This window comes from Chionomys nivalis, chromosome 18, assembly GCF_950005125.1.
Source record: "Chionomys nivalis chromosome 18, mChiNiv1.1, whole genome shotgun sequence".
Lineage (NCBI taxonomy): Eukaryota > Metazoa > Chordata > Mammalia > Rodentia > Cricetidae > Chionomys > Chionomys nivalis.
Window position 1 is genome coordinate 7,189,272 of NC_080103.1, and position 72,089 is coordinate 7,261,360.

General features: G+C 44.3%; 1 protein-coding gene and 1 pseudogene across 2 annotated transcripts; one reads left to right on the plus strand and one right to left on the minus strand.

Annotated features, from left to right (window-relative positions):
- Positions 1 to 20,906: 20,906 nt before the first annotated feature.
- Positions 20,907 to 23,122, plus strand: LOC130889904 (NADH dehydrogenase [ubiquinone] flavoprotein 2, mitochondrial-like; annotated as a pseudogene).
- A 26,048-nt stretch (positions 23,123 to 49,170) lies between these two features.
- Kprp (keratinocyte proline rich protein) lies at positions 49,171 to 51,123 on the minus strand. 2 transcript variants are annotated; one of them, XM_057792886.1, is made up of 3 exons: positions 50,463 to 51,123; positions 49,836 to 50,345; positions 49,171 to 49,760 (listed from the first exon to the last, which is right to left on the minus strand). In XM_057792886.1, exons 1-3 carry the CDS (start codon positions 51,121 to 51,123, stop codon positions 49,171 to 49,173), a joined length of 1,761 nt encoding a protein of 586 aa, XP_057648869.1. The 2 variants fall into 2 exon arrangements, with proteins under 2 accessions (XP_057648869.1, XP_057648867.1); XM_057792884.1 differs by having other exon boundaries at positions 49,171 to 51,123.
- Positions 51,124 to 72,089: the final 20,966 nt, after the last annotated feature.

Sequence of the window (72,089 nt, forward strand, 5' to 3'; positions counted from 1 at the left end):
CTTTATATAACCAAACACTGCTACATGTAGGAAGTAACCAAAGGATACTCAAGGGAATGGAATCTGGCAGATGCTTTGTGGAATTTGGAAAATTAAAATATGTACACCACACCATTGATACCTATTCATGTTCTCAACTGGCAACTTCTTTGAGTTTAGAAAAATCTGATTCAGTAATCACATATTTATCAGAAGTTATGGCCATCATGGGTATACATGCATAAGTAAGGACAGACAATGGTCCAGCATATGTCTCAAAAAATGAAACAGGTTTTTTTCTTATTATAAAGCATATTACAGACAGACCACACAATCCTACAGGTCAGGCAGTTATAGAAAGATCAAATCAAACTGTAAAGGATATGTTAAGCAGAAAGGGATAAAAATACTCCCAGAAATAGATTGCATAATGCTTTAATAACTTTTAATTTTTAATGCTAATGAGAAAGGAACAAAAGAGCATTCTTCATTTACAAAATGGCATCAGTTGGTAGAGCACGAGACTCTTAGTCTTAGGGTCATGCTCACATCTCACTTTGGGCACCATTATGTAAATGGAGACTGCTTGTTCATTTCCAGGCCACCCAGACCTGAATAATCTCATGAAACTATATTGATTGCTACACTGTTTAGCCTGTTAGCTTAGGCTTCTTATTCAGTAACTCTTACATATTAAATTAACCCATTTCTATTCATCTGTATATCATCAAAACAGTTTTATTCATTAACCAATAAGAACATCACATATACACTTCCCATATCACTGTTTTTATTACCATGGCTGTGTAGTACAACTTGAAATCAGGAATGGTGAGCCTTCCAGCAGTTTTTTTTTATTAAGGATTATTTTAGCTATTCTTGTGTGTGTGTGTGTGCACGCGCGCATGTTTCCATATGAAGATTAAAATAGTCCTTCCAATTTTTATGAAGAATTGTGTTGGAACTTTCATGGGGATTGCATTAAATATGTAGATTGATCCTAGATCCATTCTATCTATTGGTAGTATGCCAATACTACCAATTTTTACTATATTAATTGTACAGATCCATGCACATGGGAGATCTTCTTGTCTTCTGATATCATCTTCAATTTCTTTCTTCAATGTCTTAAAGTTTTTAGCATACAAGGGTTTTGCTTGCTTGGTAAGATATACCCCAAGAAGTTTTATATTATTGGAAACTATGGTAAAAAGTGTTGATTCCCTGATTTCTTTCTCGGACCATTTATCATTTTTCTTAGGAAGAATAACAATTTTTGTTAGTTAATTTTATATACAATTACTTTGCTGGAAGTGTTTCTCAGCTTTAGGAATTTCCTCCTAGAACTTTTCAGGTGACTTGTATATGCTATAGTATCATCTACAAATAAAGATACTTTGATTTCTTCCTTTCTAATTTTTACTTTGATCTCTTTCAGTTGTCTTATTGTTCTAGCTAACACTTCAAGTGCTACATTGAATAGGTATAGACAGAGGGGAAGACCTGCCTTATGGTTTCAATGGAATTGTTTTGAGTTTCTCTCCATTTAAGTTGATGTTGTCTATGGGCTTGCTGTCTTTATTATGTTGAGGTATGTTTGCTGTTTTCCTCTTCCCTCTAGGATTTTTATCAAAAAAAAAAAGGTGTTGGATTTTGTCAAAGGCCTTTCCACATCTAATAAGATGATCATGTGGATTTTGTCTTTCAGTTTGTTCATATGGTGGGTTGTGATGAACAATTTATTCATATTGAATCATCCCTAAATCTCTGTGATAAAACCTGTTTAGTCATGGTGGGTGATCTTTTTGATGTATTCTTGGATTCAGTTTACAAGTGTTTTATTTGAATTTTCACATCTATGTTTATAAGGAAATCTGGCCTGCAATTCTCTTACTTTGTTGGGTTTTTATGTGGTTTAGGTATCAGGGTAACTGTGGCTTCATAAAAGAATTTGGACAATGTCCCTTCTGTTTCTCTTTTGTGGAATAATCTGTGGAATATTTTAATTAACTCTTCTTTGAATGTCTGGTAGAATTTCTGCACTGGGGGTTTTAGGTCTGTTTAAATTGCTTGTCTGATTTTTGTTAAATATATTCTTCTGGCCAACAAACCTCTTCACTGTCACAAATAACCCCAATCAAGCCAAATCAGACCAAATTAAAAGATGCCCATGTTTAATGGATGACAATACTCCCAGGTGACCCTGGAAAAAACATGGAGAAGGGAAGACAGAGAAGGGAAGACCATGGGGAACCTGGAGACCCCAGGTTCATTCTTTGGGGGGCAGTTTAAATAGCCTGGGGAAGTGATCTTGACCTTCCCTGGGGAGGGGTTACCATTTGGTGGGCTTTCTCAGAGGTGGAGTTTGGACTGAGGCAACTCCCAGGGGAGGGGGCTTATGCCAGGAGCTGGGGTGAATCCCCAAGCCAAACAACACAGACTTTTTGTATAAAAAGGTATCAGGGAGCTGAGGTGTTGCTTTGACCAAACAATTTTGACTTAGATTTGGAAAATGATATATAGAGAGAAAATTATCCATCTTTCAAATATTTTGCAATTTGGTAGAGGACAGGTTTTTAATGTATGTCCTTATGATTCTCTGGATTTTCTCAGTGTTTGTTGCTATGTCCCTCTTTTTACTTCTAGTTTTGTTCACTTAGATATTTCTCTATGTGTCTTTTAGTTAATTTAGATAAGTATTTGTTAAGCTAATTGATTTTCTCGAAGAAGAAACTACTTATTTAATTGATTCTTTGCACTGTTTTTTGTTTGTTTGTTTGTTTTTACCCCAAGTTTGATTATTTCATGTTGTCTACTCCTTCTGGGAATTATTTCTTTTTGTTCTAGAACTTTCAGGTGTTCTTTTAAGTTACTAGTCTGAGATCTCTACCTTCTTTAAATGTAGGCACTGAGTGCTATGAACTTGACTACTAAGAGGACCTTCATTGTGTCCCATATGTTTAGGCATATTATATATTCATTTCCATTTAATTCTAGAAAGTTGTTACTCTCTTTCTTAATTTATCTTGACCAATTTTTCATTACGTGGTGAGTTGTTCAGTTTCCATGAGTTTGTAAGTTTTTTGTTGTTCATATCCAGTTTTAATTTGTGGCAGTCAGATAGGATACATGGTGTTTCAATTTTTTTATATTTGATGAGACTTGTTTTGTGTCCAACTATGTGGTCAGTTTTGAAGAGAGTCCTTTGAGGTGCTGAGAAGAAGGTATATTATTTTGTATCTGGGTAAGATGTTCTATACATATCTGTTAGGTCCATTGGGTTTATAACTAGTGAGTTAGCTCCAGCATTTCTCTGATTAGTTTTTGTCTGGATAAATTATCTGTTTGTGAGAATGAAGTATTAAAGTTTCTTACTACCAAGCTGTGAAGGTCAATATGTGATTTAAGCTATAGTAATAATTCTATTATGAACTTGGGTGTCCTTATGTTTTGTGCGTAGATGTTAAGACTTAAAATGCCCTTTTGGTGGATTTTTCCTTCGACAAATATGTAGTGTCCCTTTCCTATCTCTTCTGATTAGTTTTAATTTGAAGTCTATTTTGCCAGATATTAAAATAGAGACCCAAACTTGTTTTTAGGTTTATTTGCTTGGAATGTCTTTTTCCAACTTTTTATGCTTGAGGTGATATCTATCCTTGATGTTACAATGTTTCTCTTGGGTGTAGCAAAAGGATGGGTCTTATTTTCACATCCATTCTGTTAGTCTGTTAGTCTGTTTCTTTTTTAGGTAATTGAGACCAGAGATGTTTAATGATATCAATTAACAATTTTTACTGATTACTGTTATTTTGCTGTGATGGTGGTGGTGGTGGTGGTGGTGGTGGTGGTGGTGGTGGTGGTGGTGGTGGTGGGTGTATATGTATATATTTCCCCTCATTTGGTTTGCTGCTCTGAGATTCCTTATTCTCTGCATTTTCTTGGGTGAGTTTAACATTTTTAGGTTGAAGTTTTTCTTCTAGTATCTTTTGTAATGTTGGATTTGTAGACAGATACTGTATAAATTTGGTTTCACCATGGGATACCTTATTTTTTCCACCTATTATGACTGAAAGTTTGGCTTGGTATAGTACTAGCCTGGGCTGACATGTGTGATCTATTAGAGTTTAGAAGATATTTTCCAGGCCCTTCTGGATTTTAAAGTCTCCATTTTAGAATGCAGGTGTTATGTTAGATCTGCATTTGTAGGTTTCTTGGTCTTAATCTCTTTTAACTTTCAATGTTCCTTCTTTGTGCTTAGTGTTTTGATTATTATATGCTGACAGGAGTATCTTTTCTTAATTATTATGTGCTGAGGGGAATTTCTTTTCTGGTCCAGTTTATTTAATGTCCTATAAGCTTCTTATACCTTGATAGGCATCTTTATGGTAAGAAAATTTTCTTCTATGATTTCATTGAAAACATTTTCTGTGTCTCTGACAAGATTTCTTCTTCTCCCATGATTGCTATCATTGCTACATTTGGTCTTCACATGGGGTCCCACATTTTCTCCCTTCTATTGTTTGATGGTAAGACTTGCCCCTAATATTCCTGTTTAAGTTCCTAAATTTTTCATTTCCAGATTTCCCAGTTTGGGTTTCTTTTATTGACCCTATTTCTACTTTCAGGTCATAAACTGTTTTATTCATTTTCTTCCACTGTGTCAGGAACCATGTCCCCCCCAAAAGTATTATAGGGATCACCGCCCTGAGGAGTTGTGCAGAGGGCTTCACTTCCCAATTATATTGAGAATTGTTTTATTGACAAAGTCTATCTCACACCCAAATTAACTGTTAATAGAGAGCTATCTGTTAGCAGAACCCGCCTCACACTCTAACTATCTAGAGAACTAGGTGTGTCAACTTGTGAACTCCTGGCAGAGGAATCATGACCTGACCGATCGTAACCTCCTGGCCAATGACCTCGTGACCGGATTGGACTACGTGGCAAGATCCCGTGCCCCAGCCCCCCAAGCTCCTCATCCAGGGGCTATATAAGCTGCAACCATGACTCTAATAAAGGGAGGCTTCGACAAATCTGCCTAGCCTCCTTCCTCTTATCAGCCCATGTCTTTCAGGTGGTACCTCTCCGTGACCCTGGAATAACTGACCAGCCAGGCGGGTTACAGACCCTAGACAGAGTAACTCGCCAAGGCGGTCGACACCACTGTTAGTTTGTGTTTTCATAGTTTTTTTCTTAGGGATTTATTCATTATCTCTTTAAGAACATCTATCATATTCATAAAGAAAAGGAGCTCTTTTCCTCATTCTTCAGCTATGTTGTAATTTTCAGGGCCTATTGTGGTTTGGTATCTGGGCTCTGGTGGAGACACATTGTCTTGGCTGTTGTTGATCGTGTTTTTATGCTGCCATCGAGGCCTCTGGTCTTGCCTTTGTTAGATGGATGTCTTGCTCCTTTTTTTTGTTTCCCTTCCTGGCTCACTGCAGGGTGTCGTAGCTGTGTGTTTCCTGGTAGAGCTTTTTTCTGGGATCCTGATAGGTTTAGCCACTGGTAGTTCTGGGTAAAACCAGTGTTTGTAGGTATTGAGAGCTGAATGAGAATTGGTTAGGAGGAGGATGCTGAAGGAGTCCACAGGAGGGAGGAAAGCACAGTGTTCCACCAGGATGTTTAGTTCCCAGGATGGTTTCAGAGAGTGGAGAGGCCACAGCAGACAGTCTGCTACAGAGCGGTATAATAATGACTGGGGCAGGAGTGGACATTAAACTCACTCCCCTTCTTAGTGTCTATGTTGACATATGTGTCAGGGAAAGATCATAAAAATTCCTTTGTTCAGACCTAATGCTTGGTGCCCTAACTATAAAAGGTGGATTCTGAAACTAACCTTTTACCACAACCAAACAAAACACCATCTCTGGCTGTGGTCTCAGCTAGCTAATAAGCTTCTGTGCCCCACGGTGTTTTTTTTTTATTTTTTATTTTTAAGTTTGCGTCTGGTTTTCCTGGGATATGGTTTCTGGAGAAAAGTTTGCATCTGGTTTATTAGACTTGGTGATGTTCTCATCTTGCACAACCTCCCCCTGGACCCCAACAAACAGTTTTTCCAGGCTGAGTCCTGTTTTTTGATTACTTTAAAATTCCATTCTTTACTGGAAACTATTTTTAGGTAATGTATTGTTTTTCCTTTTTAAAATTTGAATTCCTTATTGATTCTCTGGGAGTTTCACATCATGCACTCCAATTCTGCTTACATTCTGATCCTGCCATATACTCCCCTATCCCTGTTATGCCCCTCCACAAAAGAAAATAAAACAGTAAGCAAGCAAACAAAAGTTACAACAACAACAGTACAAAAATCTCTTTGTTTCTCCTTCTTTCCTGCCTCCCCAGTACCTCTTTATTCCTCCTGGTGGCATTGAGAGCTGTGTACCATACATGTGCCCTTTGTCCCATCAGCTCTACTGTCAAATGCTCACTGCGATGAGTCATTGGTCTGGTTCCTCTTGGTTTCTGGTACACCATCTGTTATTATTTCTGCGGGGTTGGAAAGGAGACACGAGACATGTGGGGTCCCACGTGGGTAAACTTTAATGGGGGGGCACAGGTAAGGGACGGGAGTGAAGAGACGAAAGGAAAAAAAGGGAGGTGGGTTGAGACACCCCGTTTTTAAGGGGGCTCTAGGTGTCTGGGAGAAAATGTCCTGCGCATGCGTGGCTTTCCATTGTGCTGCTGGGATTTGTGGTCCACTGGGAGGCTGTATTCTCTGTGCATGTGTAGCCTTGTCTCCAAAAGAACAGCATTTCACCCTTTTGGTTTTATTAAAAAAATTGAGAGGGGTTGAGGGTCTTAATGGGTAGGGAATAGGGGCGTAGCCCGGTCTCTCATGACTGCTTCCTGCTGGCTTTGGGCGTCGAGGGATCCGGGGAGTGTCCGATTGTCCTGATGATGTCCTGTTGATTATGTCTTGTCCGCTGGCGTCAAGTAACTGATTAAAGAAATTCCATCTGTCTGGAAATCACATCTGTCTGGCTCTTGAGTAGCTGGGTCATCGTTCAGATGCTGGAAAACAAAAGTCGCATTAGTAGAGAGAAAAAAATTAGAGGGGAAATTTGGGGTGGAGCGGGGGGGGCTTTAATAGGTCAGGGGTTAAGAATAATAAAAAAGTAAATGATACTTATTCCGTTAATTGAATGATACTTATTCCGTTAATGATCCGCTTGTGTCTGCTTTGTTCAGGTGGGTCGGGCTGGTGTCTTGGAGCCTAAAGAAAATGTCTTAAAAGAAATAGATTTTAATCATATATTCCTTAACATTTTAGGGGTCACTGCTGCAGTCAGTGACAAACCTGTTATGTCAGGAACTTTGTTAAGAATTTGCTTATCAGCTGAACCTCTTGGCTCTGTGTTTGATGATGATTTCTGTAGAGACAGCTGGATGGTTATTTAGGAATTTAGAGAAGGGAGGGTGTATTAGCACAGGAGGAAAAAATGAAAAATGAGACCACTGTTTTCCTTAGACTGGAGTAGAGGGGGCTGAACCTGTTGTCCTTTGGAACTTGAGGGAACATGGTCCCGTCTGAGTTACCGTGTAAGGAGGATTGTCTTGAGGCGTGGGGATGAACGGTTTCAGATGTGACAGGTGAATCCAGTGAGGGATTCCCTCAAACTTGGCAGCTGTGGGAGTTAGAAGAATTACTCTGAGGGGACCCTGCCATTTAGGGGAAAGGGGTGAGGGACGTTGACCTGGAGGTGAGAATAATACCTTATCTCCTATTTTAACCAGCGGTGGACATGTGTTAGCACATGGTTGAGGTAGTGAGTGATCTGTGAAGTCCCACAGCAGTGAACATAGGTGGAAAAGGAGGGGAGTGAGCAGGTGATTGGGAAGGGGAGAGGTTCCCGATGGGAGGCCAGGGGTTAAAACCGGCCGCCCATACATGAGTTCAAATGGTGAAATGAAAAGAGGGCCCTTTGGGAGAGCCCAAAGTCTGAGAAGGGCCAGAGGCAGAAGCCTTACCCAGTCGAGGTGAAGTTCTTGTGACATCTTAACGAGGGCATCCTTTAAAGAGCGGTTAGTCCGTTCTACCTTACCTGAAGACTGAGGGTAGTATGGTATATGAAAATTCCAGGGGATTCCAAGTGCCCTAGACAGATTTTGAGAAATCTAGGAAGTAAACCCTGGGTCGTTATCTGACTGAAGAGAAGTTGGAAGTCCAAACCGGGGAGCAATTTCTCAGAGAAGAATATCAGAAACTGTCTGGGCTCCCTTGTTAGAGGTGGGGAAGGCTTCAACCCACCCAGACATTGTATCCACCAATACCAGGAGATATTTAATTTTCTTGACTGTGGGCATATGAGTAAAATCCAGCTGCCAGTCAGTTCCCGGAAGGGAGCCCCTGGCTTGGTGAGTAGGGAAAGGAAAGCTACGATATCTGGTCCTGGGATCTGACTTTTGGCAGATCTGACAGGAGGCAGTAGTAGCTTTTAGGAACCTGATATCCTCAGGCATGGGTTTGATATACATCCTGACAAAATGAAGTAGAGCTTTTTCATTGGGATGAAAGAGCTGGTGTAGGTAGGACAGGATCTGTTGGGTATCAGGAGGTGTCTGCGAGGCTGTGGGCTGTGCTGTAAGGACTCCCTGAGGTAGCTGAGGCAGACCTGGGCTCTGGAGTGCTGCTGTCTTAGCCGCTCTGTCAACTCGATTATTTCCCTTGGAGACAATAGAACTGTCAGACTGATGAGCTTTAGGGAGATGGGAAGCTTTTAGTAAGTCCATGATATGTTCTGAGTTAGTAATAGAGCCTCCCTTCGTCGTGAGAAGCCTGTGCTCCTTCCAGATGGCCGCATGAGACAGCAGGATATGAAATACATATTTAGAATCTGTGTAAACATTTAAAGATTGTCCCTCAGCTAACTGAAAGGCACGGGTGAGAGCTATCAGCTCAACCTGCTGGTTAGTAGTATGAGCAGGGAGTGCCTTTGTCTCAACTATCTCCGTGTCTGATACTATGGCATAAACTGCTCTGCGAGTCCCATCACATAGAAAGGAGCTGCCATCCGTGTACCAGGTATGAGTAGCCTGGGACAGGCTGCCCTCCTGTATATGTGAGGGGTGAGGCAGTAGGTCCTCTAGGACCTCAACGCAGGAATGGGATGGGGAATCATTAACATTAGGTTGAGGTAGAAGATTTGAAATATTAAGGGGTGGGCAGCACTGAAATGTGAGACTGGCATCTTCCACCAGTGCCACCTGAAGGGAAAGAACTCGAGAAGGGGGTAGGGTCTGTAGGCCCTTGTAAGTTAAGAGGTTGGACAGGTTATGATGAGAGAAGACTGTAGTGGGTGCTCTGAAGGTTAGTTTCTTTGACTCACGAATAAGAAGTTCAGCGCCCGCCAAAGCGTGTATGCAAGGTGCCCAACCCTGAGTGGTGAGGTCCATCTTCTTTGACAGGTAAGCTACAGGTGCAAAGGAGGGTCCCAGTTGATGACCTAGGACTCCCAGAGTGTAGCCCTCCTTTTCTGCTACGTAGAGAGAAAAGGGGCGGGTTAAATCCGGAAGATGGAGGGCTAGGGCTTGGGTAAGGGCCTGCTGGAGTCTCCGGAAGGGTTTGGTGATGGGGTGAAGAAGGGGCTCATGCAGAGAGCCGAGAGCTGCTTCGTATAGAGGGCGGGCAAGGAGGGAGAAGGAGGGGATCCAGGAACGCAGGAAACCAGCCACTCCCAGGAATGATAAAACCTCTTCTTTGGTGGAAGGAACTGTAAGAGACTGAATTAGTTTTTTTCTGTCCAGAGTGATGGCCTTTTGGGTTGGGGTTATGGCTAATCCCAAATACGTTACCTGAGTGGTGGACAATTGAGCCTTAGAGGGTGAGACTCTGTAGCCCTTTTTGGATAAGAAATTTAATAAGGCGGCGGTATCAGTCCTGCTAGTCTCCAAAGATGGGCTACATAGCAGAATGTCATCGACATAGAGTACCAGTTTTGATTTAAGGAGGGACAGTGAGAGCAGATCAGAGGCCAGAGCCTGGCCAAAGAGGTGTGGGCTGTCCTGGAATCCCTGAGGGAGGACGGTCCAGGTTAGTTGTGTGGAGAAATTAGTATCAGGATCTGTCCAGGTGAAGGCAAAAATGTTTTGAGATTGAGGGCTGAGGGGACTAGAGAAAAAGGCATGCTTGAGGTCTAAAACTGAGAAGTGGGAGGTTTCTGAAGGAATGTTAGACAGAAGGGTGAGGGGATTAGGGACGACTGGGTGCAAAGGAACAACAGCAGAATTAATGAGTCGGAGGTCCTGAACCAAACGATAAGTTCCGTTAGATTTTTTAACAGCCAGTATAGTGGTGTTAAAGGGAGAAGAGGTGGGGCAGAAGAGCTCCTTCCTTAGAAGGTCAGAAATTATAGGTTTTAGTCCTCTGAGGCTTTGGGAAGAGAGGGGGTATTGAGCTTGAGTAATATACTTGGTGGGATTTTTTAACTGAATAACGATGGGGGAGTGGTGTTTAGCAACGGCGGGATTCTGGGTGTCCCACACGAGAGGGTCCACTTGGGAGGCTGGAAGAGGAAAAGGCGTGTTAGTGTCAGAAGATTGTGGGGCCAGGAGAAGAAGCAGCTGCATCACTGACAAATCTGGATTAAGGCGTAAGGCTACAGAGCTTCCAACAGCTGTCCCAGCAGGGAAGACGGGGGAACTGTTTTTGAAGGCTTAGCGCCCATGGCTAGAACCGTGAAAATATCCACAGAAGGCACCCGAAGATGCCACGAACACAGCTGCTCTGGACACAGGCGTCCGACTGACCAGAGGGCCGTGTTATGGGCTCACTGACCCGATCCTAGTCTCCGACGGGAGACAGGGGTCCCCAACAGGAGGGGACAGTTAAGCCTGAAGGCTGCACATTGCAGCCAAGGTGCTTGCACCGTAGCATGCCCGTACATAAAGAGGATAGAGAAAGAGCAGAAAGGAGAGGAGGAGAGAGAACCAGAAGCACCAAACTTCCGGGCGCGGATAAAAAACAGGTCTAGCCGAGGGTGGAAGGCCGGGGGAAGGGGGGGTTAGCAACCGTACCCAGGACACGCCAGAGGAAGCTGTGAGCTCGGCCAGCCTCCTCTGGGTGAGAGGGGATGGTTAGCCAACCCAGATAAACTCACGAATCAGCCGCTGATGGTCGGAGAGGGCCTCGTTGAGATGAGTGGAGCACGTGGAGTGGTCGCAGGTCGTCGGTTCTGACCTTGTCCTGGGGAGGCCCCGAGCTCCGGGAGGCACCAAAACCCAGAGCCAAGGCCTTAGGTGAGGGCACAGGGTGAACAGGTCCCCGAGCAGATGGCACCAAAATGTTATTATTTCTGCGGGGTTGGAAAGGAGACATGACACACGCGGAGTCCCATGTGGGTAAACTTTAATGGGGGGGGGCACAGGTAAGGGACAGGAGTGAAGAGACGAAAGGAAAGAAAGGGAGGCGGGTTGAGACACCCCGTTTTTAAGGGGGCTCTAGGTGTCTGGGAGAAAATGTCCTGCGCATGCGTGGCTTTCCATTGTGCTGCTGGGATTTGTGGTCCACTGGGAGGCTGTATTCTCTGCACATGTGTGGCCTTATCTCCAAAAGAACAGCACCATCCTCACTGGATCCTCACCAGAACTGGGATATTCTGTGGCCTTCTCTGGGATATCTTATGGTGCCCCCCAGTCTTGGAGATCTTGCAGATATTGTTCCACAGGCCCAATCCCTTCAGGAGCTCCAGCAAGTCCTACATCAGGTAGATGCTAGGGTGAGTCAACCCAAGGCCCAGCTGTGAGCCTGGTCATTCTGGGCCACAGCTGCCACTGCCTCAGGCAGGTAGGCAGAGTCTGTTCCCCTATATGCATGCCCTCAGGGTTGGTTCTGCCTCTTCTGTTGTATGGTGTGGGGTGGAGGCTATCGTCCCTTGAAGGTCAGGGCCAAATCTCTTTCTGTAGTGGGCGAGGTAAAGCCAGCTTTCCCAGGGCATTGAAGGGTGGAACTGATTCAGCATGTCCCTCTGATTTCATTTCTCATCATTCCTAAGGCTTCTTGAGGTGACAGAGGTCACAGACATCAACACAGATCCCTGCTGCAGCTGGACCATGGACCCAGAAAGTGTCACCATAATATATTGTATGAATTTTTAAATTTTTATTTATGAAGCAACTCTACTGACACAATGCCCTAGTTAATGTATTTGATATTATTTCACATGATGGGTCTCTTTCTGGGTAATCTATCTACTCACTTTGCCTCTGTTGTATTTTTTCAGGAATAAGATCTAGTTTTGGCACCTGAAGGATTTGCACTTTGCAGGAGAGGTCATAAGGACTTTAAAACAACCCTCTTTATCTGGCTGGATCTGAATAAACAAAGTACTATCCTCGGGTTTCCAGGAAGCAAAGAGCAGGAAAGGAATCTAAAAGACTGATTAAGATCCTTAATTATGCTTACTCAAGTGCCAACAGCAGGCATATGGTTCCTCTGCCTCCACATGGAAGGGCTGGCATAGGTGAGCCATGGCATATATCATGACAGCATAGGTCAGCCATGGCAGATTCCTTGATAACTCTAAGCCTCTCTGACCTCTGTTTTGATCTTGAAGAATAGACTGGACGTGGTCTCGTCTTCACAGACATGAATGGTGCGCAATGAGGGACCTTTGGCTCATGAACCTGCTTGTTTGGGATTAGCCAGTCAGTGGCAGAGCTTGTAACAATTTACGATAAAAATGTGGAGAACAGGACAAGGTTTGGTCTTCAGAGAATGAGGAGTTGAGTGTCCCATCCCATCCTTCTGAACCATTCTCTGGAAACACTGTACCCTGGGGATCCTCGGTAAACTGAGTTTGAAACAGGGAGTAGTATTCATAAAAGTGTCAGGAGCTTCTTGTATTGTTCAGATAACATCAAGATCCTGGCCTCCAAAACAGATGGGAGTTGTGGGGAATTCTCTGTTGGAGAAGGGGGTATTTTCATGAAAAAGAGAAAAATAACTCACACCCAGTCTTTGTAGGGGCCACAGAAGTGGGTCCGTTCCACACTGACTAAAAGAGAGTTCAGGCCTATTCTTTTCCTTCAAGGCTAATGACTAGAGGTTTGACTTAAGGTTTGACTACTGACAAGGATATCTTGACCTAGGGTGTGGTTACTTGGTGTTTGGGGTATTAAGATGGTAATCACTTTGCTTGTTCTTTGCACCAAGATTTAAAAAAAAAAAAGTCTTTTGTTTTATTCCCCTCTTGTCAATTGGGATATTAAAAGATAATAAGAAATAAATGTGGGCACATTCAATATTCACTGAATTGCTCCCCCCCCGGTGTTATTATTTTTTATGCGGGGGTGTTGTTCGGGAGGGGGAGACACGAGACGCGCGGGGTTGGGGAAGGAGAGACGAGACACGCGGGGTCCCACGTGGGTAAACTTTAATGGGGGAGGGTAACATACAAGGAACGGGAGTGAAGAGACGAAAGGGAAAGAGGAGGGGAGAGCGAGAGAGGAGAGAGAGAGAGAACGGGTTGGAACGCCCATTTTTAAAGGGCTCTGGGCATTTTGGGGTTTGTAGTCCACTTGGAGACTGTATTTTTTGCGCATGCGTGGCCTTGTCTCCAAAGGAACAACATTCCACCCTTTTGGTTTTATTAAAAAAAAATTGAGGGGGGGGGTTGAGGGTCTTAACGGGTAGGGAATAGGGGCGTAGCCCGGTATCTCATGACTGCTTCCTGCTGACTTTGGGCGTCGAGGGGTCCGGGGAGCGTCCTATTGTCCTGATGATGTCATATCGATGTTTTGTCCGCTGGCATCAAGTGGCTGATTGAAGAAATCGCATCTGTCTGGAGATTGTATCTGTCTGGCTCTTGAGTAGCTGGGTCACCGTTAGGATGCTGGAAAACAAAAGTTGCATTAGTAGAAAGAAAAAAGTTAGAGGGGAGATTTGGGGTGGAGGGGGTTGGGGTGGAGGGGGGGGCTTTTAGGAGATTTGGGGTGGAGGGGGTTGGGGTGGAGGGGGGGGGCTTTTAGGAGGCCAGGGGTTAAGAATAAGAATAAAAAAGGTAAATGATACTTATTCCGTTAATTGAATGATACTTATTCCGTTCTGCTTGTGTCTGCTTTGTCCAGGTGGGTCAGGCTGGTGTCTTGGAGCTTAAAGAAAATGTCTTAAAAGAAATAGATTTTAATCATATATTCCTTAACATTTTAGGGGTCACTGCTGCAGTCAGTGACAAACCTGTTATGTCAGGAACTTGGTTAAGCATTTGCTTATCACCTGAACCTCTTGGCTCTGTGTTTGATGATGATTCCTGTAGAGACAACTGGATGGTTATTTAGGAATTTAGAGAAGGGAGGGTGTATTAGCACAGGAGGAAAAAATGAAAAATGAGACCATTGTTTTCCTTAGGCTGGAGTAGAGGGGGTTGGACCTGTTGTCCTTTGGAACTTGAGGGAACATGGTCCCGTCTGAGTTACCGTGTAAGGAGGATTGTTCTGAGCTGTAGGGATGAACGGTTTCAGATGTGACAGATGAATCCAGTGAGGAATTCCCTCGAGCTTGGCAGCTGTGGGAGTTAGAAGAATTACCCTGAGGGGACCCTGCCATTTAGGGGAAAGGGGTGAGGGACGTTGACCTGGAGGTGAGAATAAAACCTTATCTCCTATTTTAACTGGCGGTGGACATGTGTTAGCACATGGTTGAGGTAGTGAGTGATCTGTGAAGTCCCACAGCAGTGAACATAGGTGGAAAAGGAGGGGAGTGAGCAGGTGATCAGGAAGGGGAGAGGTTCCCGATGGGAGGCCAGGGGTTAAAACCGGCCGCCCATACATAAGTTCAAATGGTGAAATGAAAAGGGGGCCCTTTGGGAGAGCCCGAAGCCTGAGAAGAACCAGAGGCAGAAGCCTTACCCAGTCGAGGTGAAGTTCTTGTGACATCTTAACGAGGGCATCCTTTAAAGAGCAGTTAGTCCGTTCTACCTTACCTGAAGACTGGGGGTGGTATGGTATATGAAAATTCCAGGGGATTCCAAGTGCCCTAGACAGATTCTGAGAAATCTGGGAAGTAAACTCTGGGCCGTTATCTGACTGAAGAGAAGTTGGGAGCCCGAACCGCGGAACAATTTCTCGGAGGAGGATATCAGAAACTGTCTGGGCTCTCTTGTTAGAGGTGGGGAAAGCTTCAACCCACCCAGACATTGTATCCACCAACACCAGGAGATATTTAATTTTTTTAACTGTGGGCATATGAGTAAAATCCAGCTGCCAGTCAGTTCCCGGAAGGGAGCCCCTGGCTTGGTGAGTAGGGAAAGGAAAGCTACGATATTTGGTCCTGGGATCTGACTTTTGGCAGATCTCACAGGAGGCAGTGGTAGCCTTTAGGAACCTGATGTCCTCAGGTGTTGGTTTAATATATATTTTTACAAAATTAAGTAAAGCTCTTTCATTGGGATGAAATAGCTGGTGCAGGTAGGACAGGATCTGTTGGGTGTCAGGAGGTGTCTGCGACGCCATGGGCTGTGCTGTTAGTACTCCCTGAGGTAGCTGAGGCAGACCTGGGCTCTGGAGTGCTGCTGTCTTAGCGGCTCTGTCAGCTCGATTGTTTCCCTTGGAGACAATAGAGCTGTCAGACTGATGAGACCGGCAGTGAATAATTCCTATAGCTTTAGGGAGATGGGAAGCTTTTAGTAAGTCCATGATATACTCTGAGTTGGTAATAGAGCCTCCCTTCGTTGTGAGAAGCCCGCGCTCCTTCCAGATGGCCGCATGAGACAGCAGGATATGAAACACATATTTAGAATCTGTGTAAACATTTAAAGATTGCCCCTCGGCCAACTGAAAGGCACGGGTGAGAGCTATCAGCTCAGCCTGCTGGTTAGTAGTATGAGCAGGGAGTGCCTTTGCCTCAACTATCTCCGTGTCTGATACTATGGCATAACCTGCTCTGCGAGTCCCATCACATAGAAAGGAGCTGCCATCCGTGTACCAGGTATGAGTAGCCTGGGACAGACTGCCCTCCTGAATATGTGAGGGGTGAGGCAGTAGGTCTTCCAGGACCTCGACGCAGGAGTGAGATGGGGAATCATTTACATTAGGTTGAGGTAGAAGATTTGAAATATTAAGGGGTGGGCAGCATTGAAATGTGAGACTGGCGTCTTCCACCAGTGCCACCTGAAGGGAAAGAACTCGAGAAGGGGGTAGGGTCTGTAGACCTTTGTAAGTTAAGAGGTTGGACAGGTTATGATGAGAGAAGACTGTAGTGGGTGCTCCGAAGGTTAGTTTCTTTGACTCACGAATAAGAAGTTCAGCGGCCGCCAAGGCACGTATGCAGGATGCCCAGCCCTGAGTGGTGAGGTCCATTTTCTTTGACAGGTAAGCTACAGGTGCGAAGGAGGGTCCCAGTTGATGACCTAGGACTCCCAGAGCGTAACCTTCCTTTTCTGCTACGTAGAGAGAAAAGGGGCGGGTTAAATCTGGAAGATGGAGTGCTGGGGCCTGGATAAGGGCCTGCTGGAGTCTCCGGAAGGGCTTGGTGATGGGGTGGAGAAGGGGCTCATGCAGAGAGCCGAGAGCTGCTTCGTATAGAGGGCGGGCAAGGAGGGAGAAGGAGGGAATCCAGGAACGCAGGAAACCAGCCACTCCTAGGAATGATAAAACCTCTTCTTTGGTGGAAGGAACTGTAAGAGATTGAATTAGTTTTTTTCTGTCCAGAGTGATGGCCTTTTGGGTTGGGGTTATGGTTAATCCCAAATACGTTACCTGAGTGGTGGACAATTGAGCCTTAGAGGGGGAAACTCTGTAGCCCTTTTTGGATAAGAAATTTAATAAGGCGGCGGTATCAGTCCTACTAGTCTCCAGAGATGGGCTACACAGCAGAATGTCATCGACATAAAGTAGCAGTTTTGATTTAAGGAGGGACAGTGAGAGCAGATCAGAGGCCAGGGCCTGGCCAAAGAGGTGTGGGCTGTCCCGGAATCCCTGAGGGAGGACGGTCCAAGTTAGTTGTGTGGAGAAGTTAGTATCAGGATCTGTCCAGGTGAAGGCGAAGATGTTTTGAGATTGAGGGCTGAGAGGGATAGAGAAAAAGGCATCTTTTAGGTCTAAAACTGAGAAGTGGGAGGTTCCTGAAGGAATGTTAGACAGAAGGGTGAGGGGGTTAGGGACAACGGGGTGTAGCGGGACAACAGCAGAATTAATACGTCGGAGGTCCTGAACCAAACGGTAAGTTCCGTTAGATTTCTTAACCGCCAGTATAGGAGTATTAAAGGGAGAAGAGGTGGGGCGGAGCAGCTTTTTCCTTAGAAGGTCAGAAATTATGGGTTTTAGTCCTCTGAGGCTCTGGGAAGAGAGGGGGTATTGAGCTTGAGTAATATACTTGGTGGGATTTTTTAACTGAATAACGATGGGGGAGTGGTGTTTAGCGACGGCAGGATTCTGGGTGTCCCACACGAGGGGGTCCACCTGGGAAGCTGGAAGAGGAAAGGGCGTGTTAGTATCAGGAGATCGTGGGGCCAGGAGAAGAAGCAGCTGCGTCACCGACGAATCTGGAACAAAGCGGGTGGGGGGTGCGAAAGAAATGAAGGCCCCCAACTTGGTTAGGAGATCCCTTCCCAAGAGTGGGACCGGGCAGGTTGGTAAAACTAGGAATGAGTGGGTGAGAAAGATATTTTTAAATATACAATTGAGAGGTGGAGTCTGGTGAGGAAAATAAGGCTGTCCCCCTACCCCAACAATAGGGGAGTTTGAGGGAGAGGTTGGTCCCCAAAATTCTCTTAGAACCGAGTAGGTTGCTCCGGTGTCCAAAAGAAACGAAATGAGGCGTCCCGACACTGTGAGAAGTACCCGTGGCTCCTGGTTGCAGATGGGCGTGGCGGTCGGGTCGTCGGAGCCCGGGAACCTTCAGTCCTCCAGGGCCAGGCCCAATAGATCGACCTGAGAATCCCCTGGGCCTGTTGCCCCCGCATCATCAAATGCACGGGGACAATCTATGGACCAGTGACCCTCCCTGTGACATTTTGGGCAGGGACCCCGCGGGTTACGATGAGGGTTAGGGCAACCTTTTGCCCAGTGATCCGCCTTACCACACTTGAAGCATGGGCCCGGTGGCTCACGCACCCCGGGAGGTGGGGGGGCAGCACGAACAGGACGGGTCGAGTCTGTCACCTCTGCTGGCCGGGCAGGTGCGGTTATCACGTGGCAGTGGTTGCGAGCCTTGTCGTTCCTGGCGTGGTACACTTTGAAGGCCACCTCCAGAGCCTGTGCTTGTGGGGTTAGGGGACCCTTTTCAAAACGTCTGAGCTTGGCTTTGATATCCGGGTAGCACTGGTTAAAGAAATGGGTCATTAGAAGCTGTCTGCCCTCAGTGGATTCTGGATCCATGTTCGTAAACTGTAACATGGCTTTGGTAAGGCGGTCAAGAAATGCGGAAGGATTTTCCTTAGTGTCCTGAAAAATTTCTGCGAGTTTAGAATAGTTTACTGGTTTAAGGGCAGCCTTGCGGAGCCCTATCATGAGGCAAGTTAGGAACCGGTCTCTGGCCAGAATGCCCCCAGGGGAGTTATAATCCCAGTGGGGTTCTTGGTCTGGCACCGCCTCGGCCCCCGGAGGATGGGAGGCTAAGGTTTGGTGGACTTCATCAGCATGGAGTCTCGCTTGCTCCCAAACCCGCCTGCGCTCCTCGGGAAGCAAGTTATTAGACAGGATCATAAAAATGTCATGGTAAGTTAGGTTATAAGATTGGGTTAAATATTGAAACTCCTTTGTGAAATTGGTGGGATTAGCCGTGTATGACCCGAGTAACTTAGAAATATGTGAGAGTTCCGATAAGGCGAACGGAACGTGGACTCTCATTACACCCTCTGCCCCAGCCACCTCCCGCAAGGGCAGAACGGTGGCTGGTCTGACTTGACCAGCGTCAGACTCCGCAGCACGCGAGCGCGTGAGCGGAGGGGTGAAAGAAGGTGCAAGACGGTGGGCGGGAGTGGAGCCGCCCAGAGGGGCTTTGGAAGATCGCGGCCGAGGGACGGGGCGGGAGGGGGATGGGGAAGAATCCGAAGACGTTTCCGACTGTCTGTAGTTCCTGCGGTGGGGGCGGGTGGAAGCCTCCACCCCCCCCTGCGACCTGCGGTGGGGGTGGGGAGATTCTTCCAGCCGCTCCGTGATGGGCGGGGGCGGGTGGAAGCCTCCTCGGAGGAACTGGGCGAAATCCCTGTAGATCCAGAACGGGAGCTTGTTGGGGAACTAGACGGAGAACGGTTAGGTGACCTGGAGGAGGATTTTCTGTGCCTAAAAGAAACTTTGGAGGAAAGGGGAATGGAAGAACCATCGTTAGATCTGGCAGAACGGGAAGGAGTAGCCCCACGAGGCCGGGGAGGTGGAGGTTCGTCCGCGGGGTCCATAGCAGGAGCAGAAGGTTCCGGGTGGGGCGGCATTGCTAAGAACATGTGAGCAGGTGAGCACTGAGAGACAGTAGAAGGATCCGTTTTTAAAGCCATGTAAAAGAATGCCATAATATACATCATTTCTTTCCATTTAGCAGAACGGTGGCAAAAGTTAGCTAGTTCCCGTAGAATATCGGGGTCAAAAGACCCGCAAGATGGCCATTTAAAGTTCCCCTGTAGGCCGTAGGAAGGCCACCTCTTAGAGCAAAGACGGATGAGTGTAGATAATTTAACAGAAGGAATTAAGGCGTGGGGCTGTAGAGCTTCCAACAGCTGTCCCAGAGGAGAGGAAGGGGGAATTGGTTTTGAAGACTTAGCGCCCATGGCTAGAACCGTGAAAATATCCGCAGAAGGCACCCGAAGATGCTCCGAACACAGTTGCTCTGGACACAGGCGTCAGAGTACCCAGGGGACCGTGCTATGGGCTAGCTGACCCAGTCCTAGTTTTCGACGGGAGACGGGGGTCTCGGCTAGGAGGGGACAGTTAAGCCCGAAGGCTGCCCGTTGCAGCCGAAACGAACACCCAGGCCCTGTGAAAAGGCGTCCGATTTCACAGGGGGGGTGGTAGGACCTTGGCTGAGTCGAATTCAGCCAAGGTCAGGCCGCACCGGCGGCGGGCCGCACCGTAGCGGCGGTCACGATGAAAAGAAGAAAGAAAAGGAATGAAACAGAGGACAGAGAACCAAAAGTATCGAACTTTTGGGCGCGGATAAAAACAGGTCTAGCCTAGGGCGGAAGGCCGGGGGAAGGGGGGGGGTTAGCAACCACACCCAGGACACGCCAGAGGAAGCCGGGAGCTCGGCCGGCCTCCTCCAGGTGAGAGGGGATGGTTAGCCAGCCCAGGTAAACTCACGAATTAGCTGCTGACGGTTGGAGAGGGAGGGCCGTGTCGAGATGGCTGGAACACGTGGAGTGTCGCAGGTCGTCCGGTTTTGACCTTGTCCCGGGGGAGGCCCCGAGCTCCAGGAGGCGCCAAAACCCAGAGCCGAGGGGGCCCCGGGGCGCGAAGGTCCCCGAGCAGACGGCACCAATGTTATTATTTTTTATGCGGGGGTGTTGTTCGGGAGGGGGAGACACGAGACGCGCGGGGTTGGGGAAGGAGAGACGAGACACGCGGGGTCCCACGTGGGTAAACTTTAATGGGGGAGGGTAACATACAAGGAACGGGAGTAAAGAGACGAAAGGGAAAGAGGAGGGGAGAGCGAGAGAGGAGAGAGAGAGAGAGCGGGTTGGAACGCCCATTTTTAAAGGGCTCTGGGCATTTTGGGGTTTGTAGTCCACTTGGAGACTGTATTTTTTGCGCATGCGTGGCCTTGTCTCCAAAGGAACAACACCCGGTATTGTCCTGTGTCTCTGTGTTTCTTTTGTATCTCTGTTTCTTCTGCCCAACACTTTTGATCCACACACTCTACCCTGGAATGTAGGGACAGTCAAGGCTGGACCCTGACAAGTCACCTTTGCTTGACACTGGGTCAAGAACTGATCAGAGGCCAGTCCCGTTCCTCTGGAATCAGCCTAGAATGGTCAGGATTGGAAAACTTTGTGTCCGCCATGTTTTTCTTGGCACTGCGGGCCAGGGCAACTGGCCTCACTACTCAGTGGGTAAGACATACAAGGAATTTGCATAAGACAGCTGTACAAAATGGGGCTGGAGGGAGCCTTATTTGTGCATAGAGATAGTCCTGAGAATAACCCAGATACTCCATTTGATTTCACACCAGAAAACTCTAAGAGGATAGGGGCAATAGTGAAAAACTACCCAGAAGGGCATAAAGCAGCAGCTGTGCTTCCAGTCCTGGATCTAGCCCAAGGCAGAATGGATGGTTGCCCATATCTGCTATGAACAAGGTGGCAGAAGTTTTACATGTACCTCCAATGAGAGTATATGAAGTAACAACTTTTTATACAATGTATAATTGAAAGCCAGTTGGAAAGTACCATATTCAGGTCTGCACTACTACACCTTGTATGCTTCAAGATTCTGACAGTATATTGGAGATCCTTCAAAGAAAGCTTGTAATAAAGGTTGGAGAGACTACACCTGACTGTCGGAGCCTGTTTGGGTCCAACATAGATTCCCTAACCCGGCTGGAACGGAGTCGCGAGGAATAAAACTGACACAGCTTACATGGTCATCATGGAAAAAGCCAGACTCACTCTTTATTCTCCAAACATCTTATAAACCCCCCTGAATTGAGTGGGGGAAAACACATTAGGCTGTCTCCTAAGCAACCAGGTGCCTGGTTTAAGTCATGTCCGCATCTAGCAGTCAGGTAGGCCATGAATTAGCATCTCTATAAGACATCCTCCAAATTACAAAGGAAGGGAAGCACGGAACCTCTAAACTATTAAGTCATCAGCTTCGGTCAACATCTCTTCTCAGGTAATCTACATTCTAACAAAAGAAAGCTAGGAGCAGCACATCCTGGCTTTTGTTAAGGCAGAGACAGCTTGTCTGCAGAGCTATGTGACCAGCTCAGACTGGGCTAATGGCTTCTGTGCCAAATCGAAATATGGGCCCACACCTGACAAACTCTTCACTCTTATAGAAGTGGAGTGTTTAGGGGTCTGTGTAAATGCACCAATGGTTCAAATAAATGACAACTACTATGAAGACCTAACACCCAAGGATATTGAAGAGATTATTGAGATATTGATTTCCCCAGTACTGGGAAAGTTCCAAAACCTGGGCCAAGGAGTGGGCATTTCTGTTGTGAGCCAGCTGGAGGCCTCACTTCTTTGACTAAACGAACCAAAGGACCTATCTTTGGTGTGCAAGTAGACCTTCAACTTATACTCAACTGTAAAAACTGTCACTGGAGAAATAAAATATGAGCCTACCTGTAAAAACAAAGAGGAACTGATCAGAGAGCCAAAAGGGAAAGACAAGAGAAATTTACAAGGACCTCATACTTGAGCCCTGGGCCATGAAGGATCTGTCAATCTCCATAAGAGTGTCTTAGGCCCTGGGGACTGGGAAAGAACAACAGAGGCAATTTTTCACTTCCAGGGTATTATGTGGCTTCTTATCCACCCTGGAATAAATTACCCATTTTAAAACATAGATTTCCCTGATATAGGTTTTCCCAAGTAAGGAGAGGGCCCCCGGCCTTGTCATTTTGGCTTACAAAATGCTGTCAGGGCACTCTTCATTCACAGTTGCCAAGATAGACTACTGGGGATGCAAAACAAACACGAGTCTGATGAGGACCATGGGGGAAGACTTTATTTCTCTGAAACCCAGAAGGGAGGAAGCAATATAGGAACAAATTTAGAACCTCCACAGTTAGACTTTAGTACTGTAGTGACCTCGAAATGGAGGACAGGGGGAGAAGGCAGAACGGCAGGTGGGGCTAGGTCTTCTGAACTTGGTTTCCTTCTGCACAGCTTCCAGTGTCCTCACAGCCCAGGTCAGCAGCAGCCCCCAGACTGCTGGCTGCTGCCACCACTGCTGCCGCCACAGCATCCACTGCTGCCACCACTGCTGCCGCCACAGCAGCCACTGCTGCCACCGCTGCTGCCGCCACAGCAGCCACTGCTGCCCCCGCTGCTACCACAGCAGCCACTGCTGCCACCGCTGCTACTGCATCCAGAGCTGTGACGATGGCGACGGAAAGATCTGCGGGGCCTGTGGTGGCTCAGGCAGCAGCCACCACCGCCAGAGCTGCAGCAGCCTCCGGAGCTTGAACCACAGCAGCCCCCAGAACTGGAGCCACAGCAGCCCCCAGAACCCAGACTACAGCAGGAAGACACAGGAGGACACTTAGGGGGACACTTAGGAGGACACTTAGGGGGACACTTTGGTGTCTGGCACTTGGGAGGGCATTTGGGAGCACACTTGGGAGGGGGCTGGCATTGCTGCTGGCTCTGCTGGCAGGACATCTTGACTGGTGAGTGTTGGGGAGCTGTGGGAGAGTTACACATAAGTCAGATCCAAGTTCCAAGACCACCTTGTCTAGTATTGTCTTTTCAGTTTCATTTCTAGTTCCCTCGTGAGTCTTGCGATCAGACACAGGAAGATCACATATGAGGTATTCACCACCTTCACCATTTACTGAGTGCTTTGTTTCAGTGTCTCACACCAAACTCCATTTAGAATAGATTAAGCAACACAGTCTCCAAATATACCCAGAAAGTTAATCATTAGTGTAATGGGTTAAGTGAAAATGCTGGGATCCTAAGGGGCTCAGCCGCAGAAACGCTGTGCTGGGTATCCCCTAGTGGCTGAAGTGGCAGAAATGCTACAGGTCCCCAAGCAGTGGCAGTGAGGAGCAGGTCCCGAAAGCAGCCAGTCCCAGGCAGGGATGGTACAGTTCCCAAGTGGCTGCAGTGGGACACAAGGGGTCATACCAAGAGAGACAGACAGATGGGCATGCCATGAGACCACTCCGCAGGTCTCTGAAGGCAGCTGGTCCTGGGCAGGGAGCCACACGGAGGGCAAGAGACAGACGGATAGGCACGCCATGCAGGGTAAGGTTGGATATGTTTCTAGTGGGTTATGGAAAGGAAGGGTAGAAGGAAGAAGAGAAGTGAAGAAGAGAAGAGGAGAGGAGAAGAGAGGAGAGGAGAGGGGAGGGGAGGGGAGGGGAGGGGAGGGGAGGGGAGAAGAGAAGAGAAGAGAAGAGAAGAGAAGAGAAGAGAAGAGAAGAGAAGAGAAGAGAAGAGAAGAGGGAGAGAGAGATGGGAGAGGGGAGAAATGGGGAGAGACAGAAGCTTCCTCTTAAAGAGCTTCCTCTTAAAGGAAGAAACTCAGGTTGGAAGCTGAAGAGTGGAGGGGGAGGAAGCTTGGTTTGTCTCTTAAAGGGACAGGACAGATCATTACATTTAAAATCTCCTGAGTGTCTCTAGTCGATGAGCTCACTCTGTCACATCACCCAGACTGCTGAAAAAACTCAGGACAGTTTAGAGTTGAAAAGCTCTTTCAGAAAAGAACAAAGGCATTCCCTCTGGAAGGATTTCAAAAATACTTGATTTTGCAGAAATGTAGCAAGCTATAAGTGCAAAAGATGTAATGGTCTGTCCTGTCCCTTTAAGAGACAAGCCACGCCCACTTCCCTCCCCTTCCACCTAGGCAAGCAGATCTTCCTTCTGCAAGAGCTCTCTCTCTCTCTCTCTCTCTCTCTCTCTCTCTCTCTCTCTCTCTCTCTCTCCCAAAGAGGTAGATTCTCCTCTCCTCTCCCTCCTCCCCCCACCCAGCTCCCTTCTCTTTCCTCCTATAACCTACTGAATAAACTATACCCAAACCCTCTCTCTGCATGGAGTGCCTATCTGTCTCTGTCTCTCACCCGCCAGGGCTCCTTGTGGGACCAGCTGACCTGCCGTGGTCTCCCACCCAGCCAGGCTCCCTGCCTGAACCTGCTGCCCCTGTGGCCCACTGTGCCCCTCAGGGAACTGCACCACAGCAGTTTACCATTACAAAAGGTCCTTGAGATTGATTTGTAACCTTCAGTTTATACATGGAGAAACTGAAGAGAAGTGCAGCTGCTGTCCCTGGCTGGTCCCCAGGCAGCCCGTGGAGCCCTTTCCAGACCTGCTGGCTCCCTGTACAAGGCTCCCACGGTGTCTTCGTGTGAGTAATCAAGTGGCCCTTTTTTCTTCCCCTAATACCAGGGTCCTCAGTGCATCTTTTCCAAAAATGAACATGACTGACTGACTTTCAAAACTGATTCCAGTGCCCCCTGCACAATCAAGTGGCCCACGTTCCTCAAAACCAGAGGGACACAGCAAACAACAGAAAATAATTTAGTCTCTTTGAAAATGTAGCACACCTCTCCAAATACTCTCAGATTCTACCTCATTCTCTACTTTGAAATAGCACCCTGCCCCTACTTTTCTCTCATCATAATTCATGCTTCTTGCAGCCTGTATAGCCTCGCTCCTGCTCTGACCTGGCCATCCTGGAGAATTACCTGCTCCCGTGCTTGGGACACTTACCGGGGTGACACGCAGTAGACTCTGTAGACACCTCCAGATGTGAGTGGATGGAAGCATTCTAGTCACCAGCCTTTTTATCCTGCTCATAAGCCTGTGAGACAGGGCTTGGGCATGGAGGACAGCCTTCCAACGCCCACGTGACTTTGGGACAGGTCATGACTGGATGTTCCTCATCCGCCGCTCTCCACTGGGCTCAGACTGCCTGCTCCATCTAGGATTGTGTTTGCATGGTATGGGAGTGTTTGGACAGAAGAGATGGATGAGCCATCCCAGGAGGCCTCTTCACCCTTCATTCCTAGGTTTCCCTCCACCCTGGCAATGAGCTAATACTTAAGGATTCTGGTCCTCCCAATTCCTTCTTCCCATCCATGCTAGATAAAACTAATTTTTCATCTAGACCTCTGATTGTAGTGGCTTTATGTGTGAAATGCGCTTTTGAGGTGTGTGTTTGTGAAGTAGTTGTACTAATTGGTGATAATGATTCTTCCCCAAAGCCCATGGACTCCCTAAATAAAAACACCCCAGTACCACATATGAGAAATGTTTCCTTGAGTTGTTGGTTAGTGAAGACCAAGAGACCATCCCTCCAAAACTATATAGGCTATTACCATTGCCTTTAGTTGCCTCCCAGAATTTAAAGGTAAGACCCTGTTTCTGAAGGCACAATGAGCTTTGTACACAGGACTTGGAACAGTCAAGCTGGGGCTCACCTGGAAGCCACTTCCCAGAGGAGTGGTTTTAATAGTCTCAGACTATTAAAAGTTTCTATGTAAGCTGCCAAGGTAGAGAAACAATCAGTTGTTCCACCAGTGACTAGACTGGCAAGATACCCAGAACTGTAAAATGACAGTGCTTTTATCTTGTGGGTAAGCAATAACTGTCTAACTGGGCACAAGGCCCAGTCTGTGGGAGGGAATTTATGCTCGGGGACATAAATTGCCTGTGTTCTGGAGAAGTCGTAGACCCAAGAGGAGACCCTACTACTGCCAAGCTGCTAAAGCCATATAATTTATGACTGTTTTCTGAATCCTTACCTTATCCACAGGTAAGTGTCAAAGAAGCTCCATCGTACAACAGATGGAGACCATTAAAGATTCACAACTGGCAGAAATGCAGAAAACGGGTAACTACGGGATGCCTATCTCAGCTGATACTTTTGCAGCACAATTGCTAAACCCGAGGCTCAGGGAAACTAGTGGAAGAGAGAGTTGAAAGAGTCTAAGAGCCAGAAGCCCTGTGAGTCTATGAATAGATTGAATCCCCTAGAAATGAGATATGATTGCCTGAATGAGAAGGCAACCATGATGGCAGCACCAGTTGACATGCCAGGGGGATGAGGGGAGTTTCACTTGGTCACACCCTGAGGTAAAGAGCTTCAGGTGGTCAATGGCCAATTGAAAGAAAGAGCATCAGTTGCCTTCAGGGATGACCTCCCTCTTAGGTCTAATCCCATGTGGTCAGTCCTGGACACATGCAACACATATATGCAAAACTAAATGAATTTAGCAGTGTGTGTGTGTGTGTGCTCACACAAAAGTGATTTAAAAAGAAGCCATCAATTTGAAAGTGAGGAGGCACATAGGAGATGATGATGGGAGGAAAGGAAATTGAAGAACTTGTGTAATTATATTTTGATTGTGTAAAGACAATTTTAAAGAAAAAATATTCAAAGCTAGCACCCACACATGAAAAGGACATGTGGCATTTTGCTTTTCTGGGTCTAGGTTATCTCATTCAGTATAGTGTTTTCCAGATCCATCCATTTACCTGTGAATTTCATTATTTTATTTTTTGACAGTTGAATAATATTCAATTGGGTAAATTTACCACATCGTCATTATCCACTTATCAGTTGATAGGCATCTGTTTATTTATTTATTTATTTCTTGGAGGTTGTGAAAAGAACAATGAACATGAATGAGCAAGTTACCTCTGTAGTACAATACACAGCTACTTTGGCTGTATGCTCAAGAGTTATATAACTGAATCATGCTAAATAAGGATAATGAATGTAATCATATATAAAAATCTACTCTAAAATAATGTATCATTCCATGACAAGTCTGAAGAGCCCTTGGGTTAAAAACAAATACCTTCCACAGATCCCTAATGCTGTGACTGCTTGTTTGTATTTAATGTACTTCTGTTTACTTATTAGAGCCTTTTTATTTTTAATGGCTGGTGATTTGGATGGGGAAGAAGAAAGGCCAAGACTTCAAGACTTGACTCTTTTGGATTGGGAATGTCCTGGGGAAAAGACCCGAGTTTCTTCCATTCAGTGTGTTCAAGGGTGGAAGAGGGTAAATGAATTCAGTAACTTTCCTCTGCCTCCAGAAGATAGTATCTGAGAACTTGGAAACATGTTTGTTATAACCGCCATCTTTGGAATCAGTGATTCTCCTCAACACTGCAATGCACCAGCAATCCATCCCATAGCAGGGTTATCAGAGGATCATTAGGACCAGTTTGCATTTAGACAAGGTAGTGCTGATATAAGTCTCTGTCATGGGCTGAGATGCCCAATGGTGATCACGGTAGGTGGGTAAAATGATTGACATTGAATGTCTGGGGAACCCAAGAGTAAGCAATGTTGAACAGCTATTTCTGGCCAAAAAAAAAAAAAAAATGCCCAATTTGTGAGGACTTTATGCTTCCCAGTTTTACTGTGAGTGTTTGTCTTTATGCCTATGTACCATTGGTCCTTGTGTGTGACTCTATCTGCCTGTGTGGCTGTATCTACCTGTGTGCGGCCCACATAAGCTACCATGTGCTTTTCTAATGGCTTGGGTGTTAGTACATAAAGTATGCCATGTTTGTTTATCTGCCATCTCTTGAAATTCTTTCAGTCTACCAAGCTCCTCTGACCCTACGCCACTCTTGGTGTTAGAACTTGGACCCTACAAGCTGAAACGTGAAGCTGTGCGTTGCTGTGAGAGGAATGAGATGATGCGCCCTGGAAACAGCTCCTGGCTTACTGGTCGAGCAAACCTCTGAAGAATGCTGGTGAGATCCTACGGGAGTGGATGGTTAACATTGCTCAGCCCTGCCTTTGCCTTCGGGCCACGTAAAGCCAGGATACCTGTTTATGAATAAGGAGCCAATGCAGCTGCATGCCTGAATAGTGTTCCGAATTGACCACAAGGCCTCCTCTCTTGTATTTTGTTTCCTTGAGCTGATCCAGAGAACCATCCCATGGCAAAGCTGCTCAGCAAGGCCAGAGTGCACATGAGCACTCAAGATGTCCCCACTGTCCTTTAACACTAACCACTCATCAAAGCACATGAACTTTCTGCCTCATGAATCTTTCATTGTTCCTAGACTTGGAGTTTTCCTAAGCTGTGTTCCACACCAACTCACTCATCCCTGTTCCTCTCTGGTTCCACATTCTTTCAACCCTTAAATTCTTCCTCCTTAAAGTGTCTCTGAATTCCCATATTCGCATCCCTTTAGCTCATCCAACTCTGTCTGAGGCAGGGCTCGGCTTCCCTGGTAGCCAGCCTCCCCTATCCAGCATGCATTTCTCCAAGCATTGCCTCTTTCCTCTTCCTCTCCCCAGAGGGCTGATATTTCACTGCCTAAAGCAAATATATGTTTAGTGCTTGATAATGTGTGAGATATTTTAAGTTGTATTTCATTTTATCTTCACCGTGATCCAGACCAGAAGTATAACTTGTTAGCCACATTTTATAGATCAGGAACTGAATAGTAAAAAAAATCATCAAAACCAAGTCCACTCAACTTTGAATAGTGTTGCTGAATTCAGATCTGTACCTCAGGATGCCACTCCCACTGCCCCTGGCTCACAGCTCTGCCTTCCTGGAAGCCGGCTCTCCCACACCTTTAGTTCAGTATTTACATTTTTATGATGCCTTGATTTCTTGCTTATCATCTCTGAGGCTACATTGTTATATTATTTTTAGTTCCAAAGCAGCTTGTCTGTTTAATCTGTTATATAATTTAACATTATGTCTATTAATCATGAATTTTTCTATGCTATAAACTCAATTCCTTGGTAACCATATTCTGTCTTTTGTTTGGTGGTCTGTCCCAGGCTATCTGTCTGTCTATCATATTATCAGCTCTATCTATCTATCTATCTATCTATCTATCTATCTATCTATCTATCTATCTATCTATCATCTATCTATCTATCATCTATGTATCCTATTATCAGCTATCACTATCTATCCTATTATCAGAACAATTAGTGGCACAAAATTAAACTCAGTATCTTTATGCATGAATAAACAACACATTCCATTTCCAAATCATTCTATTTTTCCCCTGATTTAAAACTAGAATATTAAATTAAAAAAAAAAACTAGAATCTTCTTTTGCTGGTATATTTTCACTGATTTTGATTCCTTAAGTTTTACGTGGTGACTGATTTGTTTTCTGAATGGAAGCCGCTTCAAATAAGAAAAACTATAACTATATTGCTTCTTTCAGAATATACCAGTAGCCTTCCTCCCATGGGAAGTATTGAGAACACAATAATCATAAGCTTGGGTTCTAGCAGTGGCAGCTCTTATGCATGTGTTTAGACATACCAGTCAACCTCTCTGTACAGTGCAGCAGATACTAACACAGCAAGTTACTGGACATATGAGGAAGGATTCCTGCTTCCTATGGTGTTTAGTGCACAGTGGGGCTACCACCCCCTGTCTTCACTGCAGTTGGCAACAGGACCCAGGAAGCATTGCCTGAGCCACAAAGAGCAACACCATCAGGCATAGCACAGCTGTTAAGAACAAGGGACCATCACCTTCTAGAACAGGTAATTTCACTCTTTACTAGGATTATAATCAACCAAGCTCTCTTTATGCATGTAACTGTATACAGAATGACTCCTAAGAGCATCTAGGCTAGGCCTTAAATTGGGTTTTCAAATTGAACTTATAACCAACATTGGGCCCGCAGTTTATACCTCAGTCCTCCCTTATAGCTTGAAGATACCTAGAATCTAGGTCACTTCCTCTTAAAGTGTATTATCCTCAACTTTCTGATACAAAGGTAATTGAAGGAGGTCTGAAGACTGAGTGCTGAAACCATCATGACATCATCATGACATACAGTACTAGGCACCAAGAGAAATGTTTCTCCAGTGAGGAGCCATGTCTCCCTCCCTGGCCTGCCTGTCTTTAAGTCATGCTAGCAGTATGGCTGTTGTTACACCTTCCTGAGTCAGTTTCCTCCTTCTTCATCACACAGCTTCCATCTATGACCTGTAGTTGCCTCCTGAACACTTGGTCCACACACACTCCTCTTCCATGCTTCCAGGACTCCCCATGCCTCCCATTCCGAAGCTCACATCAATGCATCTCCAAGATCAACCACTTTGTGGCAGGTAGCCAAGTCCCAGTAAATACTTGTCACATGAGTGGATCTGTTGATGCAAGCTGATAAATGGCCTTCTCCTTAATGGGCATAACTTTAGGGAACCTGGGAAAGATGTTAGCGCAGCTCAAGATTCCTTGGCAGAACATGAGGACTATGGCAGGTAGATTAGGCAGTCTGTATATCTAGTTTCACTTCCCAGATCAGGATCTCTCATATTTAGAGAAATTAACTTGCAATGCCCCCTGACTATGAGAAACACAAAAATCACCAATTAGCCTCCATTTTCCTGGTTTACCCCAGTCACCACATCCTGGGGCCTCTTGTCATGGTCGGGTGCCAGCCCAGACCCTAAATTATTTCTCCTGAACCTGAGGGGAGGCGTGGGAATAAAGACACAACTCACATGGCTTTATCAGGAGGGAGATTCTCAGTGGTCCCTCATGAAATCCTAAGTTCACATCCTGAAAATTCCTCGCGTTTGTGTTTATTCTCCAAAGAGCTTTTATACCAAAATGTAAACTGAGGGTAAATTCATTAGCATACTGTTTCCTAGGTAACCAGGCGAATGACTTTAGGCACCTTTACATCTTTCTCTGCCCTCTAGGTTTTCATTTTCCTGATCTGTAAGCTTCTGTCAAGTAGGCTGAATTAGCATCTCTATCCCAGGCATCCTCCAAATTACAAAGAAGGAGCAGAACAACATTAGCACATCCTGACCCTGGGGACAGCCTGTCTGTAAACGCTAGGTGACCACCTCCTGTGCTGCAGGGCAAACTGTGGCCTGGGATTCTGGTCGCCACACCATGTAGAAATATGGGCCTACATCCTCTGTAGCACCCAGTCATTCCAGACTAGCCTGTGACCATGGACCAAGCCTGCTTGCTCAGCATCCGACTATTCCACCACTTACCTAAGAGTAAAGCATCCACATGAGCACTGTCCTTTTGTCACCAGCATCCTCAGCTGGCCTGTTCTCTGGTGCATGGCAGGCATATTTATGTATCCAAGGATACTTAGTTGATGGAACAAATTGTAGAATGTGAAGTTTCTCCCTCCGCATGACTGTGTGATGCCTAGGTAAAGGACAGATATTTCGCAGCTAGGCATTATCTGCCGGTTAAGAGCATCTCTGACATAAGTCGTACTGCACATCACACATCCATGCACACAGCCTGATTCTGAGCTTTTGGGAAGCAGTGGCCGAGGAAAGCAACATCTGACTCCATATAAGGGTAATTATATAAACTTCTCATAGAACCAAACTCTTCTTCCTGTACTTTTTTTTACACTTTTAGATTAGAGCAGTTTTCAACCCTCATCAGAGCTGCTTCCTTTTGTAGTCGATGGTGATCAATAAGATTTGCAATTGGTCAAAGTGCAGGGAATAAGACACTGGAGAGAGCTCAATCCAGACATCTGTATCAGACTTTCCACCCACAGGCCTTAGAGATCATTACAGGGGAGAGGGTGGAAAGGTTATAGAGGTCAGAGGTGATGGGGACGGCCGTGGGACAGTCTGTGAAGGGCACAGAGGTGGTGGGAACAGCCGTGGGACAGTCTGTGAAGGGCAGAAGAAGAGGGGACGGCCGTGGGACAGTCTGTGAAGGGCACAGAGGTGGTGGGGACGGCCGTGGGACAGTCTGTGAAGGGCAGAGATGGTGGGAACAGCCATGGAACAGTCTGTGAAGGGCAGAGGAGGTGGAACAGCCGTGGGACAGTCTGTGAAGGGCACAGAGGTGGTGGGAACAGCCGTGGGACAGTCTGTGAAGGGCACAGAGGTGGTGGGAACAGCCGTGGGACAGTCTGTGAAGGGCAGAGGTGGTGGAACAGCCATGGGACAGTCTGTGAAGGGCAGAGGTGGTGGGGTCTGCAGTGGACAGTCTGTGAAGGGCAGAGGTGGTGGGGTCTGCAGTGGACAGTCTGTGAAGGGCAGAGGTGGTGGGGTCTGCAGTGGACAGTCTGTGAAGGGCAGAGGTGGTGGGGTCTGCTGTTGGACAGTATTTTCTGGACATGATGGGAGACAAGGACAATTACCACCAATGTCAGAAAGTTCTCCTTTCTACCATTGTCTACCATCTTCCCACATCAAATCCCAGTAAACCTGGTAGCCAGAGTCTACATAATGTTTTACAGAGGATACTGCAGGCCACAGAATATAATTGACATCAAGAGTCCAAGTGTGGTAACCTGGTCCCTAAACATAAGGTAGGTTGCAGGATTATCTTTATGGTCATCCTTTTTATTGCAGGCAACTAAATGTTTCTTCTACATTCTGAGGAGAGAGGCCTTACCCCTGTCCACCTCAGAATGGGGGTCATTGTACAGCAATGTATTTAAAAGAATGGTGGAAATAGGTCCTTATTCTGATAAAGTGATTGATGTGGGAGGGCCCAGGCCATTGTGGGTGGGGCCATTCATGAACTAGTGGTTCTGGGTTTTATAAGAAAGCAGGCTGGGCAAGCCATGTGCAGCAAGCTAGTAAGCAGTTCAATTCCATAGCCTGGCATCAGCTTCTGCCTCCAGGTTCCTGCTATGACTTCCTTCAGTGATGGACTATGATATGGAAGTATAAGGCAAATAAACATTTTTCTCCCCAATTTGCATTTGGTCATGGGTGTTTCATTACAGCAATAGTAACCCTAACTAAGACACTTCCTCCCCTCCCCCTGTGTCTCTAACCCAATACCTGACCTCTGTGGTTATGTGTATTATAGAAAGCCTATTGAAAGCTTTTGGTAGGATGGCTATTTTTATTAAATTAATTCTACCAATCCATGAGTATAGAAATGTTTCCATCTTCTCATATCTTCTTCAATTTCTTAAAGTTATCATCATAAAAGCCCTTCATTTGCTTGGCTAGAATTATCCAAATTTTTGTGGTTGTTGTTGTTTGTTTCTTTAGGCTATTGTGAAAGGTACCACTTCCCTGATTTCTTTGTCAGTTCATTTGTGTCTTGTATATAGGAGGGCTAACTGTGTTTTGTATATTAACTTTGTATTTTACTATTTTGCTGAAAGTGTTTATCAGCTCTTGTAGAAATATCCTGGTAGACTTCTGGGGTCTTTAATGTATAAAATCATATTTCAGCACAGAAAGATACAATGACTTCTTCTTTTCCTGGAGCTCTTTCAGTGTCTTACTGCTCTAGCTAAGACTTCAAGTAGTATATTAATTATTCTCCATATATATATATATATATATATACATATATATATGTATATATATAATATACTACTTGAAGTCATATATATGTATATATATATATATATATATATATATATATATATGGAGAGTGTGTGTCCTTGTTTTGTTCCTGACTTTAGTAGAACTCCTTTGAGTTTCTCTCTATAAATAGGTTGATGTTAGCCATGGGTTTGCTGTAAATTGCCTTTATTAAGTTGCTGTGTGTCCCTTATATTCCCTAGTTTCTCCAGAACCTTTATAATGAAGGGATGTTGAAATGTGTCTATGGGATCCTCCTGCATCCTCAGTGGAAGTCTAAAACACAGCTTGCTACAATACAGAGGGGACCAAGAGGTGAGTGATTAGCAGGACACCCCACTCTCTAGGCCCTCCATAGTGGGACAAAACCTTGGGCCACTCCCCTAACTGCCTAGGCTTCTAAAGCCAGCAAGCAGGAGAGTTTCCTGCAGGTAGGCTGTCCCAATACCCACCCCATCCACTGGACATCCCGTCACACAAGATACAAGGCCCATCCTGCCCCCAAACTTGCCTATTCTCCTGCAACTTCAGTGGAACTCTGAAACACAACTTGCTACAATACTGAGAGGATCAAGAGGTGAGTGACCAACCACGCAGCAGGACACGCCACTCTCTAGGTCCTCCATAGTGGGGCAAAACCTTGGGCCTCTCCCGCAACTGCCTCGGCTTCTCTAGCCAGCCAGTAGGAGAGTTTCCTGCTGAGAGAACCAAAAGCAAGGACCAAGAGAGAGGACCAAGAGAGGACCTCTAAAGCACAAGCTGTGACTGCACAGAGAGGATCAAGAAAGTGAACCAGGAGAGAAGAAGGAGAGAGCAGGCTAAGAGATACCTCAGTAACCCTCTGAGACACAGACATTGACAGTACAGAACAGACCAAGATAAATTCCCAAAGACTCAGACAGTCACTACAAGGATTGGACCAAGTGGCAAAGTCACTGTCGACATCAACTAAAGGAAGATATGGGTAGGTACCAATGCAAGAATTCATCCAACAACCTAAAACACAACATGATAACACCAAAACCCAGTGGCCACACAATAGGAAGACGTGATCATCCCAACCCAGAAGAAGCAGAAGAATACAGCTTTAAACCTAACTTTATAAAAAAAAATGATGAAGAACTTTCTTTAAAGAGGAAATGAAAAACTCCCTTAAAGAAATGTAATAAAAGACAAACAAAAAATTGGAAGAAATTAATAAATCCCTCAATGAAAACCAAGAAATACAAGAAAAAACAGTCAAACATGTGAAGCAAACAGTTCAAGACTTGAAGACTGAAATAGAGGCAATAAAGAAAATACAAACCAAGGGAATTCTAAATATGGAAAATCTAGGTAAATGAACAGGAACTACAGAGGCAAGTATAACCAACAGACTACAAGAGACTCAGGAAAGAATCTCAGGTGTTGAAAACACTATAGAAGAAATCGATTCATTGGTCAAAGAAAACATTAAATCCAACCAATTCTTAACACAAAACATCCAGGAAATCTAGGACACCGTAAAAAGACTGAACCTAAGAAAAATAAGGTTAGAAGAAGGAGAAGAACTCCAGCTCAAAAGCACAGAAAATATATTCAACAAAATCATAAAAGAAAACTTTCCTATCCTAAAGAAGGAAATGCTTATGAAGGTACAAGAAAGCTTACAGGACACCAAATACACTGGATCAAAAAAAAAAAAAAAAGTCTCCTCACCACATAAAAAACAAAATGCAAAAACAAATAGAGTAAAGAAATATTAAGAGCTGCAAAGGAAAAAGGTCAAGTAACATATAAAGGTAGACCTATCAGAATTACACCTGACTTCTCAATGGAAACCACGAAAGCCAGAAGGTCCTCGGCAGGTGTGCTGCACACTAAGAGATCACAGATGCAAAACCAGACTACTATGCCTAGCAAAGCTTTTAATCACCATGGATGGACAAAACAAGATATTCCATGACAAAACCAGATTTAAACAATATGTATCCACAAACCCAGCCCTACAGAAAGTACTAGAAGGAAAACCCCAACCCAAGGAAGCTAACTGCATCCACAAAATCACAGGCAGCAGATAACCCCCCACCAGCAAAACCCAAAGAAGGGAAACACACAACCACTACTACCAAAAAATAGCAGGAATTAACAACCATTGGTCATTAATATCTCTTAAAATCAATGGACTCAATTCAACTATAAAACAATACAGGCTAAGAAAATGGATATGAAAACAGGATCCAGTCTTCTGTTGTATACAAGAAACACATCTCAACCTCAAAGACAGACATTACTTCAGAGTAAGGGGTTGGGAGAAGATTTTCCAATCAAATGTACCTAAGAAACAAGTGGGAGCAGCTATCCTAATATCTAACAGAATAGTCTTCAAACTAAAATGACTCAGGGGAGAAGGAGGACACTTTAAACTCAGAAACAATCCATCAAGATGAAGTCTCAATCATGAACATCTAATACAAGAGCTCCCACATATGTAAAAGAAATACTACTAAAGCTTAAATCACACATCAAACCACACACACTAATAATAGAAGACTTAAACTCTCCACTCTCACCAACAGACAGGTCAAACAGAGAGAAACTTAACAGAGAAATAAGAGAACTAACATGTCACAAATCAAACAGACTTAACAGACGTCTATAGAGCATTACACCCAAACACAAAATAATATACCTTCTTCTCAAACCTCATGGAACCTTCTCTAAAATTGATCATATACTTGGTAACAAAGCAAACCTCCACAGATACAAAAAAATTGAAGTAACCCCCTGTATCTTATTGGATCACCATGGTTTAAAGTTAGAATTTAAAAACAACACTACTCTTAGGAAGCCTACAAACTCATGGAAATTTAACAGTGTTCTATTGAACCACCCCTGGGTCAAGGAAGAAATAAAGAAAGAAATTAAAGATTTCATAAAATTCAATGAAAATGAAAGCACAATGACCCAAACCTATGAGACACTATGAAAGCAATGCTAAGAGGAAAGTTCATAGCACTTAAGAAAGTGAAAAAGCTCACACCAGTGATTTAACAGCACACCTGAAAGCTCAAAACAAAAAGAAGTAGAGTCACCCAGGTGGAGTACAAGACAGGAAATAATCAAATTAAGGGCTAAAATCAATTAATGAAACAAAGAAAACAATACAAATAATCAATGAGACAACGAGCTGGTTCTTTGAGAAAATCAATGAGATAGACAAACTCTTATCCAAACTATTCAAAAGGCAGAGAGAGAACATCCATATTAACAAAATCAGAAATGAAAAGGGGGACATAACAACAAACACTGAGGAAATCCAGAGAATCATTAAGTCATACTACAAAAATCTCTACTCCACAAAATTGGAAATGGACAATTTTCTGGTTAGATACCATATACCAAAATTAAATCAGTACCAAGGAACAATTTAAATAGACATATAAACTGCAAAGAAATAGAAGCTGTCATCAAAAGTCTCCAAAAAAAGCCCAGGGCTGGATGGTTTTAGTGCAAAATTCTACCAGAACTTCCAAATAGAGATAATACCTATGCTCCTCAAAGTGTTCCACATAATAGAAACAGAAGGAACATTGCCAAACTCTTTTGATGAGGCTACTGTGACTCTGATACCAAAACCACACAAAGACTCAATCAAGAAGGGGAATTACAGAACCATCTCACTCATGAATATTGATGCAAAAACACATAAAAAAATCATCCACCATGATCAAATTGGCTTCATCCCAGGAATGCAGGAATGGTTCAAGATATGAAAATCAACCTATGTATGCCATCATATAAATAAACTGAAAGAAAAAAACATATTACCATCTCATTAGATGCTGAAAAAGCATTTGACAAAAATCTAACATCCCTTCATAATAATGGTCTTGGAGAAATCAGGGATACAAGGAACATATCTAAATATAATGAAAGCAATATACAGCAAGCCAACAGCCAACATCAAATTAAATGGAGAGAAACTCAAATCAATTTCACTAAAATCAGGAACAAGACAAAGCTGTCCACTACCTCCGTATCTATTCAACATAGTTCTTGAAGTTCTGGCCAGAGCAGTTAGACAACAAAAGAAGATCAAGGGGATTCAAATTGGAAAGGAAGAAGTCAAACTTTCATTATTTGCAGATGATATGATAGTGTATATATAAGTGACCCCAAAAACTCTACCAGGGAATTCCTACAGCTGATAAATATCTTCAGCATTGTGGCATGATACAAGATCAACTCAAAAAATCAGTAACCCTCCTGATTGGCCAAATGGCCAAATGACACTTAAGGAAATGTTCAATATCCTTAGCCATAAGGGAAATGCAAATCAAAACAACTCTCGAGATACTATCTTACACCTGTCAGAAGGGCTAAGATCAAAAACATCAATGATAGCTTATGCTGAAGGGGATGTGGAGTAAGGAAAACACTCCTTCATTGCTGGTGGGAATGCAAACTTGTACAACCCCACTGGAAATCAGTATGGCAGTACAACAGAAAACTGGGAATCAACTTACCTCAAAACCCAGTAATACCACTTGAGCATATACCCAAAAGATGTTCAATCTTACTATAAAGACATTTGTTCAACTATGTTCATAGCAGCATTATTTGTAATAGCCAGAACTTGGAAACAACCTAGATGCTCCTCAATGGAAGAAGGATAAGAAAATGTGTCCCATTTACACGTTAGAGTACTACTCAGTGGTTAAAAAACAACAACAACAAAAATGACATCTTGAATTTTGCTTGCAAATGGATGGAACTAGAAAACACTAAGTGAGGCAACTCAGACTCAAAAAGATTAATTCTTGTATGTATTCACTCACAAATGGATATCAGCTATAAACAAAGGATATTGATCCTAGAGAAGCTATACTTAGACTTAAGGTGAAGTCTAAGAAAAACATATGTAGCTCCACCTGGAAAGTCAAAATAGACAAGATTGCCTCACAAAATTGGAAGCATGGGAGTGGAGAGAGAAGGGAGGATGGAAGGTAAAGAGAAAAGGAGAAAGGGAGGGGTGAGGAGATCTTGGGGGAAAGGATAGTTGAGAAGGAGAAAGGACAGAGATGAGAGCAAGGAAAGAGATATCTTGATTGGGGGATCCATTATGGGGTTAACAAGAAACCTGGCTCTAGAGAAATTCCCAGGAATCCACAAGGATGACCCCAGCTAAGACACTAAGCAATAGAGGAGAGGGTGCCAGAACTGGCCTTGCCCTGTAGTCGGACTGTTGAATATCTTAAATATCACCATAGAACCTTCATCCAGCAACTAATGGAAAAAGAGACAGAGATCTGCATCGGAGCACTGGACTGAGCTCCCAAAGTCCAGGTGAAGAGTGGGAGGAATGAGAATATGGGCAAAGAGGTCAAGACCAGGATGGGGACACTCACTGAAACAGTTTACTTGAGCTAATGGAACCTCACTAACACCAGCCAGACTGGAAAACAACAAGCATAGGACCAAACTAGCCCCTCTAAATGTGGTTGACAGTTGCATGACTGGGGCAGACTGAAGGGCCACTGGCAGTGGCACCAGGATTTATGCCTACTGCTTGTACTGGCTTTTTGGGAGCATATTCTCTTTGAATGGATTCCTTGCTCAGCTATTCCTTGCTAGATATAGTAGGGAGGGCATTGGACCTTCCCCAAAGCAATGTGCCTTACCCTCTCTGAGGAGAGGATGGGGGTGGGGAGGTATGTGGAGGAAATAGGAGAAGGGCAGGGAGTGGGTACTTGGATTGATATGTATAATAAAAAAAGATACTTTGTTTTCTTTTTAAAAAAATAAAAATTCAAAAAAAAAATCCCACAAATACCTTACAGCAAATTTTTTAAAAAGTCTATGGTCTTTTCTGCATCTAATGTGGTTTTTTTATTTTGGTCTGCTTATGTGGTGGGTTACATTTATTGATTTACTTCTATTGATGCATTCCTGCCTCTCTGGGATGAAGTCTACTTACTTATATTGGATAACCTTTATGATGTGCTCTTGTATTTGTTTTGCAAAGTTATTGAGAATGTTTGCATTTGTGTATATAAGGGATGTTGCTCTGCAATTTTTCTTTTTAAATGAATTTTTGTGTGCTTTAGTTATCAGGAAAATTGTGGCCTCATAAAAAGAATTAGATAATGCCCCTTCACTTTTTATTTTGAAAAATAATGTTAATTCTTCTTTGATGATCTGAAAAACATCTTCACCGAATCCATCTGCTCCTTGGTTTTTTTTTGGGAAATGTTTAATGACTGCTTCTATTTCACGATGGTTTATGGGTCTGTTTAAATAGCTTATCTGATCTTAATTTAACTTTGATAGGTCATATATAGAGAAATTGATTTATTTCTTTTAGGATTTATAGTTTGATGGGAAAAAAGATTTTTTAAAGTATATCCTTATTCTGACACTGGATTTCCTCAGTGTCTTTTGTGATGTGCCTCTTCTCAACTCTAATTTTATTCATTTAGATCTTTACTTTCCATCTTTTAAATAATTTGGTTAAGCATTTACCAATCTAATTGATTTTTTAAAAAACGTAACTCTTTGTTTTATTGGTTCTTCGTATTGTACTTGTTGTTGACACTGTTTCTATTTTATTGTTATTAGCTCTGAGTTTGATTATTTCTTGCTGTCTACTATTTCGACAATGTAATTTCTTCTTGTTTTAGAACTTCCAGTTGCCCTACTAAGTTGCTAATAGTAGATCTCGCCAATGTTCTTATTCTGGCACTTAGACACTATGGATGTGAACTTGTCTCTTAAAATCTTCTTGATTGTATCCTATAGAGTTGGATATGTTGGGTTTTCATTTTCATTCAATTAAAAAAAAATTAAATTTCCTTCTTAAGTTCTGTCTTGACCCATTTTTCACTCAGGAGTAAATTGTTCAGTTTCCATGAGTTGGTATTCTTTTTGTTGTTTCTAAAAAGTTTTAGTAACTGGTGGTTGGTGTGTGAAATCCTTCTGTATATGTGTTGTTTTTATTGGTTAATGAATAAAGAAGCTGTTTTTGGCCAATGGCTTAACAGAATATAGCCAGGCTGGAAGAATTATATATAGAAAGAGTAGGCAGAGTCAGGAGAAGCCTTGGAGTCACTGCCAGAGACAGAAAGATGCAATCCGTCATCCAGAACCTTGCTGGTAAAATACAAAATAATAGAAATGGGTTGATTTAAGAGTGAGCTAGGAATATACATAAGTTAATAAACCAAGCAGTGTTGTAAATAATATAGTTTCTGTGTGGGTATTTTGGGAGTCTGGGTGACCCGGAAATGAACAAGCATCCTCCTACTACAGGTGGTTAAATAAAATGTAGGGTGCTGTTTAAATTTTCTTCTATCTGTTGAAACTTGTTTTGTGTCCAACATGTGGTAAATTTTGTAGAAAGAAGCTTCATGACCTGCTGAGAAGAAACATTCTTTTGTGTTTGGGTGAGTTGTTCTGGAAATACCTGCTAAAACCATCTGATTCGTGACATTATTTAACTTCATTTCTCTGTTTAGTTTTTGTGTGGATGGCCTCTCTGTTGTGGAGAGGGGAGTACTGAAGTCACATACTGAGGGTCAATGTGTGATTTTAACATAGCAGTATTTCCTTTATGTACTTGGATGCCTTTGTGTTTAGTTAGTTCACACATGTTTAGGACTGCAACGCCACCTTGGTGGATTTTTTCTTTCATGAGTATGTAGTGTTGTTCTCTATCTTCTCTCAATTGTTTTGGTTTGAAGTTTATTTTGTCAGATATTAAAATGGCTACATCTATTGGCCTTGGGTCCACTTTCTTGGAATACCTTTCTCCATCCTTTTTCCCTGAGATAATATCTATCCTTGATGTTATAGTGCGTTTCTTGTGTGCAGCAGAAGGCTGGATCCTGGTTTCACATCTATTCTCTCATTCTGTGTCTTTGAATTGAGACCACTAATCTTGAACCCCATTAATGAACAGTGTTTATAGATTCATGATATTTTGTTATGATGGTATGTGGTTTTGTCTGCATATTCTATTTACTGATCTGGGATTATTTATTCTTTGCATTTTCTTGGGGGTGATTAACAATGTCATACTTAAACTTTTTTGAGGGGGGTTTCTGTAGAATTAGCTTGGTAGATAAATACTGCTTGAGTTTGGCCTTATAATGAAACGTTTTTCTTTCTCCATCTATTGGTGATAGATAGTTTTGTTGGTATTGTAGGCTGTGCTGGCATCTATGATCTTTTAGAGTTTGTAAAACATCTGTCCAGCCTGTATGCTTTTAGAATCTCCATTGAGAATTCAGGTGATATTCCAATGGGTTTGTCTTTATATGTTACCCGATCTTTTTTTCTTTCAACTTTTAGTATTTCTTTGTTCTGTATGTTTAGTGTTTTGTTTATTATGATCATGGGGAATTTATTTTCTTGTTCTGTCTGTTTAAGGATCTGTATAATTTTTGTACCTGTAAAATTTTTGTTGGGAAATTTTCTCCTATGATTTTGTTAGAAACTATTCCTGTGCCTTTGATCTGGGTTTCCTTTCTTTCCACTATTCCTATTATTAATAAAGTTGGTCCTTTCATAGTATCCCAGATTTTTTGGATGCTTCATACCTGGATTTTTTTTTTTTTAGATTTAACATTTCTTCTCTTTTCTTTGATGCCTGAAATTCTGTCTTCCATAGCTCATCCTCTGTTTGTCAAGCTGACCTCTGAAGCTTCTGCTTGACTTGCTAGAATTTTCATTTCCAGTTTTAGTTCAATGTGCATGTGTGTATGTGTGTGTGTGTGTGTGTGTGTGTGTGGATTCGGGTCTTCAGTTGTTTTTATTATGTCATTCACTATTTCTCTGCGTTTTCAAGGACTTCATTAAGGGATTTATTCGTATCCTCTTTAAGCTCTTTGAACATATTCAAGATAGTTATTTTATTTTGAAGTCCTTGCCTACTCTAGTAGGGTTACTGGATTCTGGTGGAGACCTATTTGTCTTGACTGTATTTTTGTTAGTGTCTAAGCACCTTGGTTTGAGAGAATTGGGATTCTAGGTGTTGATCTATGGTCTTGTCTTTGTTGGGTAGGTGTTATGTTCCTTGGTTTTTGCAACCCTCTCTGGATCTTAGGAATGTGTCATGCCTGTGGTTCCTCAGCAAAGTGTGGTCCTGCATACCAGTGGTGACACAGGGCCACAGAGAAGGGCTCGAGAAAAGCCTGAAAATGGCTGTGGGAAAGAACTAAAATGCTCCTGTTCCCAGCTAGAAGTGGGGTCCCCAAGCTATTGGAGTTGTTGTGGAAGAAGGGGTTCCTAAAAATAAGTTTTAGTAAGTCAAAGAAAGTATTTGGGGAGACAGGGATGAAAGGGCCAAGGGGACTCTGGATTTGTACCAGAGTTGAGTCCTCAGTTAACTGAGAGACAGCAATAGGGAGGAACGTGCAAGCAGCCTGCTTCAGGGCTGGGGACAAGATAAGAGCAATCATAATGAAGTATCAAAAGGAAATTGGCTACGTGATTTCCAGGCCAGTGTGGGGATCTCTTACTGGGGATCTCAGGAAGTGTTTCAAGGTGTTGCTGGCTGACCAAAGGAATGGGGGGGGGGGGGATGAGCTGTATGGGATGGCTGAAGGAGTCAACAGTGAATAGGAAAGCCAGTTTTGCACTAAGGTTCCACAGATCCCCATGGCATGGAGGTAAGGAGGTAGGGAGATAGGAGAGGTACCGGCAAGCAGCAACCTAGATTTTTTAGGAGAAGCAAATGTGGAAACTGATTGAAATACTTGGTCAGCTGCTGTGAGAACTAGAAGATGATAAGGTGAGTAAGGTATATACATACACACACACACACACACACACACACACACATATATAGAGAGAGACTTTATACACACACACACTATCCACCTATAGTGTGTGTGTGTGTGTGTGTGTATGCATGCATATTCTACCTGCATAGGGTGTTTCACTGATTCAATGACTACCAAACATTACTAGGCAACAGAAACACTGGAAGCCTAGTTAGAACAGAGCCTATCAATGCCTCTGCTTTGGTAAGTTTATGAGATATGTTTGCATTTATAACAAGGGCTAGGTCACACTCTTGGAAGGCTAGGCTCTAGCCATGCCACAGCTGGTGACCTCATGTTCTCAGCAACTGCAGTTACATACAAGTCCTGAATAAAGTTATTTTGGCTGGATGCGGGGCAAGGATATAGGCAGTCAATGTTACTCTTGCTGAGGATTTGTGTGTGATTGATTCACTACTATTAGGAGAGAGGCATTTTCTTCAGTGCTATAGCCATTTGTAAGTTGCCCATATTCCTATAAGAAGCCCCTCACCCATGCTAATCATAGTGAACTCATTGGTAACTAAGTCACAGGTATGTGAAATCATCTTAAATCTTTTGTTGTTGTGTTTCCAGAGAAAGTTCATGTAACACTTTGTGTCTGGCATGGAAAGAGAACCAAAGATGAGCTTTGGGGAAGCTCTTGGAGTATCTGTAGTTGCTGAAGCTAAGCTGTCTGCTGGTGGGGCATCTGTGGAAACAATCTCACTGTGGCCATCCTTCCCATGTGGTATAGATGGACTTGGCTTCTTGTCACCCTAGGACTTGGTATGAGCAAAATACATGCAATTAATGTCACTTCATCTGAAGGGTGACTGTCTTCAGCTGTGATGCATGGAATGACATGCCTTCTTCATGAATGTAGTTCCACCATATGAGCATAAGGGTATCTTCAAAACAGCTGATGGAGTACAGAGTAACACAAGGAGGACTGGATATTACTTTGGCAGCCTGTGATGTCAGTTACGTGGCCCTTGTTCTGGGATACAACTGAAGCTGAGCTGCCCGGAAAGAGCTTGTCTGGATAAAGGAGGAATTAAAGCAAGGGGAAAAAAACAGATAGACACCAACCTCTGTGTTAGCCTTAGAATTTGCAGAGATAGTGAAAAAGAGGGAAGGGGAAAAACAGTGCTGGCTTACTGTTTTTTAAGGTGGGATTGGGGGACATAAAGGAAAGAACACAGATTAAATATATGCTAAATAACCATGTATTAATCAGATTTCTCTAGAGCACAGAACTGATATAATGAATATAAACATTCAAATTCATGTATGGTTTATTACAGTGGCTTACAGACTGTGGTCTGGCTATTCCAACAATGGTTGCCCCCACCCACAGTGGAAAAGTCAGAAATCTTTCTGGTAGTTGTTCCGTCTTCAAGGATGGATGTCTCAGCTGGTCTTCAGTCCACACCGGAACCCCAAAGAAGTTGCTTCCAGTGACAGTGGAGGAATGCAGCAGGATGGCTGAGCTTGAAAGGGCGAGGACAAGGGGGCATGAAGAGGAAACTTTCTTATTCTATGTCCTCTGATGTGGGCTTCCATGAGAAGGTAGATTCCAGACTTAGGACGGACCTTTCCACCTCAAATGATCCTATCGAGAAAAATCCTAAGTCCAGGCCAAGGCCCTCTCAGCAAGCGGGTAGGGCTGATGGAGGGACAGTGACCCAGAGATGCTCCCAGAAGCCACCAAGTGATTAATTAGATGAAACTCCCAACACTATGAGTAGTTTACCTTACTACAAATTATTGACCAGTGAGGTCCCTGAGAACCCCCCAAAATACAGGCTATTAATTTTGCTGCCGGTTTCCCACTGGAACTAGACAATAAGACCTTATTATTGAAGACCCTGCAGACCTCTGTTATAGGGCAGGGAAATGAAGCTGAGATGGAAGCTTCCTTTCCCGCTGGCTAGCTGTCATAGTGTCAGAAGCTACTGGGGAGCATTGCCATCAACAGTCTTACCCAGCTAGAGATTTTGCACGCTGCACTTCCAACATGCTAGGCAAGATGTACCCACTTGTACAATCATAACTTTTATGGTAAAACTAACTGCTTTCTCCCTGGCCTTAGGGCTCGATCCACAGAAGGGAAATCACATCTGGTACCCAGGAGTCCAGTCAAAAGCAGATAGATGGGAAAGTCCTAGACCCTGGTGGGGAAACAACTATCGTTGCTCTGCTAAATGGATGTGATGTGTCTGTCCAATTGACCTCTCAGCACTTAAGTTCACATTCACGGGTATTACTGCTGTCATCCTTGGTCAAGTAAACTTTTCTATGCAGTGGTCACCAGTTACAATAGAGACTCATACCTGGACAAAAAACCCTGAGAAAATAAGACTGCTGAACTCCCACCTGTGAAAGGGCCATCTAAACCATCCCCTTTAAACCTCAGGGAATATTACAGAAGAGGGGATGAAATAATGTAAGAACAAAGAGGAAAGGGGAGAATGTCCTGAATGCTGTCCTCCAGGAATGGCATAACCATTGCCCTTCTGAACTTTCCGGAGCCATGATAACCTGCATGAGAGTCACAAGAGATCGGGCCCACTAATGTCTGTCATGGAAAAAGGAGGCCTGACCCCTTCCTGAATAGACAGAGCTGTCTAATGGTTGCTGGGCAAGACATTTTCTTTAGCTGTTCAGACACTTAGGTTGCCATGCTCCTTTAAGTGACTCTACTTAGGCTCTCTGATTCACCGAGCTAGATTTAAATGGAATCATTTCTCCGACCTGCCATTGGAGCCATATCCTAGATGGGCTGATGCTTGTTTGTTTCCTTGAAAAAGTCCAGTAATTGTTTGTCCATAGGCATGAAGGAGTGAGCCACACACAAAGGCCCCAGTTTTCCTTTAAACCACACAGAGTTTTGATACATAGCCTCTAGATCTCCAAAATTGTAGAGCTAGGTCCCTGGGACAAGGGAACAGCATGTTTAGAGCCAATATTTGACTCTGTGTTCTCAGTTCTAGCCTTGTAGTTTTGAGTTGTTTGAGATGTGTCCCATGAGGAGAGGTCATTGGAGTAGACATTCCAAGGGGCATGTCAGAGCCTGCCCCTGCTATCACCCTCTCCGGAGGAGCCTTCTCATCCTTTATAGACAGCTGTGACCTTCAGATACCATCTCACATTGTCTGTCCCCCGGCATGCTCATTCTCCAGGTCCACATGTTGGCATCACTCTCCTCATCTCCAGGGAGTAGGACAATTCGACTTCTGTATCTTCTGCCCCTTTGATTCTATTCCCCCAGACTGCACATAAGGTACCATGCATAACAGGATTTGAAAGCAATTGATTAATTCTGAATTTGGCTCATTCTATGCTTTCTATATAATAAGACAATAGATAAATAAGTGGAAATAAGTTAATTCAAAAGAAAACATATTCCCAGAGAGCCTCCTTATGTCCTCTGTCCTATATCCCTGGAGCCAGAAGTATCACAACTCTGACTACAGCCTTAGCGCTACAGTCAGGCAACTACCAAACCCAGGCCTGAACACATTTGTTCTTAGCTGAGGAGTCATCCTCCCTGCTCCCTCAATCATCAGGAGACAAGGACATGAAGGTGAGACAGAGAACCATAAGCCAAGCCGCTTCAACTATATTAAGGAACACTCGACAATCGGTGTAATAAACTTGAAACCAAAATAATACATTCCAATGAAATCCATACTACATCACATTGGGATGGTTGGTTTTCAAAGAAAACACAGAAAATAACAATAGTTGACAAGGATGTGGAGAACTTGAGACCTGTACACTCTGGTGGGGCTGTGAATGCTGCTACTGGGATGAGACTGTGGATGATGCTGGGATGGGATGGGGGATGATGCTGGGATGAGACTGTGGATGATGCTCTGGGAGGGGACTGGGGATGATGCTGGGATAGGATTGTGGATGCTGCTGGGATGAGACTGTGGATGATGCTGGGATGGGACTGATGGGACTGGGGATGATGATGCTGGGAAGGGACTGTGAATGTTGCTCTGGGATGGGAGTATGGATGATGCTGGAATGGGACTGGGATGATGCTGGTATGAGACTGTGGATGCTGCTGGGGTGGGACTGGGAATGATGATGCTGAGAGTAGAACTGTGGATGCTGCTCTGGGATGGGACTGGGGATGATGCTGGGATGAGACTGGGGATGATGCTGGGATGGGACTGGGGATGATGCTGGGATGGGACTGGGGATGCTGCTGGGATGGGACTGGGGATGATGTCACCACTATAGAAAGCAACATGGCAGCACTTGCCTTAGCATGTGGTGTAGAAACTCCATTTCTTGATATCTACTCAACAAATTGAAATCATATACTCAAAGAAGTATTTTACACTGGTGTTGATTGGGCCATTACTAATTAGAGTCAAATGATGGAATCAACTCAAGTACTTGTGCACTCATTACTGAACAAATAAAACATGGTGTCTACATGCATGCAGCATGGTAGCATGCTGCCTTAATAGCAGTCATATGTTACAGCGAAGATGAACCTGGAGAACAATGTGCTAAGTAAATAACAAAAGTACAAATACCATTTGAGTCTACCTGTGAGACACATAGTGTCAAATTTTTATAAGGCGGAAAATGGAACGCTAGTGGGTAGAGGCTAAAGGGAAGTGGAGAATGAGGTATTGAGTGTTTCGTCCTGAAGGATAGATGAACGGTGGTGATGGAAATATAACAATGTAAGCATAATTCATCCCACTGAACCATATGTATGCTCTGTTATATGTATTTTACCATATTTTAAAAAGACACCATCTCAGCAAGTTGGCATCTAATAAAGAGAAGACATTACTCAGGACTCAAACTGTGAACACATCCACTTTTTATTATTATGCATCCTCCTCTTGCCCCAGTTCCTATAGTTTCCCAACAGGACAGAACACAGCTCAAGCTGTCAACTTACAACCTTGATCAACTATTACCTGACCTAAGATAGGCACAGAGATTTAAGGATATACTGACTCCTCTCAAATGAAAGTTTACAATGTTGCCGGGCAGAAAAGGCAGGAATTGCAAAGAGAAATTACTTCAGGAGTACTGCAAAGCTCTTGCTAAATGGACGGAGCTATGGGCGATGAATTCTAGGAAGTCAGAATAGGCTCCTGTGGATGGAAACAGGCGACAATGACAACAAAAGGCTCCAAAGAAGAGGTGTCGAAAGACAGGCACAATTTTGGATCCTGGGAAATGGGTGAGAAATGGTTCAGGCGGAGCGAGCCTCTGCAGAGGCAAGAGCATGTGGGGAGTGTCAGGAGGAACACCCAAGGAACACCGTGGTGGCCAAGCTGGTTTGGTTAGAATTTAGACAGAGGGCAGAGGAGGAGTGAGACACAGATGGAATGTTGTCTGAGACTCGGGTGTGGAATCTGAGATGACACGCAAGGAGTCTGAAACACAGCTTTGAAGCAGGGACCACCTCAACATCTGTGGAGCAATGTAGACCAGAAGAGAAGGGGAAATGTTCTAAAGAGTCTGCGGCAGGGGCATTTGAGCTACATTTTGTTTAAAAGTAAGCGCCCTTTGCTCCAGCATAAGCCCCACCTTTCGCTCCGCCATGGGTGTTTCCTTGGTCTCCACAACCACCTGAACTCTGTGTCCCCAGGAAGGAATCATCGTGTCTACAGTTGTCGTTACTCTCTTGCCCCTGGTTGCAGCTGTATGGGCTCGGGCCTTCAGTATCCAGGCGGCACGGGTTAGATTCATGACAGCCTAGTTCTTGGCGGTAGGGAACTGGATTAGGACCTGAACAAGGACTGGTACAGCGCATGGGTTCCCCACAAGGCTCTGGGCTGGAGCAGCGCGCAGGATGCGGCATTGGCTCTGGATATGGACAAGGCTGGGGTTGTGGACGTGGTTCTGGATTCTCACAGTGAACTGGGTGCGGGCGTGGCACTGGACGTGGGGCTGGACGTGGTGCTGGTTGAGGAGCCGGACATGGTTCTGGATAGAGACATGGTTCTGAAAAACGCCGCGGTGGAGGACATGGCCGGGGTTCTGGACTTGGGCATGGCTCTGGACGTGGACATGGACGTGGTGCAGGAACTGGGCACCTCTGCCATGATGAATCTGGAGACCGGTCACGACGCTGTGGCTCTGGACATGGACGTGGTGCAGGAACTGGACACCGCTGCCATGATGGTTCTGGAGACCAGGCACGACGCTGTGGGCCGCAAGACCTTGGAAATTGCTGTGGCTGTCTCAGATCCGGGCAGGAGACACCCCAAGAAGGTTGCCGGCCACAGCTCTGGGATCTACCTCTGATGGGAGGAATCTGGACAGGGCATCTCTGTGGGGGAACCTGTCTGGGGCAGCACGGTGAGGAAATCTCTACTCTGCACTTGGGTCCACATCTTTGAGAACAGCTTGAAGGGCGGCCCCGAGGAGGACAGTGGCTGCCATAGATGGGCTCTGAGCGGCGGGGTGGGGTGCAATAGTTGTAGGAGCCTGAAGAGCATCGGGATGGCAGGCAGCTGCTATAGCAGGGCTCAGAACGTCTTGGTGGAGAGCAGCTTCGATATGAAGGCTGCAGCTGACGAGGAGGGAGGCATCTGCTGGTGCTCTGAGACCGGCGCTGCTGTGAAGTGAAGCTTCCATAGGAGCCCTGGGACTGGCATTGTGGTGCACAGGTGCTAAACGAAGCCCCAGACCGACGCTGGGAGGAGCAGTGGCTGTAGGATGCTCGAGATTGGAATTGGGAGGCACAGCCGCCATAGGAAGCCTGTGACTGGCGCTGGGGGCCACAGCTGGTGTAGGAGGGCCCAGACTGGAATTGTGGCACACAGCGACTGTAAGAACCCTGTGACTGAGACTGTGGACCACAGTTGCTGTAAGAACCCCGTGACTGTGATTGCGAGGTACAGCTGCCGTAGGAGCCCTGGTACTGGCCCTGAGTGGGGAAACTTCCCTGGCCCTGGCCCTGGCCCATTGAGGGACATTCTACATAAGTGCGAACAGGCTGAGGAGCTGGAGCAGGCACATAGGTTGGAACCGGATACTCCACATAACTCGTTTCTGTGTAATACACCGGAGCACATTCTACATAGTAGGTCGGAAGAGGCTGTGGGACTTGCACGTAAGAAACCTGAGACTGGCATGGAGCCTGGCATTGAACACAGGAAACCTGAGCCTGACAGGGAGCTTGGCACTTTACCTCGGTTGTCTTAGGCTGGCATTTTACCTGGGTGGTCTTTGATTGGCATGGAGCCTGGCATTTAACCTTAGTGGTCTTAGATGAGCCTGCAGCCTGGCTCTTCACTTCAATGCCACCGGACTGGCATGGAGTCTGGGAAACTTGAACTGAGCACGGTGCAGCATATTCCACGACTTGCATCCCACATGGAGCTTGGACCAGCACCTGGTTGTTGGCATAGGAATACTGTGAGGGACCAAAGGAGGAACCCTTGACACAGCACTGGGGCACCGGCACGCAACACTGAATCTGCTGCTGATCACACATGGTCCTGATGCAGGGGGGTGAACAAGACCTGAGGGTAGAGAAACCAGGGTCAAGAGGCTGAGAGTTGCGAGGGAGGAGCTAGGATCTACAGCCAGGAGCCTGGCATCTTCTCCGGCCTGTCTTCACATGCCCTCAACCTTCACCCAAGAATCCTTACTGGTACTGACTTAGTTGGAACCCACGCTAGTCTATGAGACCTGCTCCGGTTTTGCAACAAAAAAAAAAGGGCTGGATTCTGCACAGCTGGAGGTAAATGTAGGCATGCCAATGTCTGCCACCAGAGAGCACTGATGTCAAGCAGATTCTCTGCCCTTACACAGCCTGGTGGTGGGAACAGTCCTACAGGAAGAACGAGTGGCAGCTTGCTTACAATGATAGCCCAAACTGAGTTTTCCACACCCACAGAAGCCTGCATTTCCTCACACATCCCACACATGTATGTAAAAATGAACACAGGGAAAACAAAAAGCAAAGCAAAAACACAGGCACCATCTAGGTTCATATTTCATTGAAAAGTCCCCTGAAAGCAAAGGGTTCAGGCAGATTCCAGACCTCTTGGGCCTGGAGTTTAGTACTTGCTGCCTTGTATTCAATTTTTTTAAGTGAACTTATTTTAATAGACCCTTCTAGAGATATGCAAATCCATTTATACCTCATACACGAAACACACTATCCTTGGGATTAGCACGAACATTTGCCCAGGCAGGTCGCTGTTACCAGTGATCTAGAAGGTAGCAGTCTGCTGAATTCAGAGACATTTTCTCCCCAGACCCTCTGAGATGCAGCACAGCTAGCTCGCTGCTGTCAGTGATCTGGAGGGTGATAGTCTGCTGGCTTCAGAGACATTTTCTCCCCAGACCCTCTGAGAGGCAGCATAGAGTTAATTAAGCTGAGGTAATCCAGAGACTAGCAGATCCTTTGTCACATTCGATGCTTTGTGTAAGAACATTCAGGCACATTTGTGGAGCTACATAACAAGGTCATAACAGCGAGATCTAAGACATTCAGTCATACACTCCTATACCACCCTTAGCTAACAAGAAAACACATCAGATACCACTCAACTGTTCTTCCCAGAGCTAGCTGTCTGTATCTGGGCAGCCTGGTGACCAGCACAGCACAGGGCTCATTTGGCCATTGAATCATACAACATAGCTCCTCTTACAAGCTCTCAAAAGACCAAAACTGCATCCACTGGAAGACAGAGCTAGGCATTTCCCATTTGTAGCGAGTGTCTAAGTTTGTGTCCCTAGAGAAGGTGATCCATCCTCTGGTGTCTTTACTCACACAAAATAGATAACTGGCATATCTTCCCCGAGGACAAGTTGCTAACAGAAGAAAATGGTGTCTGGAGAAGAAACCAGGGGCTGTCAAAGACGAATGCGCTTTACAGCCTGTCTAGTCTTATCAGTTCTGCATGTCTTATATTCCTAAGGCAGTTTTTCTCCTCAGGCTGACGAATGTCTGTCCCAGCTTCTCCTTGAATATCACCTACATATTACCCCCAGCACAATCCCAGGACCCAGCTTCCAGACTCACCCTCCTCAGCAGGCACAAAGTCATGCAGGCTAAGGCATCTGGGCAGAGGGCTGTGTTTATATAAAGTGTTGTGGGTCTGGCTCAGACCATGAGACAGCTGATTGGCATCTGCCCAAGGTAGCATTCCACCAGCCAATTCCCTCCCCATGCGCTGTCCGTCCAGTCACCTACAGAGCTGGGAGTGTCCTGCCTTAGTGCGGAAGCTTTCAGGCTGTGAAGGAGCAGTCATTGTTTTCTTCCTCCTGTCAGTATCCCCTCCATCTCAGCAGGACCCAGTGGTGAAGGGGATGAGAAGGCATGGAGGTATCGTCTTCTGGAAAATGGTTTTGTACCTTACCTTTTCCTTGCTGTCACAAGCTAGAGGCAACAACAGAAGTATCCCCTAACTTAACACAGTCTAATCTAAAGTCTAAAATAGGGTCAGCTTGACGAAAAGTTGGAGTCCGAGCTCATCTGGTGTCTCGTGTTGATGACTTACAGCTTGGGGACCTTCATAACTGAACTAGATGCTAATTTACTCTTCTGTAAAATACATAAAATTCAATCTCCTCTTTACAGTTGTTATGGAACTACAGAAAATTCTTTTAAAAAAATCTTCCCAAGAATAATGTTTAAAATATCCAGCACCCTCTCAAGAGTAAGCATGCCACAAGCAACAGATGCCTCTGGATCAGTGGGCATCTGCTCCAACCCTGTCTGAAGCTGAGGGACAGCAGGTGCCCGGCAGATGCTGTAGAGCTGTCTTCCAAAGCAGTGTAAGCCACGTAATGTGATGGAGTAGCCTTTAGAGACAGCACAGTTTAGAACACAACTAACAAGGTCGGCCCCAAGCCACATAAAACAAGGTGGGTATCTTCTATGTTTCTCTGGATCTGGTTAGAAGTAGTAACTAATATTTATAAATAAAGAGACTTTAGTTAAGGTTCTGGGACTCCAGGTTTTCTTTTAAAAATGAAATCTGTCTAGGGAAGCCTGCCTCCCATAAATAGGGCATGCAAAGCTTCATCTTTCCTTATTCTATATATTCCATGCAATCTAAAGTACAAGTCTCCTTATATTATTTTTTTTGCATTCTTTTTATGGTTAAAAATAAAGCAACAATTGGATTGGGAAGATGTTCCGCGGTTAATAGCACGCACTCTGTGATCCTGAGGACCAGCGTTCAGATCCCAGCAGTCGCCTAATAACCTGGCAGGCATTCCCTGACAAAGCCGATAGCTCCAGTCTTTGGGGTGAATCAAGGCAGGTGGATCACTAGGGCAGGCATGCTGGCTTCCAGCCTATCCCAGCTATGAAGCTCCAGGTCCAGGAAGAGACTCTGCCTTAGACGACCATGTGATGAGTAGCGGAAGAGGACACCTGAAATCCTCTTCTGGCCTTCACATGCAGGTCCAGACATCAGCACCCACATACATATAACCACAAACACTTACATAGACAACCCCTCATGCACATAAATAAACAAACATAAATCTTTTAAAATGAAATACTAATAGTCTTTCCTTGATCATTTCGTGTGCTTCCATCATCCGCTAGCCCCCGCAGTCACTTGGATTCTCACCAAACTTGTAAGCAAAGATTTTAAGTGTAGATGTAGTTGTAACTCAATGAGGTGAAATCTTCTTAGTCTCATAAGCCCGGATCCATTGTCAATAAACTGGTAAGAAAGTAAAGGAGGACTAATGAGTGAGAAGGAGGAGTAAGTGCGGAAGGCCTTAAGATTATTGCATGAATTAAATAAGAAAATTAACATAAAATACTACAGTCATTTCACTCTCCGTGTTTTGTTTTCTTCATGAAATGGCAGAAATGGTAACGCCTTAGCAGGCTCTTCTTGGGACACAGTTAGATAGTAGGTTATGGAAGCTCTTTAAGACTTACGGTGCACATGCCAATCATCTCTCTGAAGTCTCTCCCAAGATGAAGTCTGCCTAGTTCAATATGACTTCAGAGTCTTAGCTCTCATTCCCATCACTCATTCCAAAGAGTACCCAGATTTCAATAGCATTGCAGACTTTTAGAATGCCATGGCAACCAAAACCCTCAAGAGTTTCCAGGTCCCACTCTGCCCTTCTCCAGATGAGGATCCTAAAGACCAGGCAGAGGAATCTGTCTGGGTTCCACATGCTAAGGATTGCCTCGGAGAGATGGAATCCTAGGTGGGTCCAACAGGGCCAATGATTCTCTGCTTTGGATTATTGTTCTGATCACATCCTTTAGCCAAGGTTTGTTTACCTTGGGTTATGATGAGTAATGTGGAAACAGCAAATAAGGAAAATTGAGAACCTATACTAATTGACATCTAGGATGTATATTATTGAACACTAATATTTGCCTCTTCTATTTAACTTTTGTGGAATCTGCATTTTTGAAGGGAAATATAGCTCTGGTGCTCCTGTTTGTGTATATCCTGACATAAGATGAATCTGTTAATAGATTCATGACAGATGAGTAGAAGATTGGGCATGGCATTGGGCTTGGCTCACATATCTCAGATCACTAGACAATGAACTGATAAACAAGAAGAACACTGTAAGCTTTGTTACTTCTTGTAACTTACAGGGAGACATAGAGGGAAATGGTGGTGGGGAAGGCTAGGGTTTAGAGTTGTCATACGGTTTTCAACAATACAGTTTCAGACACTGGTCATTGGAATAAAAGCAAAATGTTAAACTCCTGACATTCTTCCTAATGCTATGTAGAGGGTCTTAGAAATTAAAAGTTATCATTTGGTGGGGCCATGGAATGACTCATTCTGTAACATGCTTGCTACACAAACAATAAGACCAGAGTTCTCATTTCCAGCATTCTCATGTCAAAATCTAAGCACTGCTGTTTCTTTCTGTCATCCCAGAGGTAGAGGGACAAAGACAGGAGATTCCTGAGGATTGTAGGACAGTCAACCTGGCTTAAGTAGTGAGCTCCAGGGTTAGTGAGCGATTCTGTCTCAGAAAAACTCAGGTATAGAATGAGTGAGGAAGAACTCATGTTGACCTCTGTCACATGCACACACTCCCACAAACATATAGATACACAAGGTTGTCCATGGTTAAGAACTAGAATTAGTGCTGCAATTGTCTGAAGGCAATGATAAATGTGGCACATTAAATATTTTTTTCAACAAGGTTTCAAGCTATTCCAAAGGGCATTCCTTATCTGGCAGCATCTTCAAGCTAAGGGGTTCCAGAATGGGGGAGGTGGCTCAATCAGTACAATGCTTGCCACATAAGCATAAGGACGTGACTTCAGACTGGCACACACACGAGAGTCAGGTAACCCTAGTGCTGAAGGGAAGGTACAGGAGGACCCTGAGGACTCTGTGGCCAGCCAGCCTTGTTGACTATGAGCCTGAGGCTCAATGAGAAACCCCTATATCAAGAGAAACAATGGGAGAATGCATCCTAAGACCAACCTCTGACGTCCACAGGTGTCTGTTGACACATACCAAGCTCAAGGACATATGCATAACACACATATACATGTACATACACAAGCACACACATGCGCACACACATGCACATGCATGCACACATGCACACACACGCATTTATCATAATTCTGTTCTCCTATATAGTATAATTGTCTCATTATTTCTCTGCATCCAGACTTTATCTGAAGTAGTTATTAGAGCGATTTTCCTAAAGTAATAAGATAAAGACATCTTATTTTACTTATTTTTCATTGACTGCTATATAAACACCCAGTTCCTTAGCAGGAACATGGAGCCCTTCATGAGCTTCTCTATTCTGCCTTTCTAAGCTCATGCCCCTCTCAGCATCACCAACTCCCCCTTGCCCACCCTGTCCCACAACTACAAGTGAACTCAAGTAAAGTGGTTTTCACCCTCTTCACATGCCTTGCTCTTCCATGTTGTCAAGCCTTTTCAGGTGTCTTTTCTTCTTCCCAGAACATCCTTTCATCTCTTTCCACATGGGAACTCTGGCTCATTGCTTGAGACAACTCCAATGACAGTCTTGGGTAACTCCAGAACCATGATGGCCGTGACTCACCTGGCACTCAGGCAGCACTTGAAGCATGTCTGTCACTGAGATTGTCATGTGTTCTGATCATTTGCATTCCTGTCTTCCACACCAACTGCAGTTTTCACAAGGAAACAGGTTGTGGTATTTAAAGTTTTGTGTCTAAGAAACAGGCACCAAGCCACTGCGTGTGGTGCATTTCCTCTTGTAGACCACACCATTTCATTCTGATTTATTCAGATGGACACATGTACACGTAAATCTAGTGTATGTGTCTTATATTAGTTTATGGACTGATTTGTTTCATTGTATGCTGAAATGCAGCAACTGAGCACATGATATAATGTTATTAAAGTTATACTGAAAGCAACCATAGTTCCTTCAAAACAGGGAATGTATCAATAGATAGATTTTATAAATCAAAGGCTACTGGCAGGAGGAAGTCATTAATTGGTTAAAAAAATTCTCTCCGTGGTACACATAATTATTTTATAACTGAGAGAACAGAAGTATTTTTGAGGTCTCAGGCTTGGGAATATCAGAGCAAGGGTTCATTACCACATTATCCAACAAGAAGTTTCCAGAAGCAGATCTGTTACTTGAGCTAGAGACTCTCTATTTCACTATAGACTCTTTTCAGGACTTGCAACCGTTTGGGACTCCGGGTTGTCAATCCTTGAGAGGATTTAGCGACAGCTTAATTATCCTGAGAGCCAGGTGAACTCAGTCCATGCTACAAAGATAGGCATTTTAAAAACATTTTATGTGTTATTCATACAAGTACACAATGTGTTTTGATCAAATTTCCCCATTCCCTCACTTTCAATTGCTCCCCTATAACCTCACCACTTTTCCTTATGAATTTTGTGTTCTCTGTCTTTTTTAAAAAAGAAAATTTTACTATGGACTGAAGCCACTTAGTGCTGCCTGTATAAGCATAGGTGTGGGACCATCTACTAGAGCAAGACAAACCCTGGGGACCTGTATTCCTGAAATAAACTGGCTTTCCTATCTCAGCAGCTGTCCGATGATAATAACACCCTAGAGGGGGTGTGACTTCATGACCTCTCCAAGTCCATGTTCAAGTTTTGGCTGATCTCATGCATAAGGCCCCGATTGTTGTGGATTTGTATGTGGAACAAAGTGTGCTGTTGTGTCTGGAAAATATTTTTTTGCTGAGCTTAGCTACTCCCTATGGCTCTTGCAGCCGTTCTGCCCCTTCTTCCAAGAAGATCCCCGAGCCTTGGTAGAAGGGGATGGGATATACATGTCTCATTTAGGACGGAGCACTTGACCGCCTCCTATTCTCTGCACATTGAACACTTGTGGGTCTTCCCCTTTCATAGTGATGTCTTTGCACAGGCTTCCTGTTTCAGCTTCTTTGCATCACTGTAATAGTGAGGGGCAGTGGGCCTCTGCACTGAAACAAAGATTGTATTGGTCACCATTATCTTTCAACCTTTTCACACAAATTCTAGAGTCATTTGACATTTATCCATTGAAGAACTGCAGGTATTTAGTCTTATACAAGAGTACCATTGAGTCTTCTGACCCATGTCCAACTCCATCAGATCAATTGCACATCTCTAACTTTTCCACACCTACATAACAACTAAGGTGTAGTCAAAGATATTATATATGTATGTGTTGTGGTGCTGGGAAATCAAATTCAGAGTTTCTGCATGCTAGGTAGGTACTATACCACTGAATTAAATGCACAACCAAATCCAGAATTTTTATGCTATAAATATTGCCAGTAAAAAGTGCAACTTATATATCTGAACAAAGACATTTGTGACTAGAATATTAAATGACTCTTAGAACCCAGTAACAAAGAATAATGCAATTTACATGTGAGCAGTAAACTTGAACAAATGTTTCTTCAAAGCAGCTGTGCAAATGGTCAAGAAATGCATGGAAAGATGCTCAGCACAATCAGTCTTTGAGCAAATGTAAATCAAAGCCATAATAATGCATTTCACAGTCCTTAGCATGACTATAATAAAACAGAAAATAACAGGTGCTGGGAGGATACAGAAAAAAATTGGAACTTTCAATAAAGTCCAGTGGGACACGCGTGGCATGGTCACCGAGAAAATAGTTCAGCAGTTCTCCAAATAGTTCAATGAGAGTTACTCTATGAACCACCAATCTCATTTGCAGTAGAGGGAAAAGACCCCCACCAATTCAGTAAGAACACATGTGTAGTCACAGGTCCGGGTTCCGAGGTGTTGCAGCAGCAAAATTTGCAGTATGCAAAAGGCAGGAACAATGCATGCAGATGCCAACTGGTGGATGGGTGATCTCAGGTGATCTGCCTGTAGAATGGAGTATTAGTGGACTATGAAAAGGATTGAGATTACATGCTCTGTAGCATAGCTGGATTTCACTGATGGGAGGTGAAAGGAGCCAGTTTCAAGAAAGCACACGCTGAGTGCCATAGAAAGGAAGACTTGAAGAAATGTAACTGGTGACAGCCACTGCCTAGGTATTCTACCTCACAGTAATGAAAATGCTCTAAAGTTATATTGTGGTGATAATTGTATGGTTCTGTAAAAACACAAAGCCATTGAGTTTTATGTCTTAAATGGACTGATTTTACAGTCTATGAGTTATAGTATCAATAAAGATTGTACACATATTTATATGCATAATATATGTATACTTATACAAATTTGCTCTATGCATACATTATTCAGATACAAACAGATCAATATAGATAATTATACCCATGTGCCCTAGAGAAACCTAAATCACATTCTTGAAATATACAGCACAAACTTCTTGAGACCTGCCCTCTCAGGCACACACCCATCTTCCACCTTCCTATAACGCAGTCTCTCTAGTGAATCTCCCCCAGCCTCTGCCGTGTTCAATGGAAGCCAATTTATAATCCAAGGCAGCAGTTTAGTGCTCCTGAAGACAATTACTGTTTAAAATTTCTTCACAGCTAATAGTCATCATCTCAGATTATGGATGAGATCTTAGTTTATCTGGTGGACTTCTTACGTTCAGCTCACTCAACAAGAAAACAACCCATCATTAATTCTAAAATTAGATTAAGAATGGCCATCATCTCTTCATCCGACTAATAGTTTGAGCACCAACTCAAAGGTTTTGCTTCAATGATCTTATAGTCTAATAAGTAAAATAAAAGAGTAAATGGAGGAGATAATGTTCAGTCTTTTAAACTAGTACAGATTTCTATTTATTTTTTTAAAAGGTAAACAATCAATATTATTGCAGCATGATGACTTCTTCCAGAGACACAGGTACAGAGTAAAAGCATGGAACACAAGAACCCGGAAGCAGTAGCATCCTGAGAGAAGCATCCTTAGGCACAGCATCCTGGGGCAGCAGCATCCTGGGGCACAGCATCCTGGGGCAGCAGCATCCTGGGACACAGCATCCTGGAGTAGCAACATCCTGAGGTGCAGCATCCTGGGGCACAGCATCCTGGGGCAGCAACATCATGAGGCACAGCATCCTTAGGCACAGCATCCTGAGGCACAGCATCCTGGGGCAGCAACATTCTGAGGCACAGCATCCTTAGGCACAGCATCCTGGGGCATAGTATCATGAGGCACAGCATTCTGGGGTAGCGGCATCCTGGGGCACAGCATCCTGGGGCAGCAGCATCCTGGGGCAGCAGCATCCTGGGGCACAGCCTCCAAAGATTCTGCCTTCCTCTATGGGGGAAAATTCAACCTTAACACCAGGGAGAGGACGAGACCATGAGCCTCCCACCATGAAATGGATTAATCCAGGCCACACAAAACTAGTGCCTGAGGTAGAATTTCCTAACAAATGAAAATACAGATGTTCATCTGAACATAAATTTTAGATAAACTACAAATATTTTAACACTATTTGAATTGATTCTTTGAGAACTTCATATAATATATTTTGATAATCTCACCTTGCAACTAGTCACAGATCTATTCTCAGTTCCCTATGTACTGTTATGTCCAAGTTTCTGGTTCCCAAATAAAGTCTGGGAGCCGGATTTCCGATGCAAATTACATGAGGGTTTTTAATATTCAAATTCAAGTTTAGACAAACAAATTTCCATCACCCCAGCATGGAGGGAGCAGAAAGTGTGGCAGGGAGCCCTGGGAGGGTAGAACTTTTAAAGGGGAAATGTAATCAAGGGAATTCATGTCTTATCGTCTTGGGATTGGGTAAGAAGGGCATAGAGTAAGGTAGTTTCTGAAACCATTGTGGTGTGGGACAATGGTCTATATTCTGTCAAATATATTTTAAAGAAACACTGATTGGCCAGTAGCCAGGCAGGAAGTAGAGGTGGGCCAATGAGAACAGGAGAATTCTGGGAAGATAAAAGCTTGGTCCACAGTCCGTGACCCAGCCACAGAAGAATCAAGATGTGACTGCCTCGCTGAATAAGGTACCAAGCCACGTGGCTAACATAAACAAAAATAATGGGCTAATATAAATTATAAGAGTTAATAAGAAGCCCGAGCGAATGGGCCAATCAGTTTATAACTAATGTAGACCTTTGTGATTTCTTTGGGACTTAACAATTGTGGGAACCAGGCAGGACAGAAAACTCAGGCAACACTATTGGTCAGTTTTTGGGTACAAAAACCTAACAAAGAGCCATAAATTACTGACAAGGTATCTTCAAGGACAGGGTGCCTCCCAAGAACATCTGGACCTCATTAAATTTTATGGCCCTGCTCACTATCTTCTTAATTGGCCATTTTTAGGGTATCTGTTCAAATTTCTGCTATGGCAACACATTTCTGGACCTGAAGTCACCCACTCCTCTAGCTCGTTATATGGCATAAGGTGAATCCCCTTCTTTAAAATGGAGTTTGCAAAGTCAGGTCCTCACAGTACCCAACTTTCTGTTGCTCTGCCATTTTTTTAATTCCATCATATATGTAGTTCCGTAGGGCTGTAGCAGTTAAAAAATATTTCCAGGTCAACACATACTGGAAGGATGATAGCTATGAGGGAGGTTATGCTGCCTCATTCATCCATACATGTATTTATTCATCAGCAAATATGTATTCAACCCCGAGAAGGTAAAAAGAATCATACTATGATCTGATGGCCGAGGAAAGACTTAAAACCAGGCACATACAACAGCTCCAGTAGTTCACATAATTTGACTGAGTGGAAAAGATGTCAAATTATACTATAAAATGGCTACAGGCCAATGACTCTGACTGGTATTTGATGGAATTCATCTACAAAACAATGAAGGTTTCTGAAGCCAGCATCCTTAGAGAAAACAGAAGAGCTGACCTGGCTAGGGAGACCAGAAAAGGCTCTTATGACAAGGAAGAAATGTGAGATGTAAATCCCACTGGGATGAAAGGAATGAGAAGAACATGTAGGCACAAGAGAGGGCCTACGAAAGAACAGCACACACCATGGGGGACTTTAAGGGAATTGAAATCACCCAGTGACGTCAGAACAGGAGGGAAGGGCTGCTCTGTGAGTGGATATAAGACCTCATAAAGTGGTCAACTATTTTAGGTAGAGGTGGGGTGTGCTCTGACTGTGAGTTCCCTGGAGGGAAGACGTGGGGAGCTAGAGCAGAACCAGGGAGATGGGTGATCATTTGTCTCAATCGGTTAGACTCACCAGGGGCCTGTGCTGCTGCTGCTCACCATCAGATACAATCTACAGCCTTTCCTTTAATCTCAAGAATTAAAGACCCTGAGTAGGAGGCTGAGCCGTGCCAGGGAAGTGATAAATCCTCCCTGCTCAGACATCTGATCTGTGTCTGTGACTCCCTCCAACTAACTGTGTGGCAGAACAAGTCCTTTACTCTCTCCGAGCCCCAGTTAGTTTCATCACATATACAAGGTAAATAATCTCCATCACACAGCTTGCAGAAAAGGCATATAAAGAGACAAGCTATGAGTCAGCCCTGAATGAAGATAATTACCCGGTTAGCATCATTAAGTCATTATTACTTAACATTTTAGATGCTCATCGCATCATGACCGCACCTAATGGAAAATAATAATTTTCAAACATTCTCCAATGAGCCGAAGTCATCTGGGACCTGAAGTTCTCGGCTGATACTGTGACCATGATTTAAGTGAAAGAGTAACAGACTAAAGCTCCAGACTGTAAACACTCTATCCAGGTAGCTCCCTCCATTTCTCCATACAGTTAGTTCTTTTGTTCTTGCTTACATTCCACAAACTGTAAAAATAACATGTGATAACACTTAAGTGTTTATTCAGTTGATAGAAATCTCAGCGTCATTTTGGTTTCCAACGTTGGACCTTGCAGAAGGGTGATTTTTCTAGATTAAATGATAACTCATTACTTTTTCTAGGCCTACATATTGTGGGGAGTCACAGTCTACTTCCTAGAATGTGTGGAATCGAAGTCGGGCATGCTGCCTAGAAGTACTTCCATTAGAGGAAGATCCAGATAGCCACCCCGATTAAGCCTATTAAAAGTGTGTGAATTCTTTATCAGCCAGCGAACAAGAGTGTTAAATAAAAATAATAAGAAAAGGCCAGCTCTGCCGGCACAAGAAATCCAATTAGGACAAATCAAAATGCCCATCGTTTTATTAAAAGTGACACTCTCGGGTGGCCGAGCACAAGGTGGGGAGACAGGAAAGCAGGGAGCCCATGCAGACCTGGAAATCATGTGTTTCTCCTCTGGGAGCCCACTTAAATACTGTGTGGGAGTGGTCTCCTAACCTCCCCAGGGAGGGGTCAGGACCTGGCATGCTGGGATTTGGAGTCCAGACCAATACAACTCCCAGGCCAGGGAGGCTGGGATGGATGCCAGGGGGGCTGGGGGCTATGCTTCCAACTTAACAAAGAGCTGGCTCATGTCTCAAAGCCTCTTGGTGCAAAAGCTCAGGGGAGAGCATTTTAAAGACAAAGACCACAGTCTATGCCAGTTATATGAGAGCCATCTCATATTTATTTCATCTCAGAAATAAATATTTATTTCTGGCAGAATATAGTAAATATTTTAGGCATAATTATTTTGTGTATGCCTTCCTCAGTTATATTGGTTTATGTTGTTTGTATAAACATATATTGTTTTGGTTCATCTGCAGCATGGTCAAGATTATGAAACTCTCCATTGTGTTGCCAAGGCAGATGTGACTGCTGGGAGCTAGGGTAGAAGGCTGAGAACTGTTTATGTAAACACAAAACGGAGTCAGGACAAGATGTCATCAGAAGAAGAGTTAGCACTGTGTGTCAGGAGGGCAAAGGAGGAACGTATGTATGTGTGCATGCGGGTGTGCATGCAGTGGGGGCAGGATAGGGTAGCAGTTATTTAGAACCTGGGATCACAGAGGGGGCTACAGAGGTGTAGGTTTAGAAGTGTTTGTGTGGGGCACAGAGAAGAACCCCCGCTCCCCAGATTCTTGGATGGAAGAATGTAAGGGAAGCGAAAGTTCAGAGGCAAGTCGGGGCTAACTTCCTACTGCTTCTCCCTGCAGAAAGGGAAGTGTCAACCTCTACAGCCATGGCAGTAGCAGGGAGTCCCCAGGTGGTTCAGATAAACTTTGGCTCAGGCTCTGGGCCAGACAGGGAGAACAGCAGGGAGAACACAGGACCTTGAGGAGCCCAGGCAGCAGCTACCAGCCCTGAAGCTTTCCTGAATTTCAGAGCTGAAGATACAGTAGATAGTGCTTGAGGCAGGCATTTGACTGAACGCTGGCAGTGGTGCTTTAGATCACACTGTGGGAGAACTTGAAGAGGAACTAACACTGTTGAAGATCCTGCTGGCAGGAGACGCTGGACAAAACTCAGTCAACTTGAGAAATGGAATTTCTCACTCCAAGGGCTTAGTCTTGTCATTCTCTTGTTCCTGTATGCCACAGAAAAGTACCCTCTCCAAAGAGCTCGTTGATGGTCCACTCTCTACAAAGGAAGCTGATTTGGAACAAAATAAGTCTAAATATTTTCTTCTTTCCCTTCCATGTTGCCTATCACTGCAGTATTCTGTCTAAATGGGCTTCTGTCTTCTACTGGAAGGAAACAGATGGTTTGTCATTTCTAATCTCTGACATCAAGGTGGTGGTCATATGTCATATCCTAGAACATTGGTTTTCTAATGGCTAAATAGCAAAGAGGGATTCTGAAAACCAGGGCTTCTTGGGTTGTGACATCTTTCACATCCTTCAGCCTCCAGTTACTCCTTCCTCTTCTTACATCCTGTCTTTTCCTTCTCTTCTTGCCAAACGTTCACTTTGCCTTAGTAAAGGAATAAGGAGCCAAGAAAAGTGACATGGCTGAAGATCAAGGAACCTAGCACCAAAGTCCTTTTATCTGGGGCCTGTTTTCTTTCAAGGAGTGTGTCACTTTCACAGCAGGAATGAGGCTGACTCTCCTCTCTTCCCAGCACTTGGCCTCCTGGAAGCCCCTTGAGGCCAAGAGAAATCCTAGAAGACAGGGCTGCCAAGAAATCTGTTCACAGACATGTTGTGCTCAGCCATTCCACGAGCACGTGCGCAGTTCTACACTAATTCCATAAATATGTCGTCTCTATTTTGGTCCTGGGTTTTGCAAGCTGCTTTTGTCATAAAGATTAGCTAAGCTGCCTCAGGGGCATAATGTGTAAACAATGCGCAGTAAAACCTTCTGCTAAGTGCTAGAGCAAGACACCATGACCCAGATGTGAACTCCTAGGAGACTATTATTCCAGGACAATGCCATTCCTAGCTGTATACCTTTCTGTTTCTCCAAATGGAATCCTGCTTAGAGCAGAATTATTGCTGGAATTCATTCATCTTTATTTACCTGGTGTTGACACAAAAAACACAGCTCTCAGCACAAAGGGAATAAGAGGCTGATTTTTTTTTTCTGGAGTGGAATTTGAGTGACCATGTCCAGCCCAGGCACATGGATTTAGGTTGCTTCAATTTTCATGTTTCAATGTCGAAGCAGTTTCACAAGGTTTTTATAGTAACAAAATAAGGAAGTTATAGAACAAGGACTTTTTCAAAGATACTGGTGGAAATACCAGAAGCAGGTTACAGTCAGGCAGAGAGGCCTCAGATTTTATCTCACCTTTTGATGAGTAGAGAATAGAGTTTCCTTAAGCTAATGTATTTCAAAGGGCTTAATCTGTTTATTAGGGTGCTAGGTCTGACTCAGAGGTGGATAAGCAATGGTTTGTTAGGGAGCTCTGGGACTTACAACTGTCTGACCTCTCCACAGAGATTTGACGTTTAATCTGTCGACCTTTGTAGACACAGCTTTCAGGTAGGAAGCCTTAAAGAACTGAGTTGAGTAAAAGCATGAATGATTTGAGACTTTTTAGACCAATGGGTGAAGCCAGCGACTCAGGACACCATTAGACTAGATTTAGGAATTCCCTGAAGGAGGGCACACAATAGGGCCAATGCAACTTTAGATATTATCTTATCTTGTGTCCCCATCTTGTTACCTTAACTGAGAGCAGAGGCCCAAGGAAGCACATTTGGGTATGTAGGGTAAACAAGCAGGTCAGGAGAAGAGGTGAAACCAAGGCCACCAAGGAGGAACAAGGACTGGGGAGGGAGGGGAAGACAGCCTAAGGCATTGTAGAATTGTGGTAGTCAGCATTATTGGGGCTGTTGAGGCTGAAAATGGAGATACTACAAATGTTCTTTAGTTACCCAAGATCCTGTTGGACTTAGTTGTGAAACAAGATAAAAGGGTAGGTAAGGTTAAAATGTGTGTCTGTATGCCTCAGTGATAAATCTGAAATTAGAAAGAAAAGAACTTAATCAGAAAGTAAATTTGTCCTACCTTATAATGAGCACTCTGCTAAGTAAAATATAAGGAAAATGCTTGTGCTGAAGAATTCAAGAGTCAGTGCTTATGTGATTTCCCCATAAAAGAAGTCCTGGGTGCTACTCGTTTTTGAGAGGACACCCAGAGCCACACACATAATCACATAAGGATGACATAAGCCACATAGCGTAAGGACCTGTGTGATGCTGAGAGCGGGAAGAAGCCAGAAAGACCATCAGGATGAAATACAAGTTTGGCATTCTTGGCTTTCGTGTATGGATGTCAGATGAAGAAAGAAAAGAGACAAAGTGCTGAGAGGTCAGAATTCACCCAAGACAAGAAAAAAAGAGAGAGGAATTATTTAATCAGAGAAGATTTAAGAACATCCTGGGAGCAAGCCTCCTCCTTAGATTCTTGGACAGTAACTGTATTTCTGGGGAAACTGATTTTAAGATAAAAGACAAAGGTTTTTATTTTCCCTATCAATGAATGAATGGGCTTTAAAAATAGTAAATAGTCAACAAAAAATAACTTTATAAGGAATTATGAAGGACAAGTGTATAACAATTATAGAACCAAAAACTTCATTGGAGTACAATGTAGTATCCGAGTGAGTGTCAGCACTGTGGAATTTATTGCAGGGATCTCAGATGTTTAGAAAGGGAAGGGATAATAAGGACTGAGTTAAGGGTGGTTTGTTCATGGAATGAAGCTCATTTTTGGGAGTGGCCATGATTTTAGGGATGTTGTTCTCATAATACAGTTTGACCTCGATGGCGTTGGCAAAAGAACCACACTCCATGCAATAAATTTATTCCATTAGGATTTTTTTTTTTTTTTGATTTTTCGAAACAGGGTTTCTCTGTAGCTTTTTGGTTCCTGTCCTGGAACTAGCTCTTGTAGTCCAGGCTGGCCTCGAACTCACAGAGATCCGCCTGCCTCTGCCTCCCGAGTGCTGGGATTAAAGGCGTGCGCCACCACCGCCCGGCTGGATTTTTGTTTTAATATTTTTCCCTGGTCCATGGCACAAAACTTCAAAAATCCCTGGGTGTTCCTTGGGGTCTGGGGTAGCCTTCGTTATTCACAGCAAGACCCTTTAGACTCTAAAGTTTAGAGCATGCCTGAGTGTATACTTATAAGATGATGAAAAGTACAAATACCTTCAGGAGTGGGGATGGAACACGATTAGAGAACCTCATCTTTGCCAAGATGGTTGACCTATATCAAAAGCCTGTAGGAACATCACTCACCAGCTTCTGGGTTCGTAACTATATTACCCTTGTGGGATCTGAATGGGTTCCAAGAAAAGGAATAAAAGGGCTTGAAAGACCTCTGTCCCTCTTTCCTCTATACATGACTTTATGCATATTGTACAATTTATATAAGTGTCCCTCTGAAAGACCAATTGTTGAAGACTAGATTCTATCCCCTGAGATGCTTTGAGGAAGTGGTAGGACCTTCAGGGCTTGGGACTTAAAGAGAAGAAGGGAAATTACCAGAAGCATGTCCTTGAATGGGTTATTGGGCCCCAACCTTTTATCTTGCTCTCATGGCTTACTTTAAATATGAAAAGAGGGCTTCTTCCATCATGCAATCCCTCATCCTGTAAGGATGGACTGGAACCTCCAAAAGGTTGAGCCCAGATAATTTGCTCCATATAATAGCTCGTGTATTTTGCCATGGTGACACAAAGCTGACTAACACAGCATCTCTCCCATTAGACTATTATGCAGTTGAAACTTTAATAGCAAACACATCATCGTAGGTGAACCCTTGCCTGAGTTCTATGAATTGTTCTAACGAATTGCTGAACTCAGGAGGAAGTGTGTAGTCACCCAGGTAGGAGAATGGTCACATCAGGAGCCACTTTACACAGGGAAGATGAAGTAAGAGGAAGGGAAGCAAGTCAAAGCCTTAGCCTGCAGGGGTCCATGCTGACTCTGGGAGTTAGGATCAGATTTACATTGAGTTATTTAAAACCAGTGCTTGTTAGAAAGTTGTGGAATTGGCATAGGAAGCTGCTATATATATGATGTTAAAATCATTCTCACATGTTGGCTCAATTTTTTCAACAGCCTAGAACATAGACAACTGGTTTTCGCTCCCCTTTTCAAGGACCATATTAAAGTACAGTTGAATTCATAACTTACTTCAAGTCATACAATCAGAATTTTACTAATATATAGCTATCTGGTTGATGCACATTACTGATAAAAATGTTTTATTATGTTTCATGACATAATAAAACTCTCAAGACAACATGTGTGAAAGGGCATAGCAATTGTTTCATTTAAAAACATTCTTAGAGAGTGGCCTGAGTGTCATTTGGGTTAGGGACATTGTTGACTCTCACTACATAAAGCATGCAGCAGAGATGGGAGTTCTATAGAAAGAAGGCCTAACTCTGGCCTACCTGAGAGAGAATACAGCACTGTGATAGCATGGCTATAATCATGCCACCTCCGTCATCATTTCAAATCACTTTGTAGGCTCCATGTAACACCTCTCTTTGGAAAAGAGGTGTATCATCACTGGGAGTCAAATAGACTACAGGCTATAGAGTTAAAAGTCTCCTGAAGTAACTTCCTGCCTTATGTCCTGTGACATTTTGATAAGGAGGCAGATGGCACTCAAGCTAAATCTCTGAATGTTGTGGCATCCAAATTCTCAGAATTATGCCTATTGGGGCCCCTGGGTTTCTGAGGAAGAACCAGAGATAATCTAAGCATTTCCTGGAAGAACAGTAAGCCCTAGTGTCCCCATGGAGCAGAGATGAGTCAACGCAAAGAACACCAAGACCTTGGTACCTTAGACAATTGAGAGTATAAAACTGGGCTCAAATTTTTGTTTATAAAGGTTATCGGGTTTTCAGTGTGGAGAACAGACTAGAAAAGTGTAGCACAAGGCTCAGCAGCCAGTGCACAGAAAGACAAAGCTTGAACTCTTTAAAACTGCTGACATGGAGATGAGTAGACAAGTACAAGAAAGGCGGAAGCAGTAGGATTTGGTGAACACTGCTTGCAAGAGGAAGAACATTGTGATGTGTTTTTCTTTCCTCCACTGGAAAGGTAATGATACCTCTCCCTTGAATGAGAGAGATCTACTGAATGGAGGCAGGTGCTGAATTTCATGCTGTCAATTTTGAACCCCTGGCTAATGAGATCTCATAATAATCTTATAATGATCAATCAGAAGCTCAAGAGCCAGATGTAGACCCTCATGTGCATTTGGAAGCTGTGTTTGCCACACAAAGCAAGCACATTCTAGGTAGAGAAGATGCCATGGTGGGCTGGAAAACAAGCCCCTTCGCTCCTGAAGCATATGTTAGAGTGGAGAGACACAGACAGTGGAGAAGCATGTAAACAAGAGACTGTTATCCCAGGTAAAGGAAGTTCTGAAAGCAGAGTGAAATAATTGTGAGCAGGGAGGGAGCTGCATGGGGTTCAGGGGTCACGGAAGAATCACTAATGACAGCCTCAACACACCCTTCACTGCTGAGGAGGGGTGGAAAAGCCATGCCTGGGAGAGAAGGGAATGAGAAATGGGCGTGTGGGGAGGCTCTAAGCAGCCCATGCTCTTGCTGTGTGAACTTGGGCAAATTAAATTTATGAAGGATAATTTCTGATTTAGAAAACAGAGTTTCAAAATAATTTATTTAAAGGACTACTGAAAATAATTTGAAAGCACTGAAAGGTATTACAGAGAAAACACACTGGGGGCCCTAAGGAGGATCATAGGAAGCCAGAACTTCAGAAGCAGTTCTTCTAAAAGCCTCCTGCTCTGTGTTCTGGTGGCCTGTGATGCTTAGTCCTTATTGTCAACTTGACGGAAGTCAGAATCACTATGGAAGCACACCCCTGGACATGTCTATGAGTGTTTAACAGAAGAGGAATAGGGCCTCCTATCCCTAGATAGGGCAACTAAGGGTGACATCATTACACGGTCTGAGGTCCTCAACAAGAATAATGAGAGGCGAGCTGACCATCAGCATCCTCTTTCTCTGCTTCTTTGTAGCGTGTGCAGCGTGAATGGCCACCTCAAGCTCCCTTCGCCATCATGGTGGACTGTAGCCACAAACTGTGAGCCAAATATGCCGTCTTCCTTAACTGGCTTTTTTCAGGTGTTTTTCAAAGTGACAAAGATGTAACCGATAGACTCTCCTAAATTTTCTAGTCCGTTGGTTCTCCCATCTGTTTTTCATTTATTTGACAAAATTTAACTATGCAAAACTAAAAACAAACAACACAAAAACAGGAGCCAACTAAAATGAAAGTTGTGTTTCTGACAGTGACCTGCCACTGGCTACGTGCCTCACCCCACCCTCTCCTGCTTCTTCACAGCAAGTGTATCTACCACTGTAGAAGAAATTCTCAGAGGCATGTTTCCTTTTCATACAGCCTTTTATAATTGTGTGCATGCCAGTATCAAAAGATACATTTGCTAATGTGAAACTTATAGCCAGGATAGTACGGATACCTACTGTTTGGAAATGGTTTGGCTCATCAGATTAACTTGCGTGTGTGTGGCCTCACCCACATTTCTGTACCAGGTTTATTTCCAGAAAAGACCACCACTGAACCCCACTTTCCAACAACTACCTTTGGGGAGAATGCTGGGGAAAGCAAGTAAGATCAATGAAGATTGGTAGGAAAGAGTTTATTTTGAATCACAGAAGGGGGCGTGACTAGGGGGATAATTGAAACTTCACACAAAATTTTGTCATCTCAGAGCCCAGAACATGGAAGAGATGGGATGAATAGCAGGCAGGAGCAGGTCCTCTGAACATGGCTTCTTCCTTTACTGCTTGTCTGAAGTCTTCATGACCCAGGTCAGCAGCAGCCCCCAGACTGCTGGCTGCTGCCACCACTGCTGCCACAGCAGCCACTGCTGCCACCACTGCTACAACATCCACTGCTGCCACCACTGCTACCACAGCATCCACTGCTGCCCCCGCTGCTGCCACAGCAACCACTGCTGCCCCCGCTGCTGCCACAGCAACCACTGCTGCCCCCGCTGCTGCCACATCCAGAGCTGTGACGATGGCGACGGAGAGATCTGCGGGGCTTGTGGTGGCTCAGGCAGCAGCCACCACCGCCAGAGCTGCAGCAGCCTCCAGAGCTTGAACCACAGCAGCCCCCAGAACCCAGACTGCAGCAGGAAGACACAGGAGGGCACTTAGGGGGGCACTTAGGAGGACACTTTGGGGTCTGGCACTTGGGAGGACACTTGGGGGTGCACTTGGGAGGGGGCTGGCACTGCTGTTGGCTTTGCTGGCAGGACATCTTTGAGAGGATGTCTGTAAACCTAAAGAGAAATGTCAAAACCATCAGTACAGGTGTCAAGCAGATATATCTGTCCTCTTCTGGAAGATGCTGACCTCAAGCCAAGCTCTTCCTTGAGCAAGGCTTATGACTCTAATTGGGCAGCTGATATGAAGTGAAATCTGGTACAGTAAAGCTCTCATATTCCCTCTTCCACCAGTGAGTGGTTCTGTCCATCCTCCAGCACACTCCTTAATACATATTCCATATAGACCTGGGCTCTGAGACAGAGTTCCTCGGTACTCAGGCATCTCGCTGTGATGCACCGATCTTTCCTATACCTATCAGTGAGGCCCTGTCCTCTCTAAGAACATTTCCTGGAAGACCATCAGAGGATAAAATGTTCAAGACCCAGAAACCAGCAACCCAACTCTTGTGACTCTCCTGGTTCG

Bases quoted from the DNA above. Each gene is read 5' to 3' on its own strand.
- Kprp (XM_057792884.1), bottom strand. From the start codon at position 51,123: ATGTGTGATCAGCAGCAGATTCAGTGTTGCGTGCCGGTGCCCCAGTGC.